Below are 72,089 nucleotides of genomic sequence, written 5' to 3'. Positions count from 1 at the left end.
AACTTTAGACATTTTTGGTCTGGTTCTATGTGTGCATTTTTTGTTACCCCAATACAAAAAGGATGAAGAGGCTTTGGAGTGGGTGCAGAAGAGTTTTACTGGAAAGATGCATGGACTAAAGGGTAATAAGAATAAGGAAAGTTTGGACTAATTTGGATTGTTATTTTCTGAAGCAGCAGAGGTTGAGGGGAGACCAGACAGAGGTATATAAAATTATGAAATCCATAGAATAACCTGGTGGGTCGAGCAGCCAGATGTAGAAAGAACTGAAGGGCCACGGCATTTAGGGGAAGCTGCCAAGCCGGCCCCTGCTCATGCCCCAAAGACCTGAAACTGAAGCGGTGGGAGCCGGTGATGATGGACGCGAGAAGCAAGGCCGGTAGGAGAGTGAACCGGGGTCTTGCGTTCCACGCCCTTAAAGTCGGCTGCGGGAGGCGCCTCCAGGGCACAAAGGTGCATGGGCGAGGAGAGGGATGTCGGTTCACTGGCAATGGTTGAAAGCCCTCTAGCAACTTGGGGCTCGCTTGGATCAGGCTCCTTTCCATAATACCTAGAGCGTGATCTGGACTCTTGCAAGCAATCTCAGTGGACTATTGCTAATCGGGTATTGGGCTTAGGGATGGCAATACTTTATTAGACTCTATGCAAAAAAATATTTTCACTCTGTGCACATGTGACAATAAAGCACCATTGTTCATTGAGATAGGATAGACAGTCAGTACCTTTTTCCCTGGGTGGCAATGTCAAAGAATACAAGACATAGTTTTAAGGTAAGAGTGGGAATTTAAAGGAAATTTGTGGGCCAAGTTTTTTACACAGAGAGTATTGGGTACCGGGGATGCGATACTCGGGATGGTGATGGTGGCTGGAACAATAGTGGCATTTACGAGGCTTTTCGATGGGCATGTGGGCATGGGGGAATATAGGTCATATGCAGCCACAGGAGATTAGTTTAATTTGGCATTTTGCTTGCCACACACATTGTGGACCAAAGTGCTGCACTGTTCTACGTTCCAATTCCTATGACGGTGGTGACAGGTGGACAGGGAGGTGAAGAACGTGAATGCAAAGACATATAAATATTAAAACAAGGGATCTTTGACATAGCAACAAAGTAATATAGCAACAAAGTATGGTCAAAAAAGAAGGAATCTTTCATTTCATCCTTGATTTGAATGAACCATAATCATAAGCATAGTACACTTGTGGCATTTTGAGATTGGTTCCTTTTATATTTAATGTAAAGATGAGAATTGTTTGGTGTAAACTGAAATAGAGAAACATGTACTCACTTGGATCACTAGATGTGAAGTACAGAATATACAGAGTAATATATATAATAATGGGCGCTCTTTGTAAGGTGCATTTTGGTGAATTACAAAAAGAGAGCTTTACTTTGCACTAATCACATGGTCACATCAAGCAGTATTTCATGTTGAGCATCGAACAAACCAACATACGATACAGAAAATCAATCCCAATTATAAACCAATACCAATAACATCCATTTAATAGGATTGTATAAAGACTAGTTTATACTGGAATTATTATACCAACAGCTTTCCCCTCCCACCCATAGTAGTCACCAGGCAATCCCATACAGCAATGCAATAGAGAACATACAAGATAGTGAAGAATTTTCCAATGTACCAGTTACTGTTAAAACTGCTATGAACAATACCGTGGGCGTTATACTACAGACTGTTTTTTTCAGTCTGAATTTATTTTGGTGTAGACCCACACGATTTTTAAAAAGTGATTACGAAAGCTCATCACACTGATCTCAGTATAACATTAAATTTAACAGCAATACTTCCCTTGCTAATCGTCTAACATATTTGCAATTGATTACAGATGATAGGAGTAGAGGTACTTGAATCTTGACTTTGACGGTACACTCTGTAATAATCATCTGTAAGTGCACGGAATAAGTGCACGGTTCAAATGTTTCCATCTGCACTTCTGCCTTCCGTTTCATTTCTGTTTTGACCCTCTTACAATAACTGAAACCCCACTGAAAAGAGAACATATTCATCCTTTACAAAGAAAGCAAAATGGCTTAGGTGAGCTGGAATCCGCCACGTGCTTTAACAGTTCAATGCACAGGAATATAATGTCCATTCACACTACAAAAATATAATGAAATCTAGTGAAAAAATTACTTCGATCTTGTAGGCATTTTCATTGGGTGTTAATTACACATACTTTGTACTATTAATTTTGTATTACATATGCCCTTTGTAATTAACAGACATTTTAATTTGTAATCCTATTTCTGTTATTCAACAGTTCGGTTTAGTTTATTGTCATGTGTACCAAGGTACAGTGAAAAGTTATTTTTTGTATGCTGGCCAGTCAGCAGCAAGACAATACATGATTACTATCAATCCATTTACAATGCATTGATTTAAGAGTGTGGAGCGATTGAAATATGAGTTTGTAGATCTGCTTCTGTGGCGAGCATGCAAATAGTTGCCTGTGTTGAGCACCATCTTGGAAGCCATCAAATACCTCATAGTTTGGATTCAGAACTGGCTTTCCCATAGAGGGTAGTGGGCAGGAAATGAAAGGTGTTATAGTGGCTGGGATCACACTGTAGTGTTACGCAGGGATTGGTGCTGGGGCCTCTGGTGTTTAAGAGATATATAAATGACTTGGATGAAAATGAAGATAATGGTTAGTACGTTTGTAGGCCACATAAAAATCAGTGGTGTTGAAGACAATGAAGAAAGCTGTCAAAGGAAGCAGCAGGATATAGATCATTCAGGTATGGGTGGAGAAATGGCTGCTGGTGTTTAATCTGGGCAAGTGTGAAGTGTTAGACTTAAGGGCCTGTCCCACCAGAATGCGACTGTATGCGGTGAGCGCGACATAACGTGGTCGCTTGAGCCGTATGGCCTCGCGGGGCCGGTCCCACTTCGATCGCCGGAGCCGTCTGGTGTTGTGCGGGGCTGGTCCGGTCATCGCGCGGGGCTCCGAAAATCTGACTGTCCGAAAAACCGCAGCTGCATTAAGGCCATAAGCAGCGCCTCGACGGGCGTACACATCGTCTCGACGCTGTACGCAGCGCCTTGACGTCGTACATAGCGTCTTGATGGCGTACGCCTAGTGTGCCGTTGCGTGATGACGTAACCGCCCGACGCCATGCGACGTCGAAATTCAGTCGGCCCTCCTCCTGCCCAGCTGATTGGTGAGTATGAAGTCGGGACCAGCTCCAGACGGCTCCGCGGTTGGAAGTGGGACTGGCCCCGCGAGGCCATATGCCTCAAGCCACCACGTTTGGTCACGTTCGCCGCATGCAGTCGCATGCTGGTGGGACGAGCCCTTTAGTAAGTCAATTGTAAGGTCAAACTACACAGTTAATAGCAGAACCACCAAGAGCATTGATATGCAGAGAGATCTTGGGGTCCAAGTCCATAGCTCACTGAACGTAGCAACACCAATAGAGTGGTAAAGAAATAATATGGTGTGCTTGCTTTCATCAGTCAGGGCATTATGTAGAAAAGTCAGGAAGTAAAGGTTGCAGTTTTGTAAATCTTAGTTTTGGCCACATTTGGAGTACTGTGTGCAGTTCTGGTTGCCTCATTACAGGAAGGATATAGAAGTCTGGAGAGATGGTGTGGAAGAGGTTCACTGGGATAATGTCTAGATTAGAGGGCAATGGCTATAAGGAGAGGTTGGACAAGTGTGGATTGTGTCTGCTGGAGCATTGGAGGCCGAGCTTTATGTTGAGCGGGGGGCAATGAGTTAATGTCAAATACCACAAGGCATAGCTTTAAATTGAGATGTGCAGGGAAAGTATTTTACACAGAGAATATTAGGTGCCTGCAATGTAGTTTTTTAATGTTCTATGTTAAACTAGCTTGAGTGGAAGTGCAAGGAGCTATTTAGCATGCTTGTAAACAGAGATGGTCATCACACTCTTTGTAAGCCCGATACAGTGTCACATCATCTTCTCATCTTGCGAATGAAATGTTCCGCCACTCCCACCTGGATTTGCTGACTGGGTATTATTTTCAAGCAGCACAGTGGCACAGCTGGTAGAGCTGCCACCTCAAAGTGCTCGAGACCGCCATCGATCCTGACCTTGGGTACAGTCTGTGTGGAGTTTGCATGTTCTCACTGTGACCACATGGGTTTCCACCTGGTGCTCTGGTTTCCTCCTACATCCTAAAGACATGTGTGTTTGTAGATTAATTGGCCTCTGTAAAATTGAGCCAGGTAAGTACAGAGTGGATTAAAAAGTGGGATAACATAGAACATGTACGAACAGGTGATCGATGGTCATTGTGGAATTGATGGTCTGAAGGGCCAATTTCCATGCTGTATCTCTAAACTAAACCAAACTGAACTACCAACCAGTACAGAACCATACTGTTGATTTCAGTCAAGTGGGAATGTAGCAGCTGAGTACTCAATGAAGATAGTTTGATGTTTTGTAGCGAGTTGAAAATATGTTTCCATTGACAATCTACTCCACCTCAACATCCTCATGCATGAAGGACATATCTTTTTGAGTTCAGGGCTTGTTATGCGCTGCACAAGTCTAGTGCATATAAAGCAAAATACTGTGTGGGCTGCCAATGTGTTTAAGATCACGTGGAAGGATTTTGAAAAACATTGAGTCAAGGCAATCTGGGCAACAATGCATGGCCTAGATTGATATAACAGTGTCTATAGTGGCTATCAGAAAAATATACTAGTCTCCATGACAGAACTTACTTGATCATTAAGTGTTTTGTTGTAGAAGGTTCAAACCAGCTACTAGGGATTTCAAAACACAATTCAGGAACGAAGGAGGTACTCAGAGATGCTAAAATTCAGAGGAGAAACTGAACCAACTAGCTAACCATCCAGAGCTGCAACTGGTAGAGCAAGTCCCTCACAGTGCCGGAGACTCGGGTTTGAACTTGATCTTGGGTGCTGTCGGCGTGGAGTTCGCACGTTCTCCCTGTGACTGCTTGGGTTTCCTCTGTATGCTCCAATTTTCTCCCACAACCCAAAGACATGCGGGTTTGTAGGTTAATTGACCTCTGTAAAATTGTCCAAAATGTCTCGGAAGTGGAAAGGAAAATGGGAGAACAGAACTAATGTGAACGGGTGATCAATGGGCGGCATGCACCAGTGGGTTGTGGGGCCTATTTCCACACTGTATTTCTAAACTATGTCAGATTGCAGAGAATGACCGACACAAGCCCCGATTCCTCACCCAGGTCATGTGCACTCTGAGAAGTTTATATTGTATTCAATCTCACGGCACTTTACATATTCGATGAAATGTAAGAAACAATTATCCAGTCCATCTGAGTTGAAGCAGATGTTCAATTGCACAAACATAACAACACAAAGTACTGGAGGAAGTCAAAGGGTCCGGCAGCGTTTGGGAAGGGACTGGACAGGCAATGTTTTCGGTCATGGTCTTTCTCCAGGTGTAAAACATCACGTTTTTATATCTTCCATAGATGAGTCCCAATTTAAAATGTCTCTCCATTACCCCTCACAGACACTGCCTGACCCAGTGATTTCCTCCAGCACTGTATGTTTTGATCAAGATTCCAGGATCGGCAGTCTCTTGTACATCCACAAATGAATCCCTTTGTTTAAATACATCCATTCAACCAGCTAGTCAAGGTTACAAAGAAGTTATAAAATGACCACCTTGTCACATTGCCACATGTTTTTTTGGACTTGATCACCATTTACTCAAAAGCTCTGGTCATGAGGGTGAATCTTTTTGTAAGCAAAATGGCAGACATCAAGACCAAAAATGCAACAATACTGACTGAGATCATAGTAGAATAAGTGTGGTCTGGCTATATATAGGTAACACAACTCAACTTTTCAGAAAATACATTGGATAACATTCCATGTGAGGTTTTTAACAATATACATTTGTATCAATGCTCCTGGAACTGCAGCATCCAAATCGCAATACCAAACATTGCAAAGAGGAGCCTGTTAAACATAAACGGAACAGAAACATAAGAGAGGAAGAAATAGAAGTGGGAGTAGGCCATTTTGTCCCTTCAGCAAAATGTCATTCAACAAGATTATAGTTGCTCATCTGAGAACAGAAAGATGATGGGTTAGATATTGTCCTCGATAACTAGCAATATCTCAATATCTCCGCAATGTGGTTTAGCTTAGAGATACAGCATAGAAACAGGTCCCAAGATACATGTGTAAGAAGCAACTGCAGATGCTGGTTTAAACTGTAGATAGACACAAAAAGCTGGAGTAGCTCAGCGGGACAGGCAGCATCTCTGGAGAGAAGGAATGGGTGACATTTTGGGTCAAGACCATCTGGACCCGAAACATCACCCATTCCTTCTCTTCAGAGATGCTGCCTGTCCCACTGAGTTACTTCAGTTCTTTGTGTCTATTCCAAGACCCATTGTTCTGTGCCGACCTGATGCAATAAACAATCAAAAAGGTTTCATTTCACAGAAAATGTAAGGGATACAAAAAATCATAGGATCGTAAAATAACTTCAAATAATAATCAAATAATCAGGAAGGTTGCATTATTCAGATGTAGGGTTTCCCAAAACATTAATAAGAGAATTAAACTCTGCTTTACACCTTTCCTCAGAAATGGTTGGGTACTGAACAGAAAAACTGTTGTGAAGGTGTTTTTATTCCTAACTTTAAAACCTAAACTTTAACCTAACATAAACCTAACCTGAACTCAAAAAGCTGGAGTAACTCAGCGGGTCAGACAGCAACGCTAGAAAAAAGGAATAGGTGACGTTTTGGGTCTTCAGTCTGAAGAAGGGTCTCGACCCGAAACATATTCCTTTTCTCCAGAGATGTTGTCCGGCCCGCTGAGTTATTCTAGCTTTTTGTGTCTATCTTCAGTTTAAACCAGCATCTGCAGTTCCTTGCTGCACATAAAAACTTAACTACCTTTATGTGGAGACAGCAAGTGAATTTTGTAAAGCTGTAACGTCTTTCCCAGCTGCAGGTTTGGCTGGAAGCAACTGCTGACATCCAGTCAGTCATGACATCCTCCTTCATCCAACCACCCCCATCTCATGCATTGAGAGGAAATGGAAGAAGTAGTAGGCCATTGCACGGCTGATCTGAATGCGAGCTTAACTTCACATTCCTGTCTACCTCAGCAACCTTCAACCCCCTTGCTTAGCTTGTAAACTATCAGTTTACCCCACGACGGAAGGGGGAGGAGTTGTACAGTTCATAGCCACAGGGAAGAAGTATCTCCTGTGGCGTTCTGTACTGCATCATGGTGGAACCAGTCCATTGCTGAAGGTGCTACTGAGGTTGACCAGTGTGCACGGAGGGGGTGAGCTGTATTGTCCAAGATGCTCCGCAGTTTGAGGAGCATCCTCCCCTCCAAGACCACCTCCCATGAATCCAACTCTGCTCCCAGAACGGAGCCAGCCTTCCTGACGAGTTTGTTAATCCTACTGGTGTCTGCAGCCTTCGGCCTGCTGCCCCAGCACACGACAGCGAACAAGATGGCATTGGCTACCACCGATTGGTAGATCATCCGCAGCATCTTACTGCTGACGTTGAAGGAGCGGAGCCTTCTCAAAGGGTACAGCCGACTGTCCATTCTTGTACAGGGTCTCAGAGTTCCTCGACCAGTCCAGTTTACTGTCCAGGTAAACTCCAAGGTATTTGCACTCCCTGGTGAGCTGCACATCTACAGCATTGGTGATGAAAGGGGACAGGGGTGTGTTCCTATCCTGCTAAAGTCCACCACTAACTCCTTAGTCTTGTCGATATTGAGCTGCAGGTGATTCAGCCCACACCACTCAACAAAGTAGTTGACTACACCTCTGTATTCAGATTCCCTCTCCTCAGTGATGCAGCCCACATTTGCAGAGTCATCTGAAAAGTTCTGCAGGTGATAGGACTCCTCGAGTTATATCTGAAGTCCGAGGAGTAGATGGTGAACAGAATTGTGTCTTCGTCAGTTTGCTCCCTAGCAGTGTAGGCTGGATCGTGTTAAAAGCACTGGAGAAGCTTATCCAGGTAAGGACAGGAATGATGGAGCAGGTGGAAGATGGCTTCCTCAACCTCCATCTTTGTTTGGAAAGCGAACTGCAGGGGATCCGGGTAGGGTTTAACCAGGGGTCGCAGGTGAGTGAACACCAGCCACTCCAGGAACTTCATGACGTGTGAGGTCAGCGACACCAGTCTGTAGTCATTGGAGGAGCTGGGACGCATCCTCTTTGATACAGGAACCAGGCAGGGTGTCTTCCACATCACAGGAACCTTCTCCAGGCTCAGGTTCAGTTTGAAGATATGCTGGAGTACTCCGCACAACTCGCTGTGTACACCTCACCCTTCTCCCCTAATTTACACCAAGGCCACTCATGGTGAGATAGCAGATTCAACTTAATCTTTGACAGGCTGACAAACTGCCACTGAATAACATTGAGGATTATGGACCAATTTTGCATAAATCTCAGGAATCCCTTTACTGGCGTAGCTCCAGAATATTACCTTTCTCGGACGGACACACAGGCATAATCTGATGATTCTCTGATCAAAGTAGTAGTGTGCATTATGTTACCCATAAATTGCTGTTAAATATCTATGAATAAATTCACATTGTGAATGTTGATTTGATTTGATTAAGGCTGGGAAAGCACATCTCGGGCCCGCTGACCCTCAGCATAGGAACACCGCAAGGCTGCATACTCTCCCCTCTCCTTTACTCTCTCTACACCAATGATTGCACCCCCACAGACTCCTCTCTCAAGCTTCTCAAGTTTGCGGACAACACAACCCTGATTGGACTGATCCAGGATGGGGACGAATCTGCCTACGGACAGGAAGTGACACAGCTGGCGTCCTGGTGCCTTTGTAACAATCTGGAGCTCAATGCTCTTAAGACAGTGGAATTGATAGTAGATTTTAGGAGAGCTCTGCCTCCCCTCTCTCCACACACCATCAACAACACCACAGTAACATCTGTGGAGTCTTTTAAGTTCCTTGGAACCATTATCTCCAAGGACCTGAAATGGGGGGCCACCATCGACTCCACAAAAAGGCACAACAGGGGATGTACTTCCTGCAGCAGCTGAAAAAACACAATCTGACACAGGCAATGATGGTCCAATTCTATACTACCATCGTAGAGTCTGTCCTCACCTTCTCCATCATGGTCTGGTTTGGCTCAGCCACCAAGCACAATATCCGGAGGCTGCAGGGAATCGTTCAATCAGCTGAGAAGGTTGTTGGCTGCAACCTTCCCACCATTGACGAACTGTACACTGCAAGGGCCAGGAAGCGAGCGGGCAAGATCATCTCTGACCCCTCTCACCCTGGCCACAAACTCTTTGAAGCACTTCCCTCTGGAAGGCAACTCCGGACTGTCCAGACTCACAGCCAGACATAAAAATAGTTTTTTTCCACGAGTAGTAGCTCTACTCAATAACCAAAGGTCTCATTTTGCTCTGGTATTTTATTTAAATCATGTTTAAACTGTAATGTTTTATTATTAATTTTTAATGTTTTATGCGTCATTCTTAATTGTGAGTGTATGTCGTGTTGTTACTTGCAAGTGGAATGTTAATTTTGGCCAAATTGGAGATGCGCGGACACTAAAATTGAATAAAGGCCTCTGGGCTGCTAGGCCATTTGGTCAATTCAAATGTGCCTTTTGCAGAAATGGGACAAGCTGCAGAATGGTGCCAGCTCATCTGGAGCCTAGATAAGAGTTGCAGAATAAGAATGGGTCCTGCAGATTCTTACAATTAGGTGTTAATTTCATGAAACGGGATTGGGTGAATGCAAACCAGACATACACATTGTAAATATTGTTGCAAAGCTTTGATTGGGTTAAGTGTTGAGCCTTGTCTGGGTTTCTTGAACATCTAGGCCCATGTTGCATAATTCATCTCTGTTAACTTGCATCTAGAAACTTCGCCAGGTACAATGTATTAGTTACTATATTATTGGGTTAGGGAAATGTCTACCATGTACTGTGTTAATCGATATTTGTTATTGGGCTGTAAAGAGAACACTCCCGTATGGTTCAACCCTCAGGGTTTGGCGACCTATAAAAGGTAGCTCCCACAAGCAAAGATCTTAGAGCAGAGCAAGATGGGTTACTCTCACGCAAACGTGTAGTACGCTCATGGGCGGATTCATGGGTGATTATAGGACTCATTTTAGCGACCAGTCCCCGCCATCTTGTTCCGCCATCTTGTTCCGCCATCTTGCTTCCGGCCAAAGATCGGATCTTTGTTTCCGCAGCGGGGAGAGGGAGTGTGAGTGTGGGGCCCAGGGCAGCGGGGAGAGGGAGTGCGCGGCCCGGGGCAGCGTGAGAGGGTGTGAGGGGCCCGGGGCAGCGGGAGAGGGAGTGTGTGGGGCCCGGGGCCGCGGGAGAGGGAGTGTGGGGCCCGGGGCAGCGGGGAGAGGGGCATAGGAGGGGGGGAGACATTGTAGTGTGGGGGCAGGCGAGGGAGTGCCGGGGTGGGGTGCAGGGGTGGGATAAGGCCTAGTGTGTGTGAAGTTGCGGGGAGGTTTACAATGTTTCTTATTTAATGTCCCTTGTCTAGTCTGAAATAAAGTTCATCATTGGATCAGAAGAAATATAATTGTGTGTGTTATATGATTATATACATTTATATCACATTCATGTATGTGTGTTTATAAACATTTTATTTTTTAACAAGAATTAACAGAATTATGAACTAATCGAATTATGAATCTAACCCTATATTACACACAAAAACTTCCCCCGCAATGTCAATTACCCTGCGAGTCGGGTCGGGTCGGTTCCGGTTACTACAAAATCAACTCAAACACTGCTTGTGAGCCATTTAAAAAGAAATGATTTAAAAAACATTAAAAAAGACAATTACCAGAGTCAAATTTTATTCTTGACAAGAAATATGAACTGACAGCATTATGAACCTAACCCTATATCACACACACAAACTGTTGCCCCGCAACATTGATTACACTGCGAGTCGGGTCGGGTCAGGTAGGCTCTGGTTACTAAAATGCGCGGGGAAAAATGCCCAGTATCCCCTCCGTCGAGTACTACACGTCAGCCCATTGTATTTCACAGGAGTAGCCCATCTTGCTCTGCTCTAAGATCTTTGCCCACAAGGTCTGTTGTCGATCGTCTGGGAGAACGCTTGGGAATTTGTGACCTTTTGGAGTGTCTCTGCTTGCACAAGGCTAAGAGGGTTTGGCCAAGTCGGAAAGAAGGGGATGAATATTCTGCAGCGTGACTTTAGAGAGCTCGGAAAAATGTTGAAAAGCAGGACCTCCAGGGTTGTTATCTCCGGTTTGCTTCCAGTTCCCCGTGCTGGCAAGAGCAGGAACAGGGAAATACGGGACCTGAACGTGTGGCTGAGGAACTGGTGCACGGGGCAGGGATTTAGATTCTTAGATCACTGGGATCTGTTTTGGGGTAAGGGGGAACTGTACAAAAGGGACGGATTGCATCTTAACAGGTGTGGGACCAGCATTCTGGCAGGCAGGTTTGCCACTGCTACACGGGTGGCTTTAAACTGAATAAGGGGGGTGGGGTGTCGAATGGGATAGTGGAGGATGGAGTTAAAGGGAAAGGGTTTCTTAAATGTGTGAGTGTAGAGACCGAGGGGTGTAAAATGAGGGTAGAAGCAATAGGTAGCAAGGTGAAAAGTAAAAGTGGCAGGCAGACAAAACCCGGGCAAAAATCAAAAAGGGCCACTTTTCAACATAATTGTATAAGGGGTAAGAGTGTTGTAAAAACAAGCCTGAAGGCTTTGTGTCTCAATGCAAGGAGCATTCGTAATAAGGTGGATGAGTTGAATGTGCAGATAGCTATTAATGACTATGATATAGTTGGGATCACGGAGACATGGCTCCAGGGTGACCAAGGCTGGGAGCTGAACATCCAGGGATATTCAATATTCAGGAGGGATAGAGAGAAAGGAAAATGAGGTGGGGTAGCATTACTGATTAGAGAGGAGATTAATGCAATGGAAAGGAAGGACATTAGTTTGGAGGATGTGGAATCGGTATGGGTAGAGCTGCGAAACACTAAGGGGCAGAAAACGCTGGTGGGTGTTGTGTACAGGCCACCTAACAGTAGTAGTGAAGTTGGAGATGGTATCAAACAGGAAATTAGAAATGCGTGCGACAAAGGCAAAACAGTTATAATGGGTGACTTCAATCTACATATAGATTGGGTGAATCAAATTGGCAGGGGTGCTGAGGAAGAGGATTTCTTGGAATGTATGCGGGATAGTTATCTAAATCAACATGTAGAGGAACCAACGAGAGAGCAGGCTATTTTAGACTGGGTATTGAGTAATGAGGAAGGGTTAGTTAGCAATCTTGTTGTACGTGCCCCCTTGGGCAAGAGTGACCATAATATGGTTGAGTTCTTCATTAGGATGGAGAGTGACATTGTTAATTCAGAAACAATGGTTCTGAACTTAAAGAAAAGTAACTTTGAGGGTATGAGACGTGAATTGGCCAAGATTGACTGGCAATTAATTCTAAAAGGGTTGACGGTGGATATGCAATGGAAGACATTTAAAGACTGCATGGATGAACTACAAAAATTGTTCATCCCAGTTTGGCAAAAGAATAAATCAGGGAAGGTACTACATCTGTGGATAACAAGGGAAATCAGGGATAGTATCAAAGCGAAGGATGATGCGTACAAATTAGCCAGAAAAAGCAGCATACCGGAGGACTGGGAGAAATTTAGAGACCAGCAGAGGAGGACGAAGGGCTGAATTAGGAAAGGAAAAATAGATTATGAAAGAAAACTGGCAGGGAACATAAAAACTGACTGCAAAAGTTTTTATAGATATGTGAAAAGAAAGAGATTAGTTAAAACAAATGTAGGTCCCTTGCAGTCAGAAACAGGTGAGTTGATCATGGGGAACAAGGATATGGTGGACCAATTGAATAACTACTTTGGTTCCGTCTTCACTAAGGAAGACATAAATAATTTGCCGGAAATAGCAGGGGACCGCGGGTCAAAGGAGTTGGAGGAATTGAGTGAAATCCAGGTTAGCCGGGAAGTAGTGTTGGGTAAATTGAATGGATTAAAGGCCGATAAATCCCCAGGGCCAGATAGGCTGCATCCCAGAGTACTTAAGGAAGTAGCTCCAGAAATAGTGGATGCATTAGTAATAATCTTTCAAAACTCTTTAGATTCTGGAGTAGTTCCTGAGGATTGGTGGGTAGCAAACGTAACCCCACTTTTTAAGAAGGGAGGGAGAGAGAAAGCGGGGAATTACAGTCCAGTTAGTCTAACATCGGTAGTGGGGAAACTGCTAGAGTCCGTTATTTGGACTCGGGGTTTGCAGTCTCTCCCTGCGGGGGAATACGACCTTTTTGTCGTATTCCCCTTCTCTGCCTCCGTCTGCGCTGAGGCCTAATGGAGCTGACGACCTCGAGGATCCGGAGGCAGAGCACCATCAGGCCTCGCTCTGAGCTCGCTCCCGTGAGGGTGGTCCGACTCAGGGCTGGAAGAGGCTGAGGACGGCCAGCCCGAGGGTGGAACGAGGCTCCCATCGGAGCGGCCGAGCTCGCCAAGGTGCGGCGCTGGCAGCCCGAGGGAGGTTCGGCGCCCAAGTCGGGGCAGCCCAGCCCGGGGGAGAAGCGACGCCCAAGTCGGGGCGGCCCGGTCCGGGGGAGGTTCGGCGCCCAAGTCGGGGCGGCCCAGCCCGAGGCTGAATACGGCACAGTACTCACGTGTGGGTGGCTGGGACGGTGTTCTGGCGGCGGTGGCCTGAGTCCGGGGTTCGGCCGCGGGCCAGCAGCTGCTTCTGCAGGACTGGTGGGCGGCAGCTTCAACCACCCCAGGCCGCGGTGTTTGAGCCGCGGGACTGTTCTTAACATCGTCCGGGGGGGGGGGGGGGGGGGTATCGCCCCAGCGCAGAGGGAGAAGAGGAGGGAAGAGACTGCGACCTAAGACTTTTGCCTCCATCACAGTGAGGAGATGCTGGGTGGACTCACTGTGGTGGATGTTAATGTGTGTTTATTGTTGTTTTATTGTATGGTATTATATGTATGACTGCTGCAATTTCGTTCAGACTTCGGTCTGAATGACAATAAAAGGCTATCTATCTATTAAAGATGGGATAGCAGCACATTTGGAAAGTGGTGAAATCATTGGACAAAGTTAGCATGGATTTACGAAAGGTAAATCATGTCTGACGAATCTTATAGAATTTCTCGAGGATGTAACTAGTAGCGTGGATAGGGGAGAACCAGTGGATGTGGTGTATCTGGACTTCCAGAGGCTTTCGACAAGGTCCCACATAAGAGATTAGTATACAAACTTAAAGCACACAGCATTGGGGGTTCAGTATTGATGTGGATAGAGAACTGGCTGGCAAACAGGAAGCAAAGAGTAGGAGTAAACGGATCCTTTTCACAATGGCAGGCAGTGACTAGTGGGGTACCGCAAGGCTCAGTGCTGGGACCCCAGCTATTTACAATATATATTAATGATCTGGATGAGGGAATTGAAGGCAATATCTCCAAGTTTGCGGATGACACTAAGCTGGGGGGCTGTGTTTGCTGTGAGGAGGATGCTAGGAGACTGCAAGGTGACTTGGGTAGTCTGGGTGAGTGGGCAAATGTTTGGCAGATGCAGTATAATGTGGATAAATGTGAGGTTATCCATTTTGGTGGCAAAAACGGGAAAGCAGACTATTATCTAAATGGTGGCCGATTGGGAAAGGGGGAGATGCAGCGAGACCTGGGTGTCATGGTACACCAGTCATTGAAGGTAGGCATGCAGGTGCAGCAGGCAGTAAAGAAAGCGAATGGTATGTTAGCTTTCATTGCAAAAGGATTTGAGTATAGGAGCAGGGAGGTTCTACTGCAGTTGTACAGGGTCTTGGTGAGACCACACCTGGAGTATTGCGTACAGTTTTGGTCTCCAAATCTGAGGAAGGACATTATTGCCATAGAGGGAGTGCAGAGAAGGTTCACCAGACTGATTCCTGGGATGTCAGGACTGTCTTATGAAGAAAGACTGGATAGACTTGGTTTATACTCTCTAGAATTTAGGAGATTGAGAGGGGATCTTATAGAAACTTACAAAATTCTTAAGGGGTTGGACAGGCTAGATGCAGGAAGATTGTTCCCGATGTTGGGGAAGCCCAGGACAAGGGGTCACAGCTTAAGGATAAGGGGTAAATCCTTTAAAACCGAGATGAGAAGAACTTTTTTCACACAGAGAGTGGTGAATCTCTGGAACTCTCTGCCACAGAGGGTAGTTGAGGCCAGTTCATTGGCTATATTTAAGAGGGAGTTAGATGTGGCCCTTCTGGCTAAGGGGATCAGGGGGTATGGAGAGAAGGCAGGTACGGGATACTGAGTTGGATGATCAGCCATGATCATATTGAATGGCGGTGCAGGCTCGAAGGGCCGAATGGCCTACTCCTGCACCTAATTTCTATGTTTCTATGTTTCTATACAAGGATCGAACCCGCAGTGGTTAGGTATAGTAGAGGGGAACTGTTATTGTGTTTTTCCAAAATAAAGTTTAGATGCCCAAGTGCTTGACTCAGTATCTTATTGACTGGATGGGGGAAGCTTAGAACGATCTATTTACAGGAGAACCAAGTCAAATTCCTTGTATGTGTACATACTTGGACAATAAACATATTCATTCGTTCATTCATTTTCAAAATGCAGCTCATTCAATTTGATTTTTTTAAATTCCTTACCCATTCATCATTAAAAAAAAGGCCATTAAAATATTATAATCATGAGATTCTCTATCCAGTTCTGGTCCATGTATGTAGAGCTTCTATCATTGTAGCGACATTTCGTTCAGACCGTAAGGTCTGAATGACAGATAAAGGATCTAATTCTAATCTAATTCTAATTCTAATTGAATCATGATCAGTGACTACTGTGGTTCACCCAAGGAATTCAACATCCGTGTTAATGAGATGTGACAGGAGCTTTCTGACCCCAGGAAACTCACTGAGTCTGGATGGAGCCCAATGCTGGCAGACTACAGAATATTGTTTCTGGTGTCATCCAGCATTGACTGCTATTAGCACTTCATTGAAAAGGATGAGACCTCTCCAGCACTTAGATGATTTCTCAACATCATCGAGTGGAGGGGATATACTGTGACAGTAGTGTCAAGGTGACAAAAGCACGTTTATTTTGTATTCAGACACTAAGGCGAACACGTTCAACAGAAAGTACTGCTGCATCACTATCATGGGAGCTAGGATACAACCTGACTGCACAACTCATTCACCTTTGGATATAATGGATGTGAAGAGAGGACCGTTTCCCCCTCACCACTATGTTTGGACCCCAGCAGGACCCAAGGACAGTGGGTGAAGGAGTTTGTGGTGGAGCAGGACAGTGAAAGTGTGGGTGGAGAAGATAAGGGTGATTATGCTATTGATAATAATGAGCAGAATGTCATACCTGGAGTATCGTGTGCAGTTTTGGTCTCCTAATTTGAGGAAGGTAATTCTTGCTATTGAGAGTGTGCAGCTTAGGTTCACCAGGTTAATTCCCGGGTTTGCGGGATGAGGAAAGAATGGATCGACTGGGCTTAAACTGGAATTTAGAAGGATAAGAGGGGATATTATAGAACCATATAAAATTCTTAAGGGATTGTACAGGCTAGATGCAGTTTAAGAATAAGGTGTAGTCCATTTAGGACTGAGATGAAGAAAAACCTTTTCACCCAGAAAGTTGTGAATCTGTGGAATTCTCTGCCACAGAAGGCAGTGGAGGCCAATTCACTGGATGTATACAAGAGAGAGTTAGATATAGCTCTTAGGGTTAACGGAATCAAGGGATATAGGGAGAAAGCAGGAACGGGGTATTGATTTTGGATGATCAGCCGTGATCATATTGAATGTCGGTGCTAACTTGAAGGGCCGAGTGGCCTACCCCTGCACCTATTTTTTATGTTTCTATGTTTCTAACGCATCATTGTACTTAACAATCCCCAATACAATCCCAAAGGCCTGTCCCCGCACAACAACAACAAGTACCAGCAACTAGCAGGCAGCAGCTTACCACGGAGGCAAAGGGAATCTGAGGTGGGGTCATTATGGAGGCATGTCCCTGCATGTTACAGCTCCATACGACTCAGATGAAGACCACAACTAGACTTTCGTGACCTGCTGTCAGCCTATAGTCCGCATCTATCCTTGAATGGCTTGAGATGCCCAGCCAAAAGCTTTCAGTAATAAGGTGCCATGACCATGCCTGAATGGGCACATTAACAATAGGATGCTGATGGGAAGTGGTGATTTAGTTATATGCGATTGTGAAATTACAAAAATGGGATTGTTTTAGTAATTCTACAGTAATATACATAGTACAGAATAAAATGGCTGATTTCAAAACATCGATCAGAGTGAATAAACTGCCACATTGCCTCCCATTTGAAGTGAACTTCCCAAACAGTGTGTTTATTATTGCCAAATAAACTCACCATTGGAGAGATCTTCTTTATTCATCCAACTATTTTAGTTTAGACTGTAGATTAATAGTAGCAGAGTTTAGATCTTACTGCCTTGTCATAGTTGGTTAATTGGGAGTCTTAAATAATACACATGCACATAGTTGATTGCTTAGCTATCATCAATGAAAGAGATGCTCCCTCAAAGGGTTCTCCCAATTTGCACGTGTCAATTTTTTTGTTTGAGCTTTTGGTTTTTGTAATAGGAACATTCGGGGACAGTGCACAGGGGGGCAGTGCGAGAAGCCTGCTACCAGTTTCGGGAATCAACAGTCATGGGGTTTGCTGTCAACAAATATCGTAATGGGTACCCTTCCTGTTGGGGAGATCACGTCATGCCAAGGGCCGCCCTCATCTATCTGTGCAGTGTAAAAAAATGAATGTTAGAAAAAAACGAATGTGAGACCTGCAAATCAAAGAGGGTTCATCAAGGAGGTTTGGCTTGAGTGGGCGGTGTTACATATTTGCAACCAAGGTGTGACTGTTATTCACTTGTGGAGAAAACCTGCTTACAGGCATCCTAAGCGCTTAGGAGTGCAGTGTTCAGACAGCTCCTCTTGTCCATGGGTCTGGTTGCTTGGAACTATGAAAGAGATGGCCACAATACTGTTTGCTCATCAAATCTTTCTGGTCCTCTCTTTGTCACTATCGCAAAATGCTCAGGGTAAGTGCAAGTTTTATTTTGTGGACTTTTTAATCTGTTCAACTGAAAAGTAATGTAACGTAGAAACATAGAAATATAGAAAATGGGTGCAGGAGTAGGCCATTCGTCCCTTCGAGCATTCAATATGATCATGGCTGATCATCCAACTCAGTATCCTGTACCTGCCTTCTCTCCATACCGCCTGATCCTTTTAGCCACAAGGGCCACATCTAACTCCCTCTTAAATATAGCCAATGAACTGGCCTCAACTACCTTCTGTGGCAGAGAGTTCCAGAGATTCAACACTCTGTGTGAAAAATGTTTTTCTCATCTCGGTCCTAAAGGATTTCCCCTTTATCCTTAAACTGTGACGCCTTGTCTTGGACTTCCCCAACATCGGGAACAATCTTCCAGCATCTAGCCTGTCCAACCCCTTAAGAATTTTGTAAGTTTCTATAAGTCCCCCCTCAATCTTCTAAATTCTAGTGAGTACATGCCGATTCTATCCAGTCTTTCTTCATATGAAAGTCCTGACATCCCAGGAATCAGTCTGGTGAACCTTCTCTGTACTCCCTCTATGCCAAGAATGTCTTATAGAAGGGGGACAATAGACAATAGGTGCAGGAGTAGGCCATTTGGCCCTTCGAGCCAGCACCGCCATTCAATGTGATCATGGCTGATCATCCTCAATCAGTACCCCGTCCCTGCCTTCTCCCCATATATCCCAACCTTCAAAGGAAGCATTTTTGTTTTTATGACCTATACCTTAAATACAGTGAAATTCATTTTTTAAGTGATCTAGGTAACAAAATCTGTTTATCATCTGCCCTTCAGCTGCAGACTATCTCAAATTACAGACATAATTTCAGATATATTACAGATATATACAAATAGTGCATTAAATCTTGAGAGGAATAGATCGGGTGGATGCACAGTTCCTTGCCCAGAGTAGGGTAATCGAAAATTATGAAAGCTTCTTAAAAGGCAAAGAGTGGCATTTGACAGTGATGCAATGTCTTTATGCAATGACACTAGTCGGATCAATCCACCTTTGCTTTATGTCCAAATGTTTGGTGACTCTCAATTACTCACTATAACATTTTTTTCCATTGTTGATACATAGAGCACGGTTGAAAAATTGTCAATTGGATGATTGGCATTAATACTAGAATAAATATGCAAATCTGATGTTACAGATGTATGTATGTTGTGGGGGAATGGGATAAATGGAAGAGCAGTGAGAGCCGGCTTAGACTTAATGAACAAAATGTCCCCCTTCAATGTCATAAGACAATATCATTAATATAAGATTTATGACTGCATAAAAGTAACAAAGGGGTCTCACATAGAAATTAGTTGGGATGTAGTACTGATTCAATCAAAGTTAAAGACTGAATAATAAATGTAGGAAAGAACTCAATACTAATTTAACGTAAATGAGCATTCATTTGATATGCATGAATTTAGTAGTTACAAAAAATACTTTTAGATTGCTGCCTCTTATGAAACAGGATGCCAAACATTATGGGTGCTTCCTCTTTCCGTGATATGGTTGGGTTGAATATTTCTGTCACGATATTTCCTTGACTTGCGTTAGCTGTTGCTCAATGACGAGAAAACACATTGCAACGTTTGAATTTGGGTTGGGGTGAGGGAGTATATACTTTTTTTTCATAGAGGAGCCCCTTATGTAAACCAGTTGAATACACATACTGAATGCTTGTGAATGCATCCAGTATGTGTATTTAACGCGTCCCAGGAATAGTGATTGTATTTCAATCCTCTGCACATACCCTAATGTGAAAGAGTAAAGGGCCTGTCCCACTTACGTGTCCTTGGCACGCAAATTACGCACCTCGTTGTCGCGTTGAGGCGCATGGGCATCGTGGGGCCAGTCCCACTGAGAAGCGCGGAGGGGTATGGAGTTGTGAGCGACATCGCACAAGCCTCCGAAATTTTTGTAGTGAACAAAATCTTCACGCCAATTGCCTGTCGCGTACCTGATGGCCAAAGTGGGACAGGCCCAAGACCCTGGCGTGATGCAACGTCTCACCTCCAACAGCAGCAGAAGCAGGCAAATGATCGCCGAACTCGGCCTGGGGCTCACGGCCGTTGCGGTCCGGATCCGCCCCCACTTCTATTCCCAGAGCGGGAGCAAAAAAATTGAAGATAGACACAAAATGCTGGAGTAACTCAGCGGGACCGGCAGCATCTCTGGAGAGAAGCAATGGGTGACGTTTAGGGTCAAGACCCTTCTTTCAGACTGAAGAAGTCTCGACACGAAACGTCACGCATTCCTTCTCTCCAGAGATGCTGCGGTCCCGCTGAGTTACTCCAGCATTTTGTGTCCATCTTCAAATGACGTCACGCACTCCAGACGGCTGTGTGTGTGTGCATGAAATCGCGCGCGACCTTCGCGGGACCATCGCGGCTCAACACGACCACCAGGTCGCGTAATTAGCATGCCAAGGACACGTAAGTGGGACAGGGGCTTAAGAAATGTGACCAAATCCCACAGAACAATGCTAAATGCTCTATCTGGTGCCAGAAGGATTCAGTGAGATTCATGGAAACAGGCCATTTGGCCCATCATTTTCATGCCAACTTGTGGGCACATCTTTAGTAACATCATTTTCCAGCATATGGCCAGTAACATTCTATATCCAAGCAATTCAAGTGCATGTCAAGATCCTTCTGCCAGCATGTTTACTCCCGCCACTTTCTCAAGCATTATATTCCAGGTACTAAGCACACCTGGGGGTGAAGATGATCGCCTTCACATTCATTCAAAATCTCTTTCCCTGTACCCTGACTCTATGTCCGTCAGTTTTGTCTATTAGAAATTCAGTTCCGTCGACCTCACTGGAATCAAATTTCAGAGTTACTGCTTGATATAATATATTGCTTTAGTAGTGGAGATGAGATTTTGGGTAAGTTTTTGATTTGATTAATGTGCACAAACCAAGGAAAAACCCTTGTGTGGGTGTTTAAAGGTTGCAACACAAAGAGAAGAATGGAGTTGAGGAGAGGTCAGGTTGAATTAAGACAACAATGGAAATACTACTTATGATTAATTCATAGTATAACTTCCAATGTTGTTATTCATCCTCATTTAGTACAGTTAAACGTGGTACTCAGCATGTAAGAGAATGGAACAAGTTTTGGAGGCAGAGACCATCTCGCTGACTGCAAACAGCATTAGCAAGCTGGATTTGATTTCTTGACACTATTCAATATGTTTAAATTGACTCGATATTAGTTTGCAGAAGACAAATCAAATCATATAAACAAATTTTGACATTGCATATATTGACAACCCATCAGCTGCACGTTAGTATAATGTCTCTGGTTGTGAAGTGCTTTTGTACTGTGGGAATGCAAGAAGATAATGGATCATTTCAAGTTCTCTCTTTCTGTACAATGTCAAATCCAAATAATATTAGACAGGCTTACATCACAGTCTAAACTTTATCTCAGGCGCACATTCCCATTAAAGATTCACCAAATCATTTTATAACTAAAATCCAGCATGAAGGGATGTGTAGGAAGGAATTGCAGATGCTGGTTTACACTGAAGATAGACACAAAGATTGTTAAGGGCTTGGACACACTAGAGGCAGGAAACATGTTCCTGATGTTGGGGGAGTCCAGAACCAGGGGCCACAGTTTAAGAATAAGGAGTAAGCCATTTAGAACGGAGACGAGGAAACACAGAGACTGGTGAGTCTGTGGAATTCTCTGCCTCAGAGGGCGGTGGAGGCAGGCTCTCTGGATGCTTTCAAGAAAGAGCTAGATAGGGCTCTTAAAAATAGCAGTCAGGGGGTATGGGGAGAAGGCAGGGACGGGGTACTGATTGGGGATGATCAGCCATGATCGCATTGAATGGCGGTGCTGGCTAAAAGGGCCAAATGGCTTATTCCTGCACCTATTGTCTATTGTCTATTGTCAAACTGCTGGAGTAACACAGCGGGTCAGGCAGGATCTTGGGAGAAATGCATCTCTCATCACCCATTCCTTCTCTCAAGAGATGCTGCCTGATATGCTGTGTTGCTCCAGGATGTTGTGTCCATCCCCAGCGTAAAGGAAGCTCGGATTGTTTTGAAACATGATGCCAATTCCACAAATAAGCTGATATGCCCACCCTTTGGTAACATGAAATGTAAAAGAAAGATATGCTAATGCTTCCTACATTGGCACATCTTTCTTTTATATTTCATGTTGCCAAAGGGTAGGTATATCAGATTTTTTTGTTTAAAAAAAAATTGGTTTAACCAAGCCTTTCCTCTGGAAAGACAGAAGAAAGAAAGTACTCCTATTTTAATGCACTTCAATATTGCAATTATTTAACTTCAATCTTTTCCATGTAAATAGTTCATTTATTTGAATGAGTTGGTTTTCTCAATACTAATGAATAGGAAAACGCCATTAGAGTTGTATTGCACCACTTTACGAGAATTAATTAATGTAATGTAAAACATAAAATTACTGCAATAAATTTTATGAATGCTTTTTCTTGAGGGTATGTTTAAACCTCTTAATCCTGGATAATGATATCGTTCAAAGGAGATGCTGTTAATTTCCTAGGAAGTTTATAAATTACATTCTTGCATTTTTTTCTTTACATATACAGTATTGGTTGACCCACATTTGCAGGAAATGGTTTTTGCAACTTTTTTGTGGTACAATGTGCAGATTTGAGCTCTTTGCAAGTGTATGAAAATGAGGGCAACAATACAATCTGATTGATTTACTTTTAAGAATTAGAAAATAAATGTAGAAGTATCAAAGAATGAAATGAAAATTAGAATGGTGTATTTTACACTGAAAGATGTACAAAATAAGGCAAAGTAAAAAAGACTATTTAAAAGAGAAAAAAAATGTTAACCGATAGAAAAAATAACAAATGTTTTAAATTATGTGTTAAATATCTATGGTCAGAAATGGGACTCTGCACTTTTGATAATTAATTCTCAGTGTCAGCTAGATTGGCAGTGGTGAATGGGAATTGTAGCACCGTATTAGCCTTATTACAGATTAAGTAGGAAGGAACTGCAGATGCTGGTTTACACCGAAGATAGACACAAAATGCTGGAGTAACGCAGCAGGACAGGCAGCATTTCTGGAGAGAAGGAATGGGGGACATTTTGGGTCGAGACCCTTCTTTAGACTCCCAGAAGTGATAAAATCAGAAATGGTCTGTGAGATTATGGACTGGTGCTCACCTGTGGGATCATGCTCCAAGGATAGATAGGAGGAGATGTCCAAGAGCTGGCGCCTGGCCACAGTGTGGTAGAGGTGTGAAGAAGGGTCTCGACCCAAAACATCACCTATTTCTTCTCTCCAGAGATGCTGCCTGTCTTGCTGAGTTACTGCAGCATTTTGTATCTATCTTATTACAGATTGATATGTATTCACTTACCTACTCACTAATGAGGCTGCAGTCACTTAAACTTAAATAACAGTAATGGTAATATTCTCAACAGTATTTTGACAGTAAAACTTCAGATGAAAATAGGCATAGCTCCAAGACCATGATCATTATCCATTTGCCCCAGAACATCAACATATTTTACTGGGTTCTCATCTGCATCACCTTATTCTTACGTGCCTGTAAAGGCTCAAGTGCAGGCTTGAAGGGTCGAATGGCCTACTCCTGCACCTATTTTCTATGTTTTCTAAAGTGTATAACATATATTGTTCAGATATTTGAGATGTTGTTGACCTGATTCTGATTATTTTCTTTATACTGGAAGAAGTATTTTCTAATTATGCAGAGATAATCTCTATCTCCCAGCTCATGGGAGTAATTGATCAAATGTCAGGTTTCCAACTGATTTCGCACCATATGTTTTGATGCTGATATTCCAAAATCAGGTTACACTCATCCGCATCACAAAAGCAGAACATTCTGGAAACACTCAGCATCAAAAAGCATCTGCGAAAAGAGCAGAGCTAATGTTTCAGGTTAAAGAGCTTATTTATATCATATTCTTTATTTAACTCATCACCAAGACTGCAAGTGAAAATGGTGCCTTTTTGTTGAGACAGTTGATTGACTGGGCTGAATTCTATTCCATGAACACATCAGTAGGATTGTGCGTACAACTGTGAACCAGTGAAATAAAGGGTGTGCTGCTATCCAATCACCCGGCCTCAAGTGCAGGCAGTCTCCGCACAATAGTCTATAATATAAAATAATATGGCAATAAGTTGACCATTTCAAAGACCTTGAGGAGAACTATTGGTAAAGGTATTCTGATTCTGAAGAGGATACTCTGATAAGGTGGGCCTTAAAGCTCATCGTTAAGACTGTGTTAAAGGAACATCTCACCCCAATCAATAGCAGACACAAGGAACTGCAGATGCTGGTTTATAAAGCAAGACACAAAATGCTGGAGTAACTCAGCGGGTCAGACAACATGGATAGGTGGCTTTTCAGGTCATAACCCTTCTCCAGTTTGAAGAAGGGTCCTGACCTGAAACATCACCTATCCATGTTTCTCCAAAGATGCTGCCTGACCTGCTGAGTTAGTCCAGCACTTTCTGTCTCTTTGGACCTAAATTAATAGTTTGGTTTCTAATCTGAGGGGGGCACAATTGTGCTGTTAATTAAAAACTGTTCCTTATATATAGAAGCTACAAAAAATCATATTGTTTATCATATTGTTTATCATATTGTTAATTGTCAAATCCAAATTTTTAGAACATAGGAATGAGAAGGAATAGGCAACGTTTCAGGTCGAGACCCTTCTTCAGACTGAGGAATGTTGCCTATTCCTTCTCTCCATAGATGCTGCCTGACCCGCTGAGTTTCAACAGCATTTTTAGGCTACCCTCGATTGTTGCAGCATCTGCAGTTCTTTCTTAAATTATTTTAGAACATGCTTTGTATTCTCCAGACGACAGAATGTAGGTATGTTGCAAAGCGTACCTGAAGCGTCGCTGAAAATCTGTCCCAGCCCGTGTGCGCGATTTTGGCGCCGTTTAGATGGGGGCAGGTTTAAAACGCGATTTTCCCTAGGCTGTTCAAATCGCGGTTTTTCAGCCTAGTTAATTATTAACGAAAAATCGCTGGAAGATTCCCTTGCTTGAGCTATTTTTAGTTTTAAGGGTTTTCTTTACTTGTTATAGTAGGTTAAAAATTAACCTCTAAACCCCCGACCGCCGACAACGGGCCGGATCTCATACAGGGGATAACAGAAGGTAGGCTGTTTATTTTTACGTTAAAAAGGGTTTCTTCAGATCCCTTTATACAAAGTTTAATGTTGCGAGTAGCTAATTTTGGCCCCATTATATCCCGCAGTATTTTTCTGGGCATTTGAGGGCACAAATCTACCGCAATGTGAACGTTCTAAACCAACGCGTTCACAGGATCCCACTAGAAAGCTGATTTAAATGGACTTTAATTTACAGCAATTGAACACTAAATTTCTTCCATTTGGCCTATAAATTAATGTAAATGAGATTTAAAAATCATGTTTTATTGTGAATTATTTGTGAATATTATTTGGACACTTAGGCTATTTAAAAATGTTAATCATTTATTAAGAAATGGACAGATGTTTAGATCTAGTAATTGAAGTTTGTAATTAGCTACAATTATGTAACTAACTAATTATATGCTTTAATTTCAGGTCATCCAAGTAAGATTATTTTATATTTGTTTCAGAATACTTCAATCTATGATAACTGAAAATTTTATTCAGTTCTCTTAATTTTTAAGAAAGTCATGTGCTTTTGACTCCACGATCATAGCTTTTTTGTTATGTCCATAGAAAATCAATAGGGAACAAGATGCTAATTTCCGAGTATGAAAATGGCCATAACGTTTTAAATACTTGAGATATGAAAGTGAATTAGGTGTCAAATTAAACTTATTTTTACGCTTTATCTGATGGGATAAATTGCAGACTTGATTTTTAAAATCTCAAAATTTTGTAACATTGCTACAGAATGAATATTAATACGGATTACATTTTTTTTTAATGGTTAATCTGAACTGCTGGCAATCAATTCAATGGGATAATTTAGTTTTGCAATTCCACTGATATTCGTTAGTTACAAGCAAGAAACCCGATTACATCATAGACGTAAATCTTATCTGTCACATTCTGGAATGTCATAACATTAGACACAATGTTTAAGCATGTAGCTTCATCATCTTTCTTTCCTCCCTTGCCAATGATGCAGACTGAGGTGTGTACTCTACCCTGCTTTCTGAAGACAATGACCAACTCCTTCAAAGCCTAGCCATAGCTGGTAACCAGGGCCACAAACATTTGCTTTTCAAGTTCGGCTAAATAGGTTACAATTTTTTAATTGAAGAGTACTATCTTAACAATCATTTTTCGTACATGATTTCCTCCCTGATCGTAAAATCTTATATGGGTAGTTAATATTCTTTGTGTATTGAGCATGCCAACCTTTCTAACAATAGTCCGCCCACTCTATTAAACTCTATTTTAATTCTCATGTTCATGTTCATAAGTCGTAGGAGCAGAATTAGGCCATTCGGGTCATCACCATTAAATTTTGGCTGTTCTATCTTTTCCTCTCAACCCCATATCCTTTGACACCTGTACTAATCTAGAATATATCAATCTCCGCTTTAAAATACCCAATGTTTTGGCCTCCACAGCCCTCTGTGGCAATTAAGTCCACAGATTCACCACCTTCTGACCAAATAAATTCATCCTCATCTCCTTTCTAAAGGTACATCCTGTTATTTTAAGGCTGTGCCCTTTAAAACCCAGACTCTCCCACTAGTGGAAACATGCTAACAATGTTGTAGATAAATCTCTCCACAAATTATTGCATTAATAAACAATAAATGAAATCCTGATAACAATTCACCATTCCACAGATTACATTTAATATTTTGATTAATACCTTAAACCTTATATATGCATATTATATGTTTTCCTGCCAAATCCTAAACATGTGGTAATTCACTATGTAGTAGAATGTGCATTGCATAAGATGAAACATCATTGTTTTAATGCAATTTTATCAAAGTATGCCAGCAACATTTTGAAAAGAAAAGTATGCAACAGTTTGATCTTCATTGTCACCCACTCTTTATTTGTAATATGATGGCAGCTTTCACATGCTGTACCACCATGGAAATAACATGGCAATAACAGGAGCACTATCGTGGAAATGTGATTGATTTATTTGCCTGTTAATTGTAGTAATTTAACAATTGTATCAAAAGGAAATCATAGCTCATACCACTTGACTATTCAGACATGTATTGCCTGGGTTCAATCTTTGTTCAACAAACAGTATGTTACTTAACATTAAAGGGTACTTTTAAAGAAAATGTCCTTAACTCAATCTCACATATTTCAGCAAAATTGTTCATATATACTTGCTGAAATATGTATGTATGAAATATGTATGCATGCCAATTTTACAGTACAGACCTATTTTGAAAATAAATGAGGATAAGTTAACTGTAGTTATAAAACAAGGTTATTAAATAAAAACAGAATATGCTGGACACACTCAGCAAGTCACACAGCATATGTGTAAAGAGAAACGCAGTTATCCTTCAAGGTCAAACATATTCTGTCCCAATGTATTGGAGTAATCTTCCTATTGCTAGTGACTTTAATTCTCCACCTGATACCTAATTTGGACCTTTCTGTCTGTGACTCCCATATGGTTATAATGAGGCCCAACATCAGCTTGACCAGCAATATCACGTCTTGTGTCTGGGCACTTTGCAGCCATCTGGACCAAACACTGATTTCTACAACTCCAAGTAACTCATTTTTTCTAATTTTATAAAAATTATCCAGTTCTGCTATAGGCATCTATCGTGCAGATGTTGGTTTAAACCAAAGATAGACACAAAAAGTTCAAGTAACTCAGCGGGTCAGACAGCATCTCTGGAGAAAAGGAATAGGTGACGTTTCGGGTAGAGTCTGAAAAGTCACCTATTCCTTTTATCCAAAGATGCTGTCTGGCCCGCTGTGTTACTCCAAATGTTTGTGTCCATCTATAGGAACCTGTTGATTATCTCAATTTATCCATCTCCATTAGCATCATCTTTGCATTTCCTACAGCTCTGCATTTTGCATCTTTTCATTGACTTGCTTGCATTCTCCTTCTCCAATTGCCTTGATATCAGTTTAATGTTCCCTTTTTCACTGTCCCTCTCTTTAGCTGTCCTCATTAACCTGGATGACTCTAACAACTCTAGCCACACCCTATTAGAAATATTCATTTTGTCATTATGCTTTCCTTTCCCACCTTGTCTGCAACTCAAAGCAAACTTCATTTCTTTGATCTGGAATGCTATTTTAGTTTATTTTTCCACAGTTGCTCCCTGAACTGTGTTTTCAGAACTTTCTACTTTTGGTATAGATGTCCAGTAGATGCACTTCACAGTTTACACATGTTTGATTTATGCATTTTTGGAATAACGCACGTGCATTTAATTCCAAAGCATGATTTACACACTATTATGTTTGGAATAATGCACTCAAATATACACCTGGCAACGAAGTCACATATATGTTTAATTTATGTGTTGTCAAATTGTGCGCCACATTTCAAGAATGTAACCCCTACATAAAAAGTGAGGCCTGTATACCCAGTTTTATTTGTTACCAGACCAACTGCAGACCCGTTAGGTCTGCTCCCCCAATGCACCTGTTCCTACCTGGTTATAGCTTTAAAACTGCCAACTTTTACAAGACTTTTACATATTCTGATTCACATTTTTCCCCTTGCGGCCGAGATCACATTCACTGAACATTTTATGCTTTATTTCTCGACTTAAGTCCTCCAACTCAAGCCGTTCACGAATGTAAGATTCCAGCCCTGCCCTTGCCTTCCTCAGCAGTGATCTTTAAAAAAAAATTCCAATTGCACTTGCCCTGCGCGTTGCAATAGCAATTCGCCATCCCTCTGATAGTCGAGCCATTGTGACGTCATCATTTGAAGCTGGTCAGTTTGAAATTCAAGGTAATTAATCAGTAATAAATCGAGAAATAAATCATAAAATGTTCAGTGAAAGTGATCTTGGCCACGAAGGGGAAAATGTGAATCAGAATATGTAAAAATCTTGTGAAAGTTGGCATTTTTAAAGCTATAATTGCAAATAACGTGTCAAATATAGGATGAAATTTCATTCAGGGTGGTCTCTGCTAGCTGAGCCATTGTGATGTCATCATTTGAAGCTGGTGCTTTTTAATTTCAAAGTCTTTTGATGTTTTTAAACTTTAATCAGTAATGTCGAGAAATAAAGTATGAAATGTTCAGATAAGGTGATCCCAGCCTCGACGGGAAAAATGTCAACTGGAATACGTAAAAATGTAATTGTTACCGCATAGTGTTTTTGCAAAGATGTAAAGACAACCACATATACACACTAACAAGATCAGAGGTTTAATAAGTATATGAATATCTGGCTATATACATCTTCTTGAGGGCTTTCATTGTATTCGATTTCTAGAAAAAGAACACTACAGCAGAGATCAATGTAATCAATTGATGTCAGAAGTCATGAACCATCCTGCTTTATGAGTCAGAGAATGGAGAATGGTTACTGGTAACCACCCATACAATTTTGGTTCATTTTGATAATTAATTTATTCGTTAAGGTTGAATGGCATGAAATGAATTCATTTGGCTTGACTGCTAACTGACCACATTTATAAACCGTAAAAAGACAATAATCTTCCTCATCCCACTATCTGTTGTTTTTATTGGTAGGTGAATCTCTCACTCTGTCACAGTACCCAACAACCATAAAGAAGAACTATGGGGAATCAGCTACCATTTACTGTGCGCTATCAAAGGTAAACTTCACTGATGACATGGGCCTGGTGTGGTACAAGTATATATCGGGGAATCCAATCAAGGTTGGAGAAATCCGTTTGAAGACCAGTAACATATCTGCTAAAGACCAAATTCAATTGTTCTGGAACTTTGACACGAACATAGCGCAAATGTCAATTCAGCAACTGAAGAAGAATGACTCTGGAACGTATGGTTGTGAACTGCTTTCAGTTGCAGATATTGTTAACATCAAGAAAGCAAATAAAACAAACATCACTGTTATCTTTACAGGTATGTCTGCAACCATTTCTAGCATCCAAATAATTGCATGATAAATCGTTCCATGTATTAAAACTTGAATGTATTTAGGCACATAATGTATATACGGCTCACTGTATAGCTGTGGTGAATGTCTCAGATACACATCCTGATCTGCTGGTGGAGTTGTCAATAATGTGTGTCTGCATTGTTCTGTCTGTCCAGTTACTTTAACTATGACACATTATATAACTAAATATTGAATTAAGAGAAAGAAACAGTCCATTGGATTTTACTCCATGAACTGCAAGGTAACCTGTAATCCATGTATCAAGATTATTATTTGGGGAAGGTATAAAATTATCATGGGGGGTGTGGAGGGGAGGGGGGGGGGTCGGAGAGGGAGGGTAGGAGAGGGAGGGGATAGTGGGGAGGAGGGGGAGAAAAAAAAGAGGGGAGAGAGAGAGGGGGGGAGGAGGGGAAGAGGGAGGGGGGAAGGGAGGGAGAGGAGGGGGGGGGGGAGGGGGGGGGGAGGAGGGGGGAGGGGGAGAGGGGGAGGAGAGGAGGGGGAGAGAGGGGGGTGCTGAGTGAGGGGGGGGGAGAGAGGGGGGTGCTGAGAGGGGGTGAGGTGAGGGGAGGGTGAGGGGGAGAGGTGGGAGCAGGGGGGGGGTGGAGGGAAGGGATAGGGGGTGTGGGAGGGGAGGGGGGAGGAGGGGGAGGGAGGGGAGGGGAGGGAGGGGAGGGGGGGAGGAGATGGGGAGATGAGAGGGGGGAGAGAGGGGGGGGAAGGAAGGAGAAGGGGGAGGGGGAGGAGGGGGGGAAGGGAGGGAGGGGGTGGGAAGGGGGAGAGAGAGAGAGAGGGGAGAGAGGAGAGTGGAGGAGAGAGAGAGAGAGGGGGGGGGGGGGGGGGAGAGAGAGGAGGGGAGAGAGAGAGAGTCTTTTTACTTCAACCCAAACCCCCCAAACAACCATTTGCAGGCAGTTCCTTTTTACTTCAAACCAACCATATTTTCATTTTCAAACCACATTAAGGGCACTCACAGTTGAGTAGACATGTGTTCAGTGTTATTCAGAGCTTAGAGAGGCGTGACCTCCATCTTGCAGAGATTGAGTGAGGTACACCAATTCCTGGTTTTATAGTCCCACCCCCTCCCTCCAGCGGGGGCAGCAGAGAGAATGGTGATTTAAAAAAAAACATAAATATGTCTGATTTTTCATCGATGGGAAAAATCCTCTGGTCCAGGAAGGCAGACGTGGGCTCTGAGCGAGGAGAACAAAAATGACGACCGTAGGTGGCGCTGCTTGGAAATCGCAGCACAGTGGGCCAAAAGCGGTCAAGATCAGACTTTTAGTAATATAGAAATATATATATATATAATATATGATATATTATATGTGTGCGTAGGAAGGAACCTCTTCTTGCGTATGGCATGCACAGCCTAAAGTTGTAGGTCAACCTGTTCTATTCGATCTATTTGTTTGTGCACGTCGGGTTGATTGCATTAGTCGAAACAGGGTGGACCACGTGAAGGTTGCAATCTCCCATCCCAGGAAGGAACTGCAAATGCTGGTTTAAAATGAAGATAGATACAAAAAGCTGGAGTAACTCAGCGGGACAGGCCACATCTCTGGAGAGAAGGAATTGGGGAAGGTTTGGGTCGAGACCCGTCTTTAGACTCCTAGAAGTGATAAAATCAGAGATGGTCTGTGAGATTATGGCCTGATGCTCATCTCTGGGATCATGCTCCAAGGATAGGTAGGAGGGTGTGTCCAAGAGCTGGTGCCTGGCCTCAGTGCAGCAAACGTCAGCACGCCAGACTAACACGGCACCTTCCTTGTTGGCGGGTTTGATGATAATGTTGGGGTTGCTGCAGAGTGAGCGGAGGGCTGTACGTTCAAAGGGGGGTGAGGTTAGAGTAGGCAAGGGCAGTGGAAAAGTTGAGACGGTTGATGTCACGCCAGCAGTTAGAAATAAAAAGGTCCAGAGAGGGTAGAAGGCCTTTCAGGGAGTGCAATATATATACAGTGCATTCAGAAAGTATTCAGACCCCTTCACTTTTCCCACATTTTGTTACGTTACAGCCTTATTCTAAAATGGATTAAATTGATTTGTTTTTATCAGCAATCTACACACAATAGCCCACAATAAAATAAGTGAAAACAGGTGTTTAGAAATGTTTGCAAAATAATTAAAAATAAATAACTGAAATATCACATTTACATAAGTATTCAGACCCTTTACTCAGTACTTTATTGAGGCACCTTTGGCAGTGATTACAGCCTCAAGTCTTCTTGGGTATCACACTACAAGCTTGGCACACCTGTATTTGGATAATTTATCCCATTCTTCTCTGCAGATCCTCTCAAGTTTTGTCAGGTTGCATGGGGAGTGTTGATGTACAGCTATTTTCAGGTCCCTCCAGAGATGTTCGATCGGGTTCAAGTCCGGGCTCTAGCCGGGCCACTTACGGACATTCACAGAATTGTCACAAAGCCACTCCTGCGTTGTCTTGGACGTGAGCTTTAGGTCATTGCCCTGTTGGAAGGTGAACCTCCGCCCCAGTCCGAGGTCCTGAACGCTCTGGAGCAGGTTTTCATCAAGGATCTCTCTATACTTTGCTCCGTTCATCTTTACCTCGATCCTGACTGGTCTCCCAGTTCCTACCACTGAAAAACATCCCAACAGCATGATGCTGCCACTACCATGCTTCACCGTAGATTATGTTATTGGCCAGGTGATGAGCGGTGCCTGTTTGCCTCCAAACGTGACACTTGGCGTTCAGGCCAAAGAGTTCGATCTTGGTTTCATCAGGCCAGGGAATTTTGTTTAGGTGCCTTTTGGCAAACTCCAAGCGGGCTGTCATGTGCCTTTAACTGAGGAGTGGCTTCTGTCTGGCCACTCTACAATAAAGGCTTGATTGGTGGAGTGCTGCAGATATAGTTGTCCTTCTGGAAGTTTCTCCCATCTCCACAGAGGAACTCTGGAGCTCTGTCAGAGTGACCATCGGGTTCTTGGTCACCTCCCTGAATATGTTAGTAAGTCTCTATCCTAAGGCCCTTCTCCCCCGATTGCTCAGTTTGGCCAGGCTCTATGAAGAGTCCTGGTGGTTTCAAAGTTTTATTTAAGAATGACTGAGGCCACTGTGCTCTTCGGGACCTGCAATGCTCCAAAAAATGTTTTATACCGTTTCCCAGATCTGTGTCTCAACACAATCCTGTCTCGGAGGTCTACAGACAATTCCTTCGTCTTCATGGCTTGTTTTTTGCTCTGACATGCACTGTCAACGGTGGGACCTTATATAGACAGGTGTGTGCCTTTCCAAATCATGTACAATCAATTTAATTTACCACTTGTAGACTCCTATCAAGTTGTAGAAACATCTCAAGGATAATCAATGGAAACACAATGCACCAAAGCTCAATTTTGAGAGTCACAGCAAAGGGTCTGAATACTTACGTAAATGTGATATTTCAGTTATTTATTTTTAATTATTTTGCAATAATTACTAAACACCTGTTTTCGCTTTTATATTATGAGGTATTGTGCGTAGATTGATGATAAAAAAAAATGACTGTAACCAATTTTAGAATAAGGCTGTAATGTAACAAAATGTGAAAAAAGTGAAGGAGTCTGAATACTTTCTCAATGCACTGTATATACAAATATTCACACGCACACACACAATGAGATCCTGAGTTGGAAATCTTTATTTGCACCAATTCAAAAGGTTCACCTTTTGAAGTAAATATGGGTTTCTCAATTATTCTTTAATATTTCCACCATAACAAAATTCTAACATTTATTCTGAGATTTTCATTTCCATGAACAAATGACTCATTCTATAAAACTATTTTTAAAATACCCTAATTTCACCCATGCAATCCAATGCATTTAATTAGCAGGACAATAGGTCTCTTTGTGCTTTCAGGGTTCGGTTGGCCTTGCCTCCAGTTTAAAGAGAAAGTTGGTTTGCATAGGTATTTAAATGAGTTTGTCGAGGTAATACCTTGTGAATCAAAACATATTATCCTCAGTTGCTTGGGCTGAGTTTTTTAGTAACTTCATTAAAATACAGACTGAATTTGCTTCTGGTGTGGTCTTCTTGCGAGTGGAACAATAGAAATTGGTATGAAGAATTTTCCCTTTGGAGCCATTTCAAAATAACCTTCAACACAGGCACACTGAAGCACCCCCATCTCTTTTCCTGCTTTTTCCCTCCTACTACAACCAATCTGAAGAACAATCCCAAATCAAAATGTTGTCTATCCATGTTCTAGAGAGAAGCTAGCTGACCCGTTGAGTTACTCCAGTACTTTGTGTTATTATTTCATTGTTATATTTAGCACACACACTCTCCTCAGTGGACACATTGTGATTCCTAAATTAAGACTTATTCCTTAAAGAAAAAGTAACAATTTATATTAGTAGTGGTAGTAGTAGTAGTAGTAGTAGTAGTAATAATAAAAGTAATCTATAACATTTTGAAAATGAAAGGGTGGAGTCAATACTTTATTCCAGTCTTGGCCAAAATGATGACAAAGTGCTATATGAACTGGGATCTTCAGTGAGCATTAAGAAGGGTCCCGACCTGAAACTTCACCTATCCATGTTCTCCAGAGATGCTGCCTGGCCCACTGAGTTACACCAGCATTTGGTGTATTTTTGTTGCTTATAAATAACATGGTATTCAATATTTTTGGCAGACTAAGTCGCCAGGTATATATTCTTTGTTTATAATTACTAAACTTGGCTCGGACAAAACTCTGAACATTAATAGCCCATTATCTTTTGTTTGCACTTGATCAGTTTATTTATTCATATCATGTGTGTATATATTTTTATAATGGTATATGGTCACACTGATCTATTCTGTAGTCATGCCTACTATGTTCTGTTGTGCTGAAGCAAAGCAAGAATTTCATTGTCCTATCAGGGACACATGACAATAAACTCTCTTGAATCTTAAATCTTGAATCTAAACTTAACAGGCCTCCCCTCTTGCTTTAATCACATTCATCGATACACTATGGAGTGAATCCAACCAAAATGTAAGCGTTTTGTTTGCCTGTGTTTAAGAACATTTGAGTAAATGTAAATTGCATAAAAGTTTGGAAATGTTTGAACAGTAAGAAAGCAATAATTCTGAGCACTAACACGTCAGGCAAATGGCAAAATTGAAATGAAAACTCCGGTGGAAAAACAATAAATTAACCTTACTCACTGAAGCTATTACTCATTATTATTCATAATTAGGTACTTCTATAAATCTGTAAATGTTGCCTGTGAGTCATAAGTCATAACTTAACTACACTGACAAACAACCTCTAGATTCATTCTCTCTCAATGTCTATTCCATTCATTAGTTCACATATGTGGGCATGAGTACATAAATGTCCAATGAGCTAATGTTGCCTTAAGCCTTTAAAGGAGAGAACAGTTTCCGTGGTTTTTCAAACCACACACTGTGTAAAATAACAGGAAAAGACGTTTTCGATTGAAATTCGTAATTTTTCACTCAACATAATATCCACTTGCCCAAAATTCCATTTATACCTGATATAACCAGGACTTGTCAGTTGTGGAATTTTAACTAAATCATGACCTAACACAACATTCCAAATATCCTTGTCATTGTAAATACTATTTACAATAAAAAATACTTGACAATGAAGGACTTAGACTGAGCAAACTAATGCTGGAGTCACAATTTATTCAAGTAACAGATACCATGATACTCTAGCAAAGGAAATAGTTTTCACAGCTCAATCGCTGGGGAAATTTAGACTTTACAAGCCATTAGATTTTTATTTTCGATATTTGCTAAAGATTTCTTGTTCGATAAGTATCTCTATAGTATGACAGGAAGCAGTACAACAAATGAAGATTGATATAATATTGTCTGCAGGCTATAGGTTTTATCAAAATGCAAAGTGACATACATTTCCTTTAAAGCATGCACTCATTACTTTACAGGAAGGGGGTTATAATCTTAGAGTCACCCAGCACAGAGAAGTCCCTTCAAACTGACTGTGATCATCAGTCCTACAGTAATCCTACAGTAATCCCATTTTATTTGCCCAATATTCCTATTCAACTCCACTCACTCACCTACACACCAGGGGCAATTTATCATGCCCTGCGACATCTTTTGGATTGTAGAAGGAACCATGGGAAAGTCATATGCCAGTTGGAGAACATGCAAACTCCACAAAGCCAACACCAGAGGTCAGGGTCAAACTAAGTGCACGAGAGCTGTGAGGCAACACCTCTTTCAGCTGTGACATCGTGCTGCCCCAATCTTTATTTGTTTCCAAAGCCTTTATAGTTGTTTTCCAGCTTTTGATAGAATGGGTAATAGTTTTCACTCTATTTTAGCATCCTCCTTCATTTTCAACCCCGCCTCTCAGTAACCAGATTCATCAACCTCACCCACTTGGTTCCATCTGCCCACCATTCTTCATTTACCCGTTTCCACTTATCACCTACCTCTTTTTCTATCCTTCCCACTCCCTCCCCCCCCCCCCCCATTTGCTTTCATCTACTTAATTTCCCTCCCCTGACCCATCATTTGTTTCGACCTGCGTGCCTCTATGAGTCGTAATTCAGAGTCTCAGCCTGACACACCAACCACCCCTTTAACTCCATAGATGCTCTTTTTCCCACTGAGTTCATCCAGCATTTTATTTTGTGCATTATTATTTTGTTGCTCTATTCTTTGCTTTATAACCAGTCTGATGAGTAGCAAAGAATAACTTTCTTCATACATTTATTATGGTTACCAGCATGGGTAACGATTTTGTCCATTAGCCACACTGTAACACTTTGGAGTTTATCAGTAAAGGGAAAGACTCACTTTGGCCATTAAAATGACGTTTTTGTAGCGAGCAGCGTATAAATAAGATGACAGACACAAAAAGCTGGAGTAACTTAGAGGGTCAGGCTGCATCTTTGGAAAAAAGGAATAGGTGACATTTCTGGTCGGAACCCTTCTTCAGACAGGGTGTGAATCTTTTTCTTAAATTTTTTTCTTAAATAACCGGTCTTGGAAAGTTATCATTCTTACCACCTTTTTCCATAATCCATTTTAGTCTTAACATAAGACTTATCTGGCAATACGCATTTCACTACACCAATTGGTGTATGTGACCAATAAAGAACCTTTGAACCTTTGAACATTATCGGCAGGATTACAGGGTCACCAAGTCTAATTTGCTCATCAGGAAAGGATTAGTATAAGTAAACTAACATTTAATTCCTGCAGTGCATTTGCTCATTTATCTACACAGGAGGTTAGTTCCTCTGATGGACCAGGCAGTGTCCACCACATTTCACTACTCACTCGTGATTACAATACTGACTCATGACCAATACTCATGTTAAGATCACTGCTGCAAGTTGAGGCAAAAATATTTAAATTTGACATTCATTGAATATTCAATCTGCAGATTACAAATAAGAATACAATTGAATCAAAAACCAATCTTAATTCCAGACAAATAGGTGCTAGTCTCAGCTTCAATAGAGTAGGACATGTTAACTGGGATTTTCTTTTGAATTAAATACAATACATGAACTAAATTAAACTCATTACATTTTATGCTGTTGTTATTAAATTAAATGAAATATTGTTCATTTTTTTTGCAGAAGGACAGCAGAATGCTTCAGAACAAAAAAACAGTACAAAAAATGTCACAGAGTTATCAAAAAAAGGCAAAATTGAGATAATCGTTGCAGCAGTGATAGCTGCTTTTGTCATCATCTGTATATTAATTTTCATTTTAATCAGATACCGACCAAAAAAACAAGGTGAGTCGCATAAGATTATTATTCTTCTGGTGAAATGATTCAACAGCTCAAGTAAATAATCTTATTGCCTTAAAAAATCTGGTTGTTATTACCTGACCAGAATATTCAGTGTGTTGGCAGGAACTGCAGATGCTGGTTTAAACCGAAGATAGGCACAAAAAGTTGGAGTAACTCAGCGGGTGATAGAAAGTGGGATGCTGTCTGAAGAAGGGTGTCAACCAGAAACGTCACGCATTCCTTCTCTCCACACATGCTGTCTGACCCGCTGAGTTACTCCAGCTTTTTGTGTCTATCTTCAGAATATTCAGAGCTCAGCTTTCCAAACAGATGCATCTTTCCTACTTTATATCACCTGCACAAGTAATTTCCCATTGCTATATGGTACGAACGGTGAAGCACAATGGAATGCAGATTACTTTTCCCACATTCTTTGGTCATTTATTACTTCATAAATTTCCTACAGATTATATTCCTGACATAAATTGATGCAGTCCACATCAAATATAGTCATTATTTTTAGCACTATTAGCATTGTTTATTTAGCAATGTTTCATTAAAAAAATAAAGAACCAGGCAGTGGTGTTGGTGTTATAGATTGTAGAATAACTTCTTTAAAAAACCTACACAGGGCTTGATTACATTGCCCATCCATTCATTATTAATAATTACATATTAATATGTTTATTCATCTTTAATATTTTCTATTAATATTAATCTCTCCTAGAATGTATTTTTTTAAATTCCCCTTGAACATTTTGCATTAATTGTGCAGAGACCACAAATTAAACACATTTGACCAGAACTATTCATATGTGAAAATGGTAACATAATCCAGCCCCAGTACTTTCCACTGTTGATGGATCTAACACAGCAGGTAAAAACCAAAGAAGGAACAAAGAAAGAAAGAAGGAAGGTAGACTTTTCTTTGTGAGGAGAATGAAAATTAGCCTGGGCTGACCTTGCAATCAGATGAGATTAGCATCGACCATGAACAAAATGAAGCGTTACATCAGGAGAGATGTGGTAGAAAATGATTTTTTTTTTAACCATAAAATCGCTAAAGATAAACTAAAAGCCGCAAGAAGCTGAAACTATAATTTCCTCAGAATCAAATTATTTCAGTGTGGTCAGATTAAAATGAAATGAGATGTTTTCTATGTGACAAAATGACCAGGCTGTTATGACCGAATGCAGTTCCATTGTTCACCATTATCCATGTTTGACACATGGGCATTGATGGCAAAGTCAGCATTTATTAGTCAACCCCACATGCTGTAAACAGGCACCACTATAACAAGTGCCTTGCTGGGATACTTCAGAAGGCAATCACCCATGCTAGTTTGGGAATTGTGTTACAATAAGGTGAGAATAAGTAAAGAGGATGTGCTTTCCCAAAAATACATCAATGAATTTGATGATTTTTATACAGTAACTTTGTTACTGAAACCAGGTTTCTGTATGACGAACACAAATGAATTGATAACGGGGAAACTGAATAGATGGATATTTAAGGCAGAGATTGACAAATCCTTGATCAGTAAGGGTGAAGGATTTATGGGGAGAAGGCAGGAGGTTGGGGTGGAGAGGAAAAGATAGATCAACCATGATTGAATGGCGGAGTAAACTTGTTTGGCCAAATGGTCTAATTCTACTCGTATCACTTATGACCGAATTCTGTTCCTATAACGTAAACTTATGAATATGATAATTATACAACAAAAGGTACTGGATTGCAACAAAGGCGCTTCTGTTTAACTGGTTTTTATCTCACCTGGTCTGTTCTGTACATGGTCAAAACCCCCAGCATTGCAACTGAGACTGAACACCCCTCTGAAATAGTCTGAGAAGACACAGTTTGATGGGCATAAAGGGATGGACAGTGAATGCTGGCCTGGACTGTCTTACCCACATCCGATCAATTAATTGTCATTCACAAAACCAGCTTCTGCACAAGTACTGAACTAATGGAGCAAAATGTGATATTTTAGTTGATTGAGAAAATTAGCCAGATAAAAATATAAAAATAGACAGTGGTTAATGTATCTCAGTCATTAACTGTTTGAAATGACTATCTCATTGATCAGGCTTTCATATACAGCGTAAACAAGTTAAATATATACAGACAATCTAAATAGCACCACTCATTGGTATCATGCACCTGAAAAAATGTATTGCCTCCGCATCATTTTTAGGTTAATATATTCTGAATCCCTTAGACAATGAGAGTAAATAATGATTAGATTCTTTCTGAAATAAGATATTAACTTGTAGTAAGTCAATAACGAAAAGGTAATTTAGTTCTTCATAAACCTCAATATCTACTTGTGTGTTAGTTCCACTTCAGCTGCCTTTTTTCTGATTTAAAGATGTAACAACACTTCACATTATTCATTCTAACAGGCCAGGAGAGCTGATCTCAGCACTAACCCATCATTTCTTTGTTCAGTTTCACCAATACTTGGCAAACTATGCAACTAACTTGTTCAAAAATATGTCTAATGCCTGATCTGCAATGTTATATACAAACTGACGTGGCAAATATAGGAATAAGGAGTTGGCATTAAAGGTCACCAGTTATTAAACCGACAGAAATTGGATGGGATAGAAGTCAGTTTACATGCGTTAATGGCTTCATTTTTCCAGATTTCTACAAATGCTCTGCCACTGGATAATGGTTGGAGATGGTTAGTGCAATACCCAGCTTTCAAATCAGAATTTTGACATCTCTCTTTGTCATTTCAGATCCTGATCCCAGTCCCCCAACAGCAGATGCCGAGTGTCAGGTAAATACACCTCAGCTGATGGTGTAGGTCAGTGAGAGAGAGGGAGGGAACCTGCACACAATCTTGATTTGAAACATCTTCAGCAGTTCAGGAAGACAGCCCACCATTATATTCTCACGGGCAACCAATGCTGACATTGCTGACTATGCCCAGAAACTGAAAAATTAATTACAAAATATCAGAAGGAGCTGAATGACCTTCATCACCTGTGATGTTAAGTATTTCAAGTATTTTGTACAGAGGAAGTTGTAGGTAACAAAACGACTGTGTGTCATTCTTATTTTCTCTGATCTGATATATATTTCACAGAATTGGGTTGTCAGACAAGGGGAGTTGGCAATGTTGCTACAGACATCTCCTTCCTCAAACTCCAGTGATTTTCCATGAAAAACAGCAGTGATGTATTTTACTCCTCCACTTTGCTTCATGATGCACAATTTCCATTGACTGTACATCCACGTGTACGTTCACCTGGACATTCACCTGTACATTCACCTGTATGTCCATCTGTACATTCGCCTGTATGTCACATGTGTGTTGTCCTGTACATTCTCCTGTACGTTTACCTGAATGCTCACCTGCATTTACCTGCACATTCTCCTGCATGTTCGCCTATATGTTCACCTGTACGTTCACCTACACATTCATCTGTATATTCACCTGTATGTTCACTTTCACATTCCTCCAGGCACAGTAATTAGAAAGCTTCTCTCTTCATGTTTCTGTCAATCACCTTAATCTGGTCAGCAATGGTCCTGATAACTGCAGTCCACCTTAGAAACATACACATTAATGTCAGAGTAAGCCGATATTTTGTTGGGCAGTTCAGATTCTGCACCGCACCATTTTCTACCCATGTCTTTATCCAAAAATAAAGCCAAATCATGAAAGGAGAATATGCTGGAAATATTCAACAAGCCAAGCATCACATGTGGAGAAAAAGAAGATAATTATTCCTGACCTGCTGAACGCTTTGAATTATTGTTTTCATTTATTTCGGATTAAAGCTGTGCAAGTTTATTCATGTTAGTTTTTGTAGGGTGTGAGTGTGACTGGGAAGGTGATCATTGATGGCCTATCCATAACTATCTTTCTGGAACAGTGACCAGTTCTCTTCTTGAACCATTGGTTTTTCTGAGTAAGATAAAGGGTGAGAAAGTCACAGGAGATGCATGGATCACCTTGGTTCTTTCCAGCCCATTTTCTTGCCAATTACTGATCAGTTATTTGCAGAGATAAGTGATGTGAGGAGACTACTCAGGACCTGACATTGGAGAAATGGATGGGTACAAAGAGAATGTAAGGAGTGAAAATGATAGATCAAAGCAAGTGATGATGAAATAAATATAGAGTGGTTCATTGTTGGCTGAAGGGAAGGTGTACACATAGTAAAATGAATCAGGTGGAAGAGGGATGGAGAGAGAAGGAAAGCAAGGATTATTTGAAGTTTGAGAAATCAATATTCATACCGCTGGGTTGTAAGCTGCCCAAGCAAAATATGAGGTGATGTTCCTCCAATTTGAGCTGGGCCTCACTCTGACAGTGGAGGAGGCCCAGAGCAGAAAGGTCAGTGTGGGAATGGGAGGGGGAGTTAAAGTGTTTAGCAACCAGAAGATCACGTAGGCCTAGACAGACAAAGTGGAGGTGGCCAGAGAACACTTTTCAGTCGAACAGTATTTGCAAACAATTGAAATAGAACTGCAAACTTCTGATGCAATGCACACATTAACCACAATACTTATTCACATTCAATTTCTTTCAATTCTATTTCAGAAGCCAAATGATCGTATCTCCACGGTGTTCTCCATTGACTATGCTGTACTACAGGTCCCTGGGAAAAATATCAGACAGAATCTAACAACTTCTGTTGCCTCTGATGATTCGTACTATGCTACGATTATATTTGCCCCTGAGTAGCAAACTGCAAGTGTGGAGAAAATCACCATTGATTTCAGTGTTTGCTTTGTTGACTGCCTAGCTTTGTGAGGTCTTAGACATCACATTACATAATCACATCACCTACGTCTGAAGAAGGGTTTCGGCCTGAAACGTCACCTATTTCCTTCGCTCCATGCTGCACCCGCTGAGTTTCTCCAGCATTTTTGTGTACCTACATTTATATTCTCTTTTACTCAATGTCACAACTTAGGCCAAAAGTAGGTCTATGACCACTGGGTGAAAAAAAAAACCTAGGCCATTTAATCCAAAATAAAAAATACTGGAATAAGTCGGCAGATCAGGCAACATTTGCGGAACGAAAAACCGATTTAGTATTTCATGTTGAAGCATCCATCTGAATGAGGTGATCCTGGAGGGATGAGGGAGAATTGAGAAGATACAGGAATTTCATGCTGGATTCTTCAGTACAGCTTCAAGATAATCTGATTGAAACATCATTCACTCGCAGCCAGATGGAACAACAACCAGCTCTACCGCCACCAACCTTCCCCTTCTTTGGCGCTGATTGTACTCTAAACTTTGCTCGTGTTGGTCATGCTCTCAGAGAATGGGTGCTGGATTAAAATCCCCATTGATAACACTGTACATATTTCTAGTGCCTCCAAACATGAATGGCATTTTCATGTAGCACTCTGAAATATTTAAAATATTCTTCTGTTAATCTGAGGGCCTATTAGTTTGTAGTGGATATTTGTTACTTTACAATGCCATAGCACATTCAGATGATTTATAGAATAATACTGGGCATGTACATGCACTTTGTAAGCTGGAAGATGGTGCTCTGAATTTCAACATTGATATCTCAGGTGCTCACACTTTTTTTTAAAAAAGGATGTGACTAAATAACAGTGTAATTGAATCGTCAATTAATGCAGTTTATCGTAAAAACAAGGAACTGTAGATGCCAGTTTACAAAAATGGCCACTAAGTGCTGGAGTAACTCTACGAAACAACACTTTTGTGTCGTTTTTTTAGTTACTTCAGCACGCTGTGTCTTTTAATGCAGTTTGCAGTTAGGCTATTTTATAGTGGGCCTGGATCCTGGTTCTGAGAATAGCTGTAGTTCTTCTATAAAAATGTATTCATTAACATGCCCAACAAAGCCATGTTTACATTTTACCTCAAGCTTCAAGGGGAAAGCATAGGAATAATATCATAACAAAGATACATCATAATGTATCAAGATGTATTAAGAAGTAAATAATGATATAAGTACTCATCCACAAAATAGACTTAATTAATTAAGAAATGTTCTGGATATTCCATGGATTGCAGCAATTCCCTTCGCAAAATAATATAAACCCAATACTGTTTATACAAAATCCTGCAGCAGTGTGGAGCTCCCTCTAAGGACTTTCCTGAGCATTTGCTGTTCCTAAACATACTTGGGAAGAATACTTGAGGACAGGTGGGTACATCCTACCCAGCACAGACCTACATAGACCTAAGAGCTACTGCCTTACAGCGCCAGTGACTAGGGTTCAATCCTGACTATGGTTGCTTGTCTGTCTGGAGTTTGTACGTTCTTCCCATAACCTGTGTAGGTTTTCTCCGAGATCTTCGGTTTCCACCCACATTCTAGATGTACATTTTTGCAGGTTAATTGGCTTGGCATAAATGTAAAATTGTCCCCAGTGTGTGTAGGATAGTGTTAGTGTGTGGGGATCACTAGTCGGTGTGATCTTGGTGGGCTGAAGAGCCTGTTTCCACGCTGTATCTCTAAACTAAACTAAACTAAACATATGACATGACCCTCAGCCACCATCAGCGCACATTGGAAATTCATGCACACAAAGTCTTTGAACTGGCCAATGCTCAAAAGGTTGGGCACAACTTGCACTTTTCTAAACTGCCGCTCTGGTACTGTGGGTTCCTGCAGAGAACCCATGTCAGAAAAAAAGTCATCATCACTGTTAACAACTGTGTGACTGCACTTTTGCTGTTCTGTTGTAATTGAAATGTCTCATAATACAACAGCAAGAACTTATATTGCATTGCTGATTAATATTTATAAATTAAAAATATATAAAAAATGCTTCCGATTGCATTGGGTGGCATGGTGATGCAGCGGTAGAATTGCTGCCTTATAGCGTCAAAGACCTGGGTTCGATCCCGACTAGGGGTTCTGTCTGTATGGAGTTTGTACATTCTCCCCATGACCTGCGTGGGTTTTCTCCGAGATCTTTAGTTTCCTCCCACTTTCCAAAGATGCACAGGTCTGTAGGTTAATTGGCTTGGTATAAATGTAAATTGTCCCTAGTGTGTGTAGGATAGGGTTAATGTGCAGGGATCGTTGGTCGGTGCGGACTTCGGTGAGCCGAAGGGCCTGTTTCCGCACTGTATCTCTAAACTAAACTAGTAATTCTTAAAAGCACATGTTAATTTTGATAATTACTTCAACACATTATTTGTGGCATGGGTCACAATATGATTAAACTTTAGACACTGTAACAGAATACTCTGTTCATGGACATCAGCAATCTATTCAGTGAGTATGATTAATAAGGAGATATCCCATGACCAGATAATAACATGTTCACTTTAATAAAAGTACATATTGAAATTGGTTCACAAGTTTATGAAAATGTGAGAGGTCCAGATCTAGAGATCCTTGTTTTTGGAAAAGGGCAGATCTGAAGACTAATGGCGCACATTTCAGTTCCCTGAGTCTTACATGAAGCACTTTGCTCTGCTTGGAAGTTATTAGATACGAATGACTTTTCACAACCCACCAGTCCTGGCATTTCATTAAACCTTGGAAGATTGCACCAAGTGAGAAATGTATGTAAATAAAACAAAGCCTATTTATTAAATACTCTGTTGTGAAAATGCTGATGCACCAATCTTAACACTTTCCATCATTAAATTTATTTGAGATGCAAATCTTTTTTCTCCATGGTGTTTTATTTATCTGTTCATGCTACTATAAGACCAGAAGACAGAGGAGCAGAATTAGGCCATTCAGCCCATCGAGTCTACACCACCATTTGAACTTGGATGATCAATCTCCTGCCTTCTCTTCATAACCTTCGACGCCTTTACTAATCAAGAGCCTATCAATCTCCGCTTTGGTATTGGCAATACTTGCATTTATCCTAATGTGTAGGTAGGAACTGTAGATGCTGGTTTAAACCTAACATAGACACAAAATGCTGGAGTAACTCAGCGGGACAGGCAGCATCTCTGGAGAGAATGAATGGGTGACGAATGGAAACATCACCCATTCCTCCTCTCCAGCGATGCTGCCTGTCCCACTGAGTTACTCCAGTATTTTGGGTCTATCTTGCATTAATCCTACATCTCTAATCTTCCTTAAAGTGAGGAGGCAGTTAAGATTTAATCATGTAGGTGGATCTGGACATTCAGACTCGGCTGCGTATGAAGAGCTACTTTGCTTTCCTGAAGAAAATTAGCAACGGGCTTTAGAATAGTCAATCAGCTTTGTGGTTTGTTGTCCTGGCAACTCCAGGTTTAACTAATTCCTTGACTTTAAATTCCCCAACTTTTCTCATGGGATCTGCACTAACGTCTCTGGATCAATTGTCCAGAGTCATGGCGTGGATCCAGCAACTTCATCACAATGCTGCCATACCCAAATTCTTAAGAGCGTACTAATTTTTTTTAACAATGCTTAGCATTTAAGTTGTTTGTTACTTTTGATATGCAATTTTTTCTTGGGAGGGAATTGTGATCCTTGACTTGTGCATTTTAAAAAATCAATCTTTCAAATCTCCATGAATTGTTATGGCTTCTGTGGCCAGTCTATTGAATTCTCACTGACTGCATTTCTAAATGTCCGTGTAACAGCCACGGTTTTACAGCTGCTCATTGAGGTTTTGAGGTTATCCTGGTGGCTAAGTCAGTCTTGATGGAGGAGGCGTGGCGATCTCAGGCTAGTCCCCACAGTTCACTCTTGCATCAAGAGAAGATGCTAGCAGTCTCATGCTTGGCCTTGAAGAGGAGGCACTGATAGTCACGGACCTAGCCCAGTGGCTCAGGCTAAGCCTTGAAAAGTCAGATTTTCGCTTAACTTCATATGTAAGTTCCTATATTCTCACTGTTCCACCCGGTTTCCTGGCGGCATTGGATCGATGAAGTCGGGGGTCTTGGCATATTTTCTGGGAAGAATTCGGTTCTTCTTCTTGTGTATGGCGTGCACAGCCTAAAGTTGTTGGACAACTTGTTCTATTTGATTGTGCTTGCCAGGTTGGTTGCATTCGTCAAAACAGGGTGGACCATGTGAAGGTTGCAATCTCCCACCCCGAGAATTCAGTTGAAGACAGTTAAAAAGAGCATATTTTTATCCATTGCAGCATCTTGAACCTGCATCATTACTCAACCAGGTAGTGGTTGATTGGTAGCTCATCTCCATCTGCCTACCGAGGTCCTGTATCCAGTGCTTAAATAGTGCCAAAGATTGGCGATTTTCAATGAACCCATCATCATTTTGTTGCATAATGTGGCCTTGTGGGTGGTGCTGGGTTGACAATGACTATGCTGACACACTTGCAGAAGGGTGCTCTCATGCCATGTGGTTTATTTACAGTGAATGACAATAGGGATGAGAAGGTCTGGATCCGCATGGGGGCGCAGTCCCTTGTTGTTAGTGTGTGCACATGTGTGCACATGAAGAGGCGCTGGAGATCTAAGGCTTGTCCCAGTGGATCTGACTTGACCTCGAAAAAGGGGCTAGTTGTCTTGAGGTTATCCTGGTGGCTAAGTCAGTCTTGATGGAGAAGGCGTGGCGATCCAAGGCTAGTCCCCACAGTTCACTCTTGCATCAAGAGAAGATGCTAGCAATCTCATGCTTGGCCTTGAAGAGGAGGCACTGATAGTCACGGACCTGTCCCAGTGGCTCAGGCTAAGCCTTGAAAAGTCAGATTTTCGCTTAACTTCATATGTAAGTTCCTATATTCTCACTGTTCCGCCCGGTTTCCTGGCGGCATTGGATCGATGAAGTCGGGGGTCGGCCTGGCACAGTGTGATGCCAGTGGTTCCATCCACTCTGATCCATGTACCTGCCGCAGGCTGTACTTGATCCATTCACCCGGCCCGGCTGCTGTATGGCCTCCTGCGGTCACCTCCACCAACTCCATGCACCGCATCAACCAGAACTCTGCAACCTCCAACAGCCACCATTCACAATTCACCACTACCATCAGACCTCAGTGAATCATTTCATCAGCATATTTACCAGAGGAATGCTGGGCTGCTGAACTTCGATGATTAATTATACGGCAGTTAATTTCCATTGCCATTTGCTTCTATATATTGTGAATAGTTGTGACCAGACCTGATCTATGGAGACACTGTTAGTTGCATCCTGCTATTTTAAGCTGACGCAACTCTTCTTAATCTGTCTCTAATTCCATATGGGTCAACAACTAACCTTCAATTCAATGAGGATTAAACAATAGACAATAAACAATAGACAATAGGTGTAGGAGTAGGCCATTCGGCCCTTCAAGCCAGCACCATTCAATTTGATCATGGCTGATAATCCCCAATCAGTACCCCATTCCTGCCTTCTCCACATATCCCCTGACTCTGCTATCTTTAAGAATCCTATCTAGCTCTCTCTTGAAGGTATCCAGAGAACCGGCCTCCACCGCCCTCTGAGGCAGAGAATTCCACACTCACAACTCTCTCTGAGAAAAAGTGCTTCCTCGTCTCTGTTCTAAATGGCTTACCCCTTATTCTTAAACTGTGGACCCTGGTTCTGGACTCCCCCAACATCGGGAACATGTTTCCTGCCTCTAGCATGTCCAAACCCTTAACAATCTTATATGTTTCAATAAGATCAACTCTCATCCTTCTAAACTCAAGAGTGTACACGCCCAGCCACTCCATTCTCTCAGCATATGACAGTCCCGCCATCCCAGGAATTAACATTGTAAACCTACGCTGCACTCCCTCAATAGCAAGAATGTCCTTTCTCAAATTAGGGGATCAAAACTGTACACAATACTCCAGGTGTAGTCTCACTAGGGCCCTGTACAACCGCAGAAGGACCTCTTTGCTCCTATACTCAACTCCTCTTGCTATAAAGGCCAACATGCCATTCACTTTCTTCACTGCCTGCTGTACCGCATGTTACTTTCATAGACTGATGAACAAGGACCCCCAGATCCCGTTGTACTTCCCCTTTTCCCAACTTGACACCATATAGATAGTAATCTGCCTTCCTGTTTTTGATACCAAACTGGATAACCTCACATTTATCCACATTAAACTGCATCTGCCATGCATCTGCCCACTCTCCCAACCTGTCCAAGTCACCCTGCATTCCCATAGCATCCTCCTCAGTTCACACTGCTACCCAGCTTTGTGTCTTCTGCAAATTTGCTAATGTTACTTTGAATCCCTTCATCCAAATCATTGACTATATTGTAAATAGCTGCGGTCCCAGCACCGAGCCTTGCGGTACCCCACTAACTGCCTGCCATTCTGAAAGGGTCCCGTTAATCCCCACTCTCTGTTTCCTGTCTGCCAACCATTTTTTTAATCCATGTCAGCACTCTACCCCCAATACCATGTGCCTTAATTTTGCCCACTAATCTCCTTTGTGGGACCTTATCAAATGCTTTCTGAAAGTCCAGGTACACAACACCCACTGGCTCTCTCTTGTCCATTTTCCGAGTTACATCCTCAAAAAAATTCCAGAAGATTAGTCAAGCATGATTACCCCTTCGCAAATCCATGCTGACTCGGAACAATCCTGTTACTGCTATCCAAATATGCCGCTATTTCATCTTTTATAATTGGCTCCAGCATCTTCCCCAACACCGATGTGAAGCTATCTGGTCTATAATTCCCTGTTTTCTCTCTCCCGCCTTTCTTAAAAAGTGGGATAACATTAGCTAATCTCCAATACACAGGAACTGATCCTGAATCTATAGAACATTGGAAAATTATCACAATACAATACAATACTGTTTATTGTCATTTGAACCTCAAATGAAGTTCAAACAAAATTTGTTTTTTGCAGTCATACAACCGGGGCAATGTAAGGCCCCGCTCCAGGTCGTTTTCAACCTCGCAATTCAGGCGGGAGATGTTGCCATTGCGGGAGCTCTGAAAAGCGGTCTCCCACCAGGGACCCGCGAGCTCCCGATGTCACCGTCCACCGGGCCTGTGGCTGGCGCCTCCGAAGCTCCGTAGTCGGGTCACAGCCGCGCGCCACCACCGGTCTCAACGCTCCGAAGCCGGCCAGCTCCACGATGGTGAGTCCGCAGGCTCCACGACTGGAGCCCCCAGGTCATTCCGGTTGGAGGCCGCTCCACGGTGCTAAGCCCCAACGACAACGGAGACCCGATAGGGAAAATGTCAGGTCCCCTGTACAGGGAAGAGATTTAAAAGTTCCCGCCCCCCCACATATCCACAGGTAAAAACAATATATAAACTACATCCAAACTATACACTCAATAGGTCAAAATTTAAAAAAAAGACAGACGGACTGTAGAGGCTGCTGCCGCCATCTTGACTATCAACGCAGCGACGATTTCTCGACCCACTTCCTTAAGTACCCTGGAATGCAGACCATCAGGCCCTGGGGATTTATCAGCCTTCAGTTCCATCAGTCTACCCAACACCATTTCCTGCCTAATGTTGATTTCCTTCAGTTCCTCCGTCACCCTAGATGGCCACTACTATATCAGGAAGATTGTTTGTGGCCTCCTTAGTGAAGACGGATCCAAAGTACCTGTTCAACGCATCTGCCATTTCCTTGTTCCCCATAATAAATTCACCTTTTTCAGTCTTCAAGGGTCCAACTTTGGTCTTAACTCTTTTTTTTCCTCTTCACATACCTAAAGAAGCTTTTACTATCCTCCTTTATATTCTTGGCTAGCTGACCTTCGTACCTCATCTTATTTCCCCGTATTGTCTTTTTAGTTATCTTCTGTTGCTCTTTAAACATTACCCAATCCTCTTCTTTGCTACATTGTACTTCTTCTCTTTTATTTTTATACTGTCCCTGCCGTCCCTTATGAGCCATGGTCGCTCCTTACTCCCCTTGGAAAATCTTTCTTCCACTTTGGCATGAGCTGATCCTACACCTTCTGTATTACCTACATGCCAATTTTAACTCCTGATTCAACTTGCACCCTATATCCAGGCTTATGTTTGGGGGCCTGTAGATAAATCCCATTAAGGTATTTTTACCCTTACAATTCCTTTGTTCTATCCATACTGACTGCACATCTCCTGTTTCAATATCACCCCTTACCAGGGACTGAATTTCATTCCTCACCAACAGAGCTACCCCACCCCCTCTGCCCACCTCTGTCTTTTCGATAGGTGTACCCTTGAATATTCAGTCCCAGCCCTGGCCCTCTTGCACCCATGTCTCTGTAATTCCCACAACATCATACTTGCCAATTTCTAACTGAGCCGCAAGCTCACCCACTTTATTTCTTATACTTCGCACATTCATATACAACACTTTGACCTCCATATTCACCTCCCCCCTCGCACCGCTCACAATTGGCCCTGACCTTACTCTTTTATCCCTTCTCAAACTTTCCTTCCCATTAATTCGAGAATCTTTTGTAATTTTTCCTGTACTCACTTCCCCTTCAAGCCCCTCAGCCACACATTCAGATCCCCTATCTCCCTGGTCCTGTCCTCACTAGCTCCCTGCACGAGGTACTGGAACCAATCCAGAGATAAACACCCTAGAAGTCCTGCTTTTCAGTCTTCTTCCTAACTCTGTGAACTCACGTTGGAGAACTTCCTTCCTCTTCTTCCCGATGTAGTTTGTGCCCACGTGCACAACTACTGCCGGCTGTTCACCTTCCCTCTCGAGGATGTTCTGAACTCGGCTCGTGACATCTTGAACTCTGGCACCAGGGAGGCAACAGACCATCCTCGCATCTCGTCTGCCGCCACAGAATCTCCTGTCTGTTCCTCGGGCAATGGAATCACCTATCACAATGACTCTGCCCGACGCCGGTCGAGTCCCATCTCTAGGATTGGATTTCTACGGCCCATTCGTGGAACGTTGTCAAATGCTTTTCAAGCATTCGGAAAGTAAAACTACAGTAATTAGCCATTCCATCAGAATAACTGAGAGGAAGGGCTGCTGGGTCACACCTCAGGGCTCCAGCATCATTGCTACTTGCCTCAAGTCCCAGCACAGCCGAGTCATTTCTCACAAGGCAGTGTGAGGAGTGGTTGAAGGAAGAGTAAGGAGGAGGAAGTACTGATAGGTACATCAGACAGGCTATCTGACAGATGCCTAATCTACTGCTACCAATCCTTCCAGCCTTTGCCAATGCCGCACTTTCATCTCATTCTGATTTGAACTCTACTTTTAGATCACTCTTCTTTTTAATGACATTAACAAAGTTTTTGAACCTTTCTTTCATCTCGTGTCTTAGATAACCATCTTAAGGAGTTGACACAGCCTTGCATTTGTGGTTGAGTTTCTGTCTACCAAACCGTCAGGTTACAGCTGCAATACGCACAAAGCCTCTATTTCCCATTACATGAAGGTTATATTCTACAGAATCTATGATGCTGCATCAGCAATACATTCTGTTGTGTCTGCCATTTTAAAACAAGATTGACACAAGAGGAAAAAAAATGAGTGTGTTCATTATATAAGAACAATATGAACTAGATAATTTCCAGCAACTACAAAAGTACTAAAGATAGACACAGAATGCTGGAGTAACTCAGTGGGACAGGCAGCATCTCTGGAGAGATGGAATGGGTGACATTTTGGATCGAGACCCTTCTTCATACTCCCAGAGTATTAAAAGTGTTTCCTCAAAATATTAGGCATTTCTGCTGATTCCCAGTTAACTTGGCCAAGAGATAATGAATGAATGCTTTATTGTCACATCTGATGAGTCACAGTGAAATTTTGAAATACCCAAGTATGCAAAATGTCACAACAGATATGGCGCCGACAAAGTTACCAAGTATCTCGCCCCAAGTCCTCCTTTGTTCCGCTCCCCCTCCCCATATCCTCCCCCTCCCCCACAGGGTCCTCCTTTGTTCTCCCCTCCCTCACGGCAGGTGGTCTCCCACCCCCCCATGCTGGGTCCTTTTTTGTTCTTCCCTCCCTCCCCGTCCCCCCCCTTGTTCTTACACACAGTATTGTTAAACTACAGAAAGGCTTGTTGGTGACTTGACGAGACATTGGTGATAACATTAGCTTTCATCACGCATGCAGACTAAAGGAAAATGTTATGCTCATTATGCTCCCATATGATAATATTGGCTATATCACAGTATTACCCATCTCATTCACTACTGTGTACAAATGGTGAGCATATTGATAAGAATTGCCTCTAATATTAAATAATAAATATCATGCTGGATATCTTTCGCAGATGAATTCTAGTATATATATATATATATATTCTATATTATCGGTTTCCCACCCAATCATGATTATATAGGTTTGTTTATTATATTAAAATTTGTCTCCCTTCTATAAAGTACACTCGGTTTGAAATGAATGCTAAATCTAATCATTGTAATACACATTGATTAGGTTCACAGAGGAATAGGTTTCTTTGTTTCATTTATATTCAGAATCCACAAATTCCAAAGAAACATCTTGTGAAATGTACACTCTAGAAATTTCTCAGTAAAGTACATGGTTGGTTTGAAACGGGATCCGGACCAGGGCTGCTACAGCGGCGGCGCAGCGCTGAATGCTAAACCTCTAAAAACATCTGTCTATTGTAATTGCAGTCTGGTTTGGGGCGCATTGCAGAGGGCCTACAGCAGCAGTCTCCCATTGTTTATTATCGAAGCCGCCTACAGGAGCACTCTGTTCCAAGGAACATTGAAAAGTCGGACTTATCATTTGTGTGGTCATGGCACTGCAACTCAGAGGGCTTGTACCCTGACAGAACACAAGGAAGAACACTGACTTTGGTGAACCCTTGCACAACTTTGTCAGGGTGGGGATTTTTGCAAGTTCGAAACAAATAATACTGCCATCTGGCACACGTGACAATTAAATCTATCTTGTATCTTGTAACAAATAATAGCACAAATTTACTATTTGGATTGTGTCTGTACTATAATGTGCAGCAGACACTGTATGGACAAAGAATCAAAAATTATCAAATCTTAAGTTGTGTTTGCAATGAGATAGTAGAAGCTGAAACAATTAGTGGACATGTTATTTTATACAAAGAAAGCAATTTATTCTTGATTAAATCCTAAATTTAAACATTAATGCTCTTTATAGGCCATTGTAGACCATGTTTTATCTCTATGTGTGAACCTGCTGATAAATAAATTCAGTTAATGCTGTGGAGCGTGCAAATCCTGCTATGCAAACCTAGCTAAAAAATTAGTTTGCTGATAAAAATAGCCTTCAACAATGCCAGAGAATGTTGTCCCCGCAGGTGACAGGTATAGCTGCAGTCAACTGTCTGAGAGCTGTAGCAAAGCCTAAATTTACAAAACTAAGTGCAAAGTGTCAAATGTGAATTTATACTGCCACAGACTGTTTCATAATGAGTTAAGACAATTACTCTGGCAAGTTCAGCTGGACATTGTCGACAGACCATGGAGACCGTGCGGGAGCTCCGATGTGGAGACCACATGAGAGCTCCATGATGAGGAACCATGTGGGAGCATCCATGAGAACAGCTGCCGCATACAACGGCTACCGAGATTACTGAGACACACAACTTGGAAATAAAGCAGTAGGGTTAATGAATTGCTTACGTATGATCGAGTTTATGAAAGGCACCTATTATGCAAGTCAGGGAATGCCTGTATATGAATACAAGCAAGCCATACATAAGTATAACAGGTGATATACTTCCAGGGTGAAAATAGTCCTTGATTATGTTGGCTTCTCTCTTGAGGTAACATGAAGTGTAGATGGGGTTGATGAGGGGTTCTTATGAATGTTGTGGGGGTTTGTTTAGAAGTCTAATAAAAGTAGGACAATTCTTAAGCATCAGATCAGTGGGTACCCACCCTGGGAAGCTCATTTATTATTCTTGTGTTACTGTCTGTGGTTCTGTACACTGAATGGAAATTGGCACTCACTTAGAAGATATCGTCTGCATCTGCCGTCTACCAGAGTAGGTGTTCTTGAAACACAAATGGAGACAGTTAGGCAGTCAATCCAGACCAAAAGTATAAAACTTATTCCATTGCTGTATAAACAGTACAACCCAGCATGTGGACCTCCCACCATCCATCACCACATTTTTTGTACTTTCTATATTAATTTATAAATTTCAAGCAAACATATTTCCTGTTTGAGATTGCTGTGGTCTCAATGAGGTTTTTCTTCCAGGCAGGATGATACTATGGGTGTGCCGATAAGATTACTTATGTATCGTCTATCTTTCCTGTTTTGAAGCCCTATTGTGCAGCTAAAGTTTGGTATGTCAGCAAGACCCCATCTCCAGTAACAAACACACTCCAAGTGCCTAAAGTAACAATATTGCGGTCTTGGTAGATATAGAGGTAAGCAGCAAAGATAATTCTGGGCACAAGGAATTTAAGTTCATGAATGGATTTTTCTTTTTGCAATTGACAATATTGCAAAGCATTTACTGAGATTTAAAAAAATTACAGTGGAAATAGACCAAGCTGATCAAACTAAGATGTTATTAATAATTCAGAAGTGTACAGAAACAGATGAGTGTGATGGAAAGTTGGCTCACTACACTTACTGTTTTCTCTTTGCCCACAGAGTCAGTTACGTGTGTGGAGCGCTTTGAATTATCACCAATTCAATATGGGGTTTTTATGGTGATGGCTTTTATCTTGAAAGGAACCAGGTGTATCACTCATGGGCAGCCTGATCATAAAAGAGACAGTCTGAAGAAAGATACCCGACCCAAAACATCAACTGTCACTTTCCATCCACTGATGTTGCCTGGCTTCATAAATTCATAAGTGATAGGAGCAGAATTAGTCCATTCGGCCCATCAAGTCTACTCCACCATTCAATTGTGGCAGATCTATCTTTCCCTCTCAACCCCATTCACTTGCCATCTCCCCATAACCCCTGACTTCCTTACTAATCACGAATCTGTCAATATCTGCCTTAAAAATATCTATTGACATGGTCTCCACAGCCTTGTGGCAATGAATTCCATAGATTCACCACCCTCTGACAAAATAAATTCCTCCTCAACTCCTTTCTAAAGGCAATTTTGTTTATTCTGAGGCTAAGGCCCCTCCTTGATCCTAGACTCTCCCACCAGTGGAAACATCTTCTCCACACACACACTCTATCCAAGCCTTTCACTATTCGGTAAGTTTCAATGAGGTCCCCTCCACATCCTTCTAAACTCCAGCGAGTACAGGCCCATGCCGTCAAACGCTCATCATATGTTAACCCAATCATTCCTGGAATTGTTTTCGTAAAACTCTTCCTTCTCCAACGGCAACAAATCCTTCCTCAGTTATGGGGCCCAAAATAATCACAATACTCCGCAATAAATGTGGTCTGACCAGTAACTTATAAAGCCTTTGCAGTAGGTTCCTGTTTTTATATTCTAGTCCTCTCGAAATAAATGCTCGCATTGCATTTACCTTGCCTGCTATTGATTTGTCCAAGCATGTTGTTTTTTACTAGTCCTAAAAGGGGTGCCATTCCTATACATCTTCTTCCTCCTGCTCAGTTGATTATCTGATAGGAATTCATAAGGGTCATGACTTCAAGATGGTGACCTTATGCCAACATGGATTTGACACCCATTTAGGCAATCCTGCAAGCTTCCTACATAGTGATCCAGTGATTCATTCAACTGATGTTAAGCTAACAGGTCAGTAGTATCATTGCAATTTAGGACAGTCCCTTAGATGATACTGTTGAAGTTTTTAGCCGCGTCAACTTCCGTCTTTTTCCTCGTATCCGGTGCTGTGTGCCCTTTTTTTAAAGCCCCGGGCGGAACTCGGCTTATCTCCGCTTCTCTGTTCACGGTCGGGCTGACTCTGCTCCCGATCGGGCTTTCTCCCCCCACCGGCTTGACTGTTCCCAGTTGGGCTGAAGACTCAGCCTCTGTCAGTGGCTCTCTGGACCTGTCCGTGGCCTACACGGTACTAGGCCCTCAACTGACGTCTGTGGCTGCTACTGGGGCTGGCCGTGGGCTACACGGCCCTCTTGTCAGTGGCTTTTCTGGACCTGTCCGTGGCCTTCACGGTACTAGGCCCCCACCCGACGTCTGTGGCTGCTGCTTGGGCTTGGCTGTGGGATGCACAGCCCTGGATACATTCCAGGTAAGCCGACACCATGCTTGGTGACCCTTACTGCCCCTGCTTGTTTTCCTAGCTCTTCCCTGAGCTATTGCTTCCCGTTCCTACCTTTTTTCATTTTGGCGCCAATTCAAAACCATTTGGCTTGGTGCTGTTCCACTTGTTTCCAAATACTACTTCTATTTTTAACTTGTGTTTTCGATTCTTCTTGCTGGCCTTGTTCCTTCTTCGTTCTTTTATCCTCGTCGCCAATTGTTGTGTATTCGGATGCTTTGAACAGTCTTGAATAAAGGCTCGGACACGGGAGGAATCATACAAGCTTCTTTACTGCAGGACGCCACCTTGTCTTTTTTGCTCCTGCGTTCTTGCCCCAAACATCACAAGACACCAATTACTTATCCTAATTATCCCATACCTAACACTCCTCCCCCTTTAACTTGGAGGCCGGTAACACTAATTATATTACACAGATAATACTCCTCCCCCTTTAACTTGGAGGCAGGTAATACCTTTCATTACAGTTTGACTTGATACTTCCCACTGGATCTTCCAATGGAACCACTTGGGAGATCGACGCTTTAAAGTCAAACTTTGAAGTCTTGGTTTGAACTTGGTCTCCTGATGCATTGCTGTCTTGTTCATCTACTGGAAGCAAGACAACCAGCCACCTAACATCCCTGTGAACAATCGTGGCTTGGATCCTCTCGTTCCCCTGAGTGGAATGCCTTGCCCTTCCTTTCAAAGCCTTTGTCAGAGGAATGGAGTAACTTGGAAAGATCCGTACATTAACGTCTCTCACGATGCCTTTGCAGTCTGGATTGGAGCTGACGACTCTGCCCAGCTTGAATTGCCCCCTCAGTGCATTTTGGTCACTTAACCAGACAATGTCTCCGGCAGTGACATTTCTCCGAGTGGTGTGCCACTTGCTCCTTATAAACAAGTTAGAACCGGCGAGTCGGCTCCAGCTCTTCCAAAACTTGTTCTCCTCTGACTGCATTGTTCTAAGTCTTTTGTAGGGGTAGCTGGAAAAGTCAAAAGTCTTGATGTCTCCGCACTGAGATGCTCGGCCCAGCAGAAGAGTATTTGGTGTGATGTACTGAACGCAGTCTTCCCGACTTTGTATTCTGGCGTCGATTGGACGTTCATTTGACAGGTTGGCTGCCATGTAAAGAGCTGTCTGAAACTCACTATAACTGAGTGACGATTCTTTTCCAAAACTTTGGAGCGCTCTCTTCACAACACGCACAGCAGCTTCCGCAGCGCCATTTCTGTGTGGAGAATCAGCAGGATGGATTTTCCACATCCACTCTGTTCCATTTTTAGCTGCGTTCTCCTCCAAAGCTGCTCTGTCCAGGTTGTCCAAAAATCTATATAGTTCCTCTAAGACTGGTTTTGCGCCAATAAAATTGGTGCCTGGATCTGACCAGATCTTCTTGGGGTGCCCACGGATTGCTGTGAATCTTTGATAAGCCATCAGAAACCCTTCACTTGATAAGGTGTTGACTAACTCTGTGTGGATGGCTCTGCTGGCCATACAGCAGAAGACAACTCCCCAGACTTTGAGTTTTACCCTCTTCTTGACATCATTGTGTACGTGGTAGGGTCCAAAGAGTTCTACTGTTGTAAACATCAAAAGGAGCAGCAGGTTCAGTTCTTTCAGGCGGCAGATCACTCATTACTTGTTGACATGTCTTTGCCTTTGCTTTCTTGCAGATTATGCAGTGATCAACGACTTTTTGAGCAATTCTCCTTCCTTTTATGACCCAAGCCTTTCCTCTCATTTTAAGCAAGGTCCCAGCCACTCCGTCATGACTCTCCCTGTGAGCCTCCCGAGCTAGCAGCATGGACACCCAGGCATCAACGGGCAGGATGGGAACAGCAACTTTATCCTCTTCAAAGCTCTGCACTCTGCCACCACAAACCATCAGCCCAGAATCTTGGTCTTTATAGGCTACCAGTCGATCTGGTGTGGTGCTTGGGAAAGCTGTGCCCAATTGCGCAGCACAAAAAATGTCTTTTAGAGCATTTTCTCGTTCTCTTACTGTAATGACTCCTGTCAAAGAGATGGCCTCCCACTTTGGATTGTTTAGGGCTTTTTTCTTGCCAAGAAACTCCTTCGCTGCTCTCCAAATCCATGCGACTGTCTTGATCAGTCGAGTTAGAATGCCGAACCGCTTGACATCAACAAGGTTCTGAATAGCTGACCCTGCAGGTGGTCTCTTTGGGTTTGTTGGTTGCGGTTCTTGTTTCTCTACTTTGGCTCTTGATAGTGCTGCAACAAAAGCTTTCTTCTGTAACTTGTCGATGTTCTCTCTGGCAGTGGCAGCCAGTTCTTTAGCTGATTTTATTGGCCACTCACTCACAGGCAACACCAGGAAGTTCGGTCCATTTTGCCACTCCGAATACTGATCAAGGTCTTGAGGGCTGGCACCTCTGGTGATTACATCAGCGATGTTTTGTGGGCCAGGAATCCACCGCCAGTCCTGAATGTTAATGCTTGTTTGAATCTCTCCAATCCAATTAGCGAAGAATGTCTGAAATCCGTAGCTTTCTCGCTGTATTGCACCAAGGATTGTTTGGCTCTCCACAAGATGATACCACTTCTCCACTTGAATTTGATTGTGTAGCTCGAAATACTTCCTCAAGCGTGAGGCGAACACTGCTCCGCACATCTCTGCTTTAACAGCGTCTCCTCTGTGGTCCAAGGGAGTTAACTTGGCCTTGGATTCCACAAGCCTGACAATTGGGCCATGGTCTGAATCCCATCTCAGGTACATCACTACCCTGTAGGTGTGCTCTCTTCCGTCAGAAAAGGTGATTCCCAAGGGTTCAGTTGTGGAGCAAGAGGGAGTCAGTGCCCTGATGAACTTGACTTTTCCAAGTTGTACATACTCTTCAAAGAGCTTAATTGCATCCTCCCTGAGTCCATCTGAGAGTGCCATGTCCCATGTGTCTCTGACCGAACAGCTTCCCTCTTTTGCATCTTGGAAAGCTCTGCGTACTAGAATCGCTCCCTTTTGCTTAACAGGAGCCACTATGCCGATGGGGTCATATAGCCCTGCTACCTGGCTGAGAAATAATAATAATAATAATAATAATAATAATAATAAATACTTTATTGATCCCCTCAGGGAAATTCAGATGTCCAGAAGCCCCCAACCAACAAACCCACAGATTCAAAACGAACGCAGACAGAAAATACATAGAATACACTGTGGACACGACCTGAGAGCAATAAATACTTCAAAAAGACCAATAATTAACAATTAAAAATTAAAAATTGCAAGAATGCATCCCCCTACAGCCTAGCGGTCCGAATTATAAAATCTAATGGCTGCAGGGGTGAAGGATCTCCTGAACCGCTCCATTCTACAGGGCAGGGAAAGGAGCCTGTTGTTGTTCCGAGTGCTCATTTGACTCTCCAGAATTACATGGAGGGGCTGCCCGGGGTTTTTCAGGATGACCTGCACCTTGTGCCTCATACTCCTCTCAAGCACATCCATCCCAGAGTCTACTCTACAGAAGCTCTCTTCTGTTAGGGAATTTGGCGTCCGAGTTTTGATTTGCTCTGGTAGAAGGCCTTGACCAAGCCGCATCTTTTTCTTTCTCTTGGAGAAATTGATTCCCACCATAACGTGGAGCATGTCCTCTTCAACAATGTAGCCCAGACCAAGTGCCTTGTTATCATCATCATGCATTTGGTTTGGTAGGATCATGGTTTTTGTTTTGCTTTTCTTTAAAGTATCACTGTCCTCCTTCCTCCCACTTTGGCCAGACAGAACCCAAGGCTTGAGCACAAACCCACCAGCTTTCAGGATTCGTTCCACATTTGCTGTGATGATTCTCAACTGGTTGAGGCTGTTGTGAGATGTGAGGATGTCGTCAACATAGCTGTCTTTCTGGAGTACTTGCTGCTCATCCTTGAGGTGGGTAAAAGAAGGAAGATTAGCAGTCTCACACATTGCCAAATGTGCAATGCACCCCGCAGGTTTGTCTCCGATGTTCACTCTTGTGATAGCATACTCTCCCAGCTCCTCGTCCTCGGAATCTCGCCAGAGGAATCTGTGTAAGTGTACTTCACGGTCCTCCAACCAGACTGAGTTATACATCTTCTTTATGTCTCCCAGAGCAGCATAGATTCCGCCTCTGAATCTGAGGAGGACGGCGCGAATTTGGTTGAGGACGCCTGGACCTTTCATCAGCAAATCATTTAAGCTGACACCATTGCACTTTTGGCTGCTGTTCCACACTAGTCTCACTGGGGTTGTGACAGAGTGGGGGTTTGGAGCAATAAGGTGACTCACATACCACACTGGTCCCTTCCAGTTTGCAATCATGTCTTCGGACAATTTGATTGCAGCCTTTCGGTCCACCATGTCGTGCACCCGAGCTGTGTAGGCACTTTTCCATTCAGGTTCTCTGGATAGCTGCCTCTTCGTCCTGAGAAATGTGGCTTCCACTGTCCTTTTATTATTTGGTAGAGAAGCTGGGTCTTCCAACCAAGGATAGCTAGCACGCCAATGTGGGTCTTTACTGTGATGGTCTCCTGTTACGTAGGTGAGGCCTTCCCTTACCACTTCCAGCTCTCTCTCTTCAACAAGAGTAATTTCTTTTCCGCCTGGCTGGCAGTTTCCACAGTGGCAACCCCCGCACTTTGGCTCGCATGCTGCTCCAATGCTATCCCACTTCCACCAATCCAAGAAGTCCCGATTGGCGGTTGATGTACGTGACTTCTGGACTTTGACGGCGACCTGTTCGTTTGGTGAAAGTTCCTCAGGGACTGCGTCAGTGAGCTCCTCATACTTTAAAGCAGCTGCTCTCATTGATCTTGCGAAGTGTGTTTTGGACATGTGGGCTGACATGGTAAGCTTCTCAAACAGCTCAGGATGACAACCTCCAACAGTCTTTCCCAGTGGTCCATCCCACAGAATGAGATCTCCACCAGTTCTAATCCTCTGAGGCGCTAGCTGACCTTCTCTATGGCTTATGAGCAAATGTATCTCTTTTGGTCTCACAAGTTCCTCAAGTGGGACGGCTGGAAAGAACTTTTGCAGCTGCTGTGGTGTCACATGTTTGTGAACATCTGCAATGCTGTCCAATCCATAACAAACTAACTGGTGCAACTTGAGTGTGCCCTTGGGAGTCTTCACTCAGGTCTTTAGAAGGTAGCGCCTCGTCTCTACGTGGACCTTCATCCCCCCAACTCCATGGACGATAAGCGTGATGTCTTCACTCCTGAGGTTCAGTCTACTCGCAGCCTTGTGAGTTATGTAGTTGGTATCTGAAGCCAAGTCAATTAATGTCCCAACCTTTTGTCCAGCATTTGCTACGACCTCCAGAAGCATCATAATCACTGGATGCTCTTGCAGTCCACCTTCTTTTAGGAGGCTTGGCTGATGCTTTGCAGTGTTGAAGGCTCTTGATGCAGTGTTGGAGAACACATCTCGGCATTGTTTTGCCAACTCTGGTGGAAGTTTGCTGAAAAACTCCTCTTGGTCCACTGTATATTTCTTTTTGCCTTTACCTTCCTCTGGACCAAATTTACTCCTTCTCTGATCCACACTGCTTTTCCTCATCTCATAATTGGGGCACAGATAATAATGATGCTCAGGGGTCTGTTCATCCTTGCAGATTTGATTTTTACACAGATATGCAGGTTTGCAGTATGAACCATCATCATGAACTTCAAGACACTTTTTGCATGCTCCCAACTTCTTTACTGCAGCTCTTTTCTCTGTATAGCTTTAGCCCTCGAAACTGCTTGCAGAAGTACAGCTTTCTTTTATGCTTTACGTCCCTACAGACTACACAACTTGTGTGGTCATTTCCTGACTTGGTAGACTTGGTTCTGGCATGTCTTGGTTCAGTCCGAGTTTCCTTTCTACTCGGCTCCTCGTCCCTCAGTTGCTCGAGCTGTTCGTATATGCTCTCCTGCTCTTTGAGAAATGACAAGAGACTGTCAAACCGTTTCTCTGGTGCCACAGCATTCTTCTTGTCAGCTACATAAACCAGCCATTCCTTCTTGAGGGTTTCTGGAAGCTTGGTTTCAATTGATTTTGTCATCAGTGGATTTTTAATAGCGCCTGTGTCTCCGAGATCGCTCAAGTCCTTAAGCGCCTTTTCCACAGCTTGAATTAATTCCACTATTTTACGTGGCTGATGTCCTCTGACAGGTGGGATTTTTCTGAAGCTCCTCCACTATCTCAATAGCAATAGCTGTTTGATTTCCAAACCGGTTCTCTAGGACACGAAAGATATCATCTGCAGTGTTATAACTTGTGAGGCGGAGGTCTCTTGTAATTTTGTCCTCCAGACTGTCCAGCAATTGAACCTTCTTCACCTCATTTGATCCAGTAGGTTCACCTTGCTTTTGCAGTGCTTCCCAATCCTTCCTCCATCTATAAAAGTCACGCTTGTTTCCAGTAAACTTAGGAAGGGCCGTGGGTCTCAGTCTAATGGCTGGTGAAGGATAATTGAAAGCATTCGCCACTTGTGCTAATCCTTCAGCGTCCTTCTTTATTCTTGCCTGTATGAAGTCAGCCTTCCTGGAAACCAGCTTGGGGACGAGAAGCTCGAGTGTTCTTAGGTGTTTCTGGAAGCTCTCTTGCTCATCCAGAGGGACCCAACGTTTCCACCGACTGTACGTCTCCTTTGCAGTCTCCACCAGTTTCTGCAGGTGGTTAAGCATGAATTCATATGCTTCTTGGTTGCTATTTGATGGTGCGGTGGCAGCATCAAGTTCACATGCACCATCTGCTGTCTGTAGTGAGGTGGATAATTCAACATTTCCAAAGTTTGCCCATAGAGTGTCCTGGATGAGCCCTTTGACCTCTTTTAGTTTCGACTCACACTCCTTTGCAGTCTTTGCCAGGTCGGCTTTTTGCTGTTCAGTTAACACAGCTTCCTCATCTGCGTCCAGCTCCGCCTCCAGCTCTGCAATGAGTCCAGCCTCCACATCGTCATTGGCTTCCATGACTTTTTCGGCCTCTTGCATGAGTTTGTTGAAATTGTTCCTGAGCTCCTCTTCAGGCATTTCTTTATGGTTCCTAATTATGCTGTTAACAAGATGAGGGAATGCCGGTTTTGCTGTTGTCCTCTCCACCTTGAGCTGTTCAGCTGAATTTCTGGTAACTTCATCAGCCATGATTTATCTTGACTGAACTGTCTCTTTTCCAGGTTTCCAGATCTCCTGGTCATACCAGTTTTTCACTGTCAAGTCTTCGAATGTTTTTGTGCAGATTTCCCGCTTGAAAAGGATCCGATTCATCCACCCCGAGATGATGAACTGGATTTCACTCAATGACCAAACCATTTCTTTTCCATTTTTTTTTTCTCCTTTTATTTTGGCAGATTCAGCAATTAATTGACAGTTTCACTTGATTTATTGCTTCAGCCATTACTTTGAAGGCATTTGGATGTTGTAGGTCTTAAGGTATTTAACAGTTTAGCCTTTTAGCAGGTGAAAAACTGGCTGCCAATCAGGTGCTGTAGATAATCAGTCCTGCATGCCTTCGCTGGCGATCGCGGCAGTTTTTAGGACAGTCCCTTAGATTACTGTTCAAGTTTTTAGCCGCGTCAACTTCCGTCTTTTTCCTCGCTTCTGGTGCTGTGTGCCCTTTTTTAAAGCCCCGGGCGGAACTCGGCTTATCTCCGCTTCTCTGTTCACGGTCGGGCTGACTCTGCTCCCGACCGGGCTTTCTCTGCTTTCTCCCCCCACCGGGTTGACTGTTCCCAGTTGGGCTGAAGACTCAGCCTCTGTCAGTGGCTCTCTGGACCTGTCTGTGGCCTACACGGTACTAGGCCCTCACCCAACGTCTGTGGCTGCTACTGGGGCTGGCCGTGGGCTACACGGCCCTCTTGTCGGTGGCTTTTCTGGACCTGTCCGTGGCCTTCACGGTACTAGGCCCCCACCCGACGTCTGTAGCTGCTGCTTGGGCTTGGCTGTGGGCTGCACAGCCCTGGATACATTCCAGGTAAGCTGACACCGTGCTTGGTGACCCTTAGTGCCCCTGCTTGTTTTCCTAGCTCTTCCCTGAGCTATTGCTTCCCGTTCCTACCTTTTTTCATTTTGGCGCCAATTCAAAACCATTGTCTTGAATAAAGGCTCGGACACGGGAGGAATCATACAAGCTTCTTTACGGCAGGATGCCACCTGTCTTTTTTTGTTCCTGCGTACTTGCCCCAGACATCACAAGACACCAATTACTTATCCTAATTATCCCATACCTAACACTCCTCCCCCTTTAACTTTTTTTTTATTTTTTTTCTTTTTTTTATTAGAAGTACGGTAAGTTACAATAATACACAACACATATGTCTTAATACATTTTTTTTGCACCGCTTCATTTTTTGATCTTTAAGAAAAAGATAGAAGTAAAGAAGTAAGGAAAGTGCGCAAGAGACGTGCAGGTGCAAGAGAGTGTTGAGAAAAGAAAGCCCCTTAGAAAAGAAGTTAGAGAAGGAAGTAAAGAAAGAAAGAAGACCCTAGAAAAGAAGGAAAAAGAAAGAAGAAACAATCGCTCTATTATAACATTAAACTCCGCAGAGAGGAGACTACCAACCAAGTCTGTTTTTATTGTTGCCAGATCCTGGTACCATTTATTTATTTATTTATTTATTTATTTAATTACTATTGCACCTCATGCTTGTAATAGTTCCAAAAACGTAGACCACGTCTTTTGGAATTGGTCTGCTTTGCCTGCTAAGAGGAATCTCATCTCTTCCAGATGTAATGTTTCAAACATATTTGATATCCACATTTTTATTGTTGGTGTGGGCGCATTTTTCCAGAATTTAAGTATGAGCTTTTTTCCCATTATTAGCCCGTAATTGAGTAAATTCTTCTGAAACACGTTTAGTTCAGGGTTACCTTCCGATATTCCAAAAATGATCCATTCTGGTTTTGGTACCAGTTTTATTTTGATTAATTTTGTAAAGATGTCGAATATTTCATTCCAGAATGTTTGGATTTTTGTACAAAAAACAAAAGAATGCGCTATGGTAGCTTCTTGACACAGACATTTATCACAGATGGGTGAGACATTGGGGAAGAGTTTATTTATTTTAGTTTTTGAATAATATAGTCTATGTAGTGTTTTGAATTGGATGAGAGTATGTCGTACGTTGATTGAACATTTATGCACCTGTAGTAAGTGATTATCCCAGCTCTCTTTTGAAATTTTTATAGCTAATTCTTGTTCCCAGTCTCTTCTAATTCCATCAGTTATGGGTATTTCTATGATTAAAATGATGTTATATAAGTACGATATTAGATTAGCTGATTCCGCATGTCTTCATTGCTTCATCCAGTAAGTCGGTAGGCATATTATGATAGTCTTTTGTATATTTTTTCTGATAATCACGAATTTGAAGATATTTAAAATATTGATTATTTTTCAAATTATATTTCAGTAGTAGTTGTTGAAATGATAGTAATTTTCCCCCTTTAACTTTAACACCAATTATATTACATACATAATACTCCTCCCCCTTTAACTTGGAGGCAGGTAATAACTTCCATTACAGTTTGACTTGACAGTGCCTATATCGTACTCCAGCTACCGTTCTTGCTTGTCTGTTTAATGCACTTACGACATAAGAATATGAGACAAAGGAGAACAATTAGGCCATTCAGCCCATCTAATCTGCACCATTCAGTCATGGCTGATATATTTTCCCATTCGTCTGCCTTCTCCCCTAAACTTTAGTGCCCTTCCTAAGAAAGTTCAATCTCTGCTTTAAAAACACCCAATGACATGGACTCCAATGGCCAATAATTCCACAGATTCAACACCTTCTGGCCACAGAAATTCCTCTTCATCTCCATTCTAAAGATGGGTCATTTTATTCTGATGCTGTACCCCACTGGTTCAAGACTCTGCAATGACTGGAACTATATTTTCCATGTCCACTCTATCTAGGCCTTTCATTATCCAGTAGGTTTTAGAAACATAGAACATAGAAACATAGAAATTAGGTGCAGGAGTAGGCCATTCGGCCCTTCGAGCCTGCACCGCCATTCAATATGATCATGGCTGATCATCCAACTCAGTATCCTGTACCTGCCTTCTCTCCATACCCCCTGATCCCCTTAGCCACAAGGGCCACATCTAACTCCCTCTTAAATATAGCCAATGAAACTGGCCTCAACTACCCTCTGTGGCAGAGAGTTCCAGAGATTCACCACTCTCTGTGTGAAAAAAGTTCTTCTCATCTCGGTTTTAAAGGATTTCCCCCTTATCCTTAAGCTGTGACCCCTTGTCCTGGACTTCCCCAACATCGGGAACAATCTTCCTGCATCTAGCCTGTCCAACCCCTTAAGAATTTTGTAAGTTTCTATAAGATCCCCTCTCAATCTCCTAAATTCTAGAGAGTATAAACCAAAGTCTATCCAGTCTTTCTTCATAAGACAGTCCTGACATCCCAGGAATCAGTCTGGTGAACCTTCTCTGCACTCCCTCTATGGCAATAATGTCCTTCCTCAGATTTGGAGACCAAAACTGTACGCATTACTCCAGGTGTGGTCTCACCAAGACCCTGTACAACTGCAGTAGAACCTCCCTGTTCCTATACTCAAATCCTTTTGCAATGAAAGCTAACATACCATTCGCTTTCTTTACTGCCTGCTGCACCTGCATGCCTACCTTCAATGACTGGTGTACCATGACACCCAGGTCTCGCTGCATCTCCCCCTTTCCCAATCGGCCACCATTTAGATAATAGTCTGCTTTCCCGTTTTTGCCACCAAAATGGATAACCTCACATTTATCCACATTATACTGCATCTGCCAAACATTTGCCCACTCACCCAGCCTATCCAAGTCACCTTGCACTCCTAGCATCCTCCTCACAGCTAACACTGTCCCCCAGCTTAGTGTCATCCGCAAACTGGGAGATATTGCCTTCAATTCCCTCATCCAGATCATTAATATATATTGTAAATAGCTGGGGTCCCAGCACTGAGCCTTGCGGTACCCCACTAGTCACTGCCTGCCATTGTGAAAAGGACTCGTTTACTCCTACTCTTTGCTTCCTGTTTGCCAGCCAGTTCTCTATCCACATCAATACTAAACCCCCAATGCCGTGTGCTTTTTGTTCTTCTAAACTCAAGTGAGTGTATGCCCAGAGCCTTCATATGGTTCTTTTACGTTAACTCAATCATCCCTGGGATCATTCTCGTAAACCTCTTCTGGACTATCTCCAACACCAGTAAATCCTTCCTCGAACATGATGCCCAAAACGGCTCACAATATTTCAAATGTGGCCTCACCAGCAGGTTATGAAGCCTCAGCACGGCATCCCCACTTTTATGTTCTAGTCCCTTTGAAATGATTGTTAGCATTGCATTTGACTTCCTTACCACAGACTCAACCTGCAAATTAACCTTTTGGGAATCTTGCACTAGCGCTCCAAAGTCCCTTTGCACCTCTGATTTCTGAATCCTCTCCCCATTTAGAAAGTAGTCTATACCTTACTTCCTTCTATACACATTGTTCTACTGTATCCCACCCTTCCAACCTGTCCAAATATTTTTGCAACCTCCCTGCTTCCCTTACACTACCTGCCCCTCCACCTATCTTTGTTTAAGCTCCAAACCTGGCCTCAAAGCCATGAATTCCACTATCCAGATCATTAACATATATACTATGAAAAGTAGCAGACCCAACACCAACCCGTGTTGAACAACACCAGTCACAGGCAGCCAACAAGAAAAGGTCCTTTTTATTCCCACACTTTGCCTCCTGCTAGCCAGCCAATCTTCTATCCATGCTAGTACCTTGCATCTAATACCCGGGGCTCCTATCTTGTTTAGCAGCCTCACATGTGGCACCTTATCTGAAAATCCAAGTAAACAACATCCAGTCCCTCTTTTGACTATCCTGCTTTTTACCTCCTCAAAATACTCCAACAGATTTGTTAGGCAATATCTCCCCTTAACAAATCCATGCTGACTTTGGCCTATTTTATCATGTGCTTCTGTAAATATGCTTCAAAAGCTTACCCCCCTGGTCTAGTTCAGTAAAAACAACTGACTCAAGCACTGGACCAACTAATCTTTATTTTTAGAACAAACAGCAAATTCCCCTATATGATATTTAAACCACCGCGGGTTCGATCCTTGTCTCAGCCTGGCCAAGCTCTTCAGCCTCGTGCAAGCAGACACTGCCCAAAAGGTCACCCAGTGCCAAGCGCCCTTCCAGAAGATCAACACCAAAATGGGGCTACCTTTTATAGGTCCATGAACCTTGAAGGGCCGAACTACATAGGGGTGGTCCCCAAACAATCCAATCAAACATATCAATTACATCAATACATTACTGACAGTTCCCCAACCCAATTACAGTGAGTCTAAAACAATGATTCTTACAGAAGCTCTGGAAGGAAGTCTGGTTAACGGAATAATGCAACATTTACCCTGGAACACAAAACAATTCTGCGAGGGCTTAACACTTTGCCCTATCAACAAACAAAAGGGTAATGGCTCGTTTTCACGGGGCGACTTGACGCAAGATGTAGCCAGAGTGGAGTGGTCGTGGTCTAGCACGATATCACACGATATAATGGGGGTAGAGTAAAGAGTTCCCACGGTACTCGGCAATTCTGTCATTTGTGCGAGTGACTTGTCCGTCTCCCGATCTTTCCCGAATGAACATCGTGGACTGTAGTGTAGTTAATCACGTGGCACAAATGATGTTACTTTGTTGTCACACACTCTATTCATTTTTTTCACCCGAGCTCTTTAATGAGCTGAAGAATAATCTGTTTTTTTAGACAAATGTTGTTTGGTGTGATGCACCTTCTCTCAATATGTGCAAGAAGTCGTCTTTTTATTTTGCCAAATATGAATAAAGACTGTATCTCACATTGACCGTGATGATTGTGTTATTTTATGATCTACTGAGAGGTGAAAGCTCTCTCTCCCTCTGATCATCTCTCTCTCTCTCTCTCTCTCCTCTCTCTCTCTCTCTCTCTCTCTCTCTCTCTCTCTCTCTCTCTCTCTCTCTCTCTCTCTCTCTCTCTCTCTCTTCTCTCTCTCTCTCTCTCCTCTCTCTCGCTCTCTCTCTCTCTCTCTCTCCTCTCTCTCTCTCCCTCCCTCTCTCTCTCTCTCTCTCTCTCTCTCTCTCTCTCTCTCTCTCTCTCTCTCTCTCTCTCTCTCTCTCTCTCTCTCTCTCTCTCTCTCTCTCTCTCTCTCTCTCTCTCTCTCTCTCTCTCTCTCTCTCTCTCTCTCTCTCTCTCTCTCTCTCTCTCTCTCTCTCTCTCTCTCTCTCTCTCTCTCTCTCTCTCTCTCTCTCTCTCCCTCGAATGGATGTACTCCGCGGGCCCAGGCAGCATCTACAGAGAGAAATGGACAGACGACCCATTCTTCAGGCTGCCTTATGCCTTCTTCACACTCTCCCTCCCTCACAGGCATGAATGGAGGAACTCCGCGGGCCAGGTAGCATTTACGTTCCTTCTCTCCAGAGATGCTGCCCGTCCCGCTGAGTTGCTCCAAGCAACTGGTGTCTATCTTCAAAGGACTGACCAGGACTGCCTCGCTCTCTCTCTCTCTCTTCGTCTGTCCATTTCTCTCTGTAGATGCTGCCTGGCCCGCGGAGTTCATCCATTCACGCCTGTGTGAGAGGGAGGGAGAGAGAGAGAGAGAGAGAGAGACGCACACACAAGGTGGATGCGAAATCTTACCTGCCTGTTTCAGTGACAGACACCCACCGCCAGTAAATGAAGACACCCCCATCTTTCAGACAAAAAGAGACACACTGACATTAATGAAATGCTTAGCTAGTTTTATTAGATTTGTATGTAAATAGCAAACTGGCTGGATTCACTCTATCCAACTTCCGGGTTCACCGTTGGCAGGAGTTCCCACGGTGACCGCAAGAGTTACTACCGATATCGCACGGGACACTTCGTTCATAAAATGTTGCAATGCTCAACCACAAGTGCACAAGACACTCTTGGACAAATTCAAACATGTTTGAATTTTCTCCCGAGTACCCAAGGTACACGATTAACTGCCGTTAGCGCCACGGTGGTCCACGAATGCCGTATTGTTACCGCACGAGGTTCCCACGATGTCAAACTCTGGTTACCTCTTGCGTCAAGTCGCACCGTGAAAAGGGGGTTTAACTGTCTTGCAACATTATTTACAATCCCTTTGCAGCAATCCCATCACATCACTGCATTTAAGTTTGTTTGCAGAACTTTTATACATATTATCAATTAATGGGAAATAAGGAGAACACCTGTATCTTTCACCATCCCGCATATCAATCAGGGTCAGACTGATCGGCGCCATACACAGCCTGTAATTTTCCACTGACAAAGGTTAAGCAATTCTGACAAATGCAGGAATTCTCCATTTTATAGTATCTTTAATTTGGTCAATATTAACACTTCCAAATATGCTAAAACCTGTCAGCAAGCTCAGAAATGGAAAGGACTAATGCAGGCTCACCAAGAAGTACTGAAGAAAATCTAAAATCCAAACACAAAATGGAACTGAAAGATATAGACCTGGAATCGAAACCTGGAACTGACAGAACTCAGCACTGCTATCAAACCGACAGAATGCAGAACTGATTAGTCAGCACCCAATTGGTGATGATGTCAGGTATTTATACCAAGTGATAAATTAGGGGAGCAGATTAATTGCAGGTGTAACTCCTAATAGCTCAGGGGACGAGTGTGGAAAGAGTCTGAAGGCATAGCAAGTGTGGCAGGAGCCCCTTCTTCCACAGACACCTTCTGGTGTTCTCTTTGGCTGGTCTGGATACTGCTGATGAAAGTCATGGCTCAAGGAGGGGTCCAGGATGTCACGGGTAGGTAGGAATCCAGCTCCTCTCCTCAGGACCGTAGCCCTCCCAGTCAACCAGGTACTGGATCCCTTTGCCACGCCGCTGGGACTACAACAGTTGCTTCACCATGTACACCGGACCACCATCAATGAAGCGGGGTAGCGGATGTAGCAGAGGAGTGGGAGACAGGGAGCTGGAGGACACGGGCTTAACCCAGGATACTTGGAAGGTGGGGTGAATCCGCACAGACCGGGGCAGTCTAAGGCGGACAGCAAAGCGGACAGCAAAGCGGTTAATGATCTTGAAAATGGGCCAATAAACCGGGGTGCCAACTTGCGGTAGTCAACGCGGAGGTGGAGATCTTGAGTGGACAGCCATACCCTCTGACCAGGGCAATAGCGAGGGGCAGGGGTCCAGTG

At 42.7% G+C, this 72,089-nt stretch overlaps 1 protein-coding gene across 1 annotated transcript; it reads left to right on the top strand.

Moving 5' to 3' along the window:
* Positions 1-17,511: 17,511 nt before the first annotated feature.
* Positions 17,512-46,254, top strand: LOC129703245 (programmed cell death protein 1-like). Its single transcript, XM_055645557.1, has 5 exons — positions 17,512-18,109; positions 29,813-30,169; positions 37,782-37,943; positions 40,686-40,726; positions 42,500-46,254. The coding sequence occupies exons 1-5, from the start codon at positions 18,031-18,033 to the stop codon at positions 42,641-42,643; spliced, it is 783 nt and encodes a 260-aa protein (XP_055501532.1). The 5' UTR covers positions 17,512-18,030; the 3' UTR covers positions 42,644-46,254.
* The last annotated feature ends 25,835 nt before the right edge of the window (positions 46,255-72,089 follow it).

Source organism: Leucoraja erinacea, chromosome 14 (genome assembly GCF_028641065.1).
Source record: "Leucoraja erinacea ecotype New England chromosome 14, Leri_hhj_1, whole genome shotgun sequence".
NCBI classification, from domain to species: Eukaryota; Metazoa; Chordata; class Chondrichthyes; order Rajiformes; family Rajidae; genus Leucoraja; species Leucoraja erinaceus.
The sequence above is the reverse complement of the archived record's forward strand: the minus strand, read 5'-3'. Positions and strand labels throughout refer to the sequence as shown.

Excerpts from the sequence above, each read along its gene's own strand:
- LOC129703245 (XM_055645557.1), top strand. The coding sequence starts at position 18,031 with ATGAAAGAGATGGCCACAATACTGTTTGCTCATCAAATCTTTCTGGTC. Across the intron at positions 37,944-40,685 it reads ATACCGACCAAAAAAACAAG|ATCCTGATCCCAGTCCCCCA; the intron begins GTGAGTCGCATA and ends TTGTCATTTCAG. Across the intron at positions 40,727-42,499 it reads CAGCAGATGCCGAGTGTCAG|AAGCCAAATGATCGTATCTC; the intron begins GTAAATACACCT and ends ATTCTATTTCAG.